The sequence below is a fragment of the Bubalus kerabau genome, chromosome 2 (genome assembly GCF_029407905.1).
Source record: "Bubalus kerabau isolate K-KA32 ecotype Philippines breed swamp buffalo chromosome 2, PCC_UOA_SB_1v2, whole genome shotgun sequence".
NCBI classification, from domain to species: Eukaryota; Metazoa; Chordata; class Mammalia; order Artiodactyla; family Bovidae; genus Bubalus; species Bubalus kerabau.
Window position 1 is genome coordinate 93,323,821 of NC_073625.1, and position 72,089 is coordinate 93,395,909.

At 38.6% G+C, this 72,089-nt stretch overlaps 1 long non-coding RNA gene across 1 annotated transcript; it reads left to right on the forward strand.

Moving 5' to 3' along the window:
• Positions 1-5,341: 5,341 nt before the first annotated feature.
• On the forward strand, positions 5,342-40,857 carry LOC129644812 (uncharacterized). The gene is made up of 3 exons (XR_008710990.1): positions 5,342-5,416; positions 27,208-27,307; positions 40,374-40,857. It is a non-coding gene; the product is annotated as an uncharacterized LOC129644812 (long non-coding RNA).
• Positions 40,858-72,089: the final 31,232 nt, after the last annotated feature.

Sequence of the window (72,089 nt, forward strand, 5' to 3'; positions counted from 1 at the left end):
GCAGCAAATTTGGAAAACTCAGCAGTGGCCACAGGACTGGAAAAGCTCAGTTTTCATTCCAATCCCAAAGAAAGGCAAGGCCAAAGAATGCTCAAACTGCTACAAAATTGCACTCATCTCACTAGTAAAGTAATGCTAGTAAAGTAATGCTCAAAATTCTCCAAGCTAGGCTTTAACAGTATGTGAACCGTGAACTTCCAGATGTTCAAGCTGGATTTAGAAAAGGCAGAGGAACCAGAGATCAAATTGCCAACATCTGCTGAATCATTGAAAAAACAAGAGAGTTTCAGAAAAACATCTACTTCAGTTTTATTGACTAGGCCAAAGCCTTTGACTCTGTGGATCACAACAAACTGGAAAATTCTGAAAGAAATGGGAATACCAGACCACCTGACCTGCCTCCTGAGAAATCTGTATGCAGGTCAGGAAGCAACAGTTAGAACTGGACGCGGAACAACAGACTGGTTCCAAATTGGGAAAGGAGTATGTCAAGTATGTATATTGTCACTGTGCTTATTTAACTTATATGCAGAGTACATCATGAGAAACTCTGGGCTGGATGAAGTGTAAGCTGATATAAAGATTGGTGGGAGAAATATCAATAACCTCAGATATGCAGATGACACCACCCTTATGGCAGAAAGTGAAGAAGAACTAAAGAGTCTCTTGATGAAAGTGAAAGATGAGAGTGAAAATGTTGGTTTAAAGCTCAATATTCAGAAAATTAAGATCATGGCACCCAGTCCCATCACTTTATGTCAAAAAGATGGAGAAACAGTGGCAACAGTGGCAGACTTTATTTTTTTGGGCTCCAAAATCACTGCAGATGGTGACTGCAGCCATGAATTTAAAAGATGCTTGCTCCTTGGAAGAAAAGTTAGACCAACTTAGAATATTAAAAAGCAGAGACATTACTTTGCCAACAAAGGTCTGTCTGATCAAAGCTATGGTTTTTCAGTAGTCATCTTTGGATGTGAGAGTTGGACTATAAAGAAAGCTAAGCGCCAAAGAATTAATGCTTTTGAACTGTGGTGTTGGAGAAGACTCTTGAGAGTCCCTTGGACTGCAAGGAGATCCAACCAGTACATCCTAAAGGAGATCAGTCCTGAGTGTTCATTGGAAGGACTGATGCTGAAACTGAAACTCTGATACTTTGGCCACCTGATGTGGAGAGCTGACACATTTGAAAAGACCCTGATGCCTGGAAAGATTGAAGGCGGGAGGAGAAGGGGATGACAGAAGATGAAATGGTTGGATGGCCTCACCGACTCAATGGGTATGAGTTTGAATAAGCTCTTGGAGTTTGTGATGGACAGGGAGCCCTGGTGTGCTGCAGTCCATGTGGTCAGAAAAAGTTGGACACCGCTGAGCAACTGAATTGAAGTGGACCAGATACAACCATTGATTTTATTATGTAGTTATTTATTTGGATTATATATATATTTTTTTCAAAACGTTTTTTTTTTTAACTTTACAATATTGTATTGGTTTTGCCATATATCAAAATGAATCCACCACAAATATACATGTGTTCCCCGTCCTGAACCCTCCTCCCTCCCCATACCATCCCTCTGGGTCGTCCCAGTGCACCAGCCCCAAGCATCCAGTATTGTGCATCGAACCTGGACTGGTGACTCGTTTCATATATGATATTATACATGTTTCAATGCCATTCTCCCAAATCATCCCACCCTCTCCCTCTCCCACAGAGTCCAAAAGACTGTTCTATACCTCAGTGTCTCTTTTGCTGTCTCGTATACAGGGTTTTTGAAATATATGTGTATATATTTGAAGTATAGCTGACGTAGGTGGAGCCAGTGATAAAGATCCTTCCTGCCAATGCAGGAGACACATGAGATGAGGGTTCCATCCCTGGGTTGGGAATATCCCCTGGAGGAGAAAATGGCAATGTACTCCAGTATTCTTGTCTTGAAAATCCCATGGACAGAGGAGCCTGGCAGGCTACAGTCTATAGTGTTGCAAAGAGTTGGACATGACTGAGGCAACTTAGTGCACACACATTTGAAGTATAGTTGATGTACAATATTATATGTTACAGGTGCACAAAATAGTGAGTCACAGTTTTTAAAGGTTATACTCTGTTTATAGGCAGGCTTCCCTGGAGGCTCAGATGGTAATAAATCTGCCTGCAATGTGGGACACCTGGGTTAGATCCCTGGTTTGGGAAGATCTAGAGAAGGGAAGGACTGCCCATTTCAGTATTCTGGCCTGGAGAATCCCCATGGACAAAGGAGCCTGGCAGGCTACAGTCCATGGAGTCACAAAGAGTCGGACAAGACTGAGCGACTTTCATTCCATTTATAGTTATTATAAAATATTGGCCAAACCCCCTGTGTGGTACTGCATACGCTTTTAGCTTATTTTATACCTAATAGTTTGTACCTCTTAATTGCCTCCCCCCTTTCTCCTCCCCTTGGTAACCACTAGATTGTTCTCTATATCTGTGAGTCTGCTTCTTTTTTGTTATATTTACTGCTGCTGCTACTGCTAAGTTGCTTCAGTCATGTCCGACTCTGTCCGACCCCATAGATGGCAGTCCACCAGGCTCTCCCATCCCTGGGATTCTCCAGGCAAGAACACTGGAGTGGGTTGCCATTTCCTTCTCCACTAGTTTGTTGTATTTTTTTAGATTCCACATATACGTAATATCATATAGTATTTGTCTTTCTCTGACTTATTTCACTTTTTGAACCTTACTTGTGTTGTACTCTTTCAGGTTGCAAAGGATAGAAAGATATGAAAGTTTCTTTTCATGATATGAGTTTTTGGTCTGGATTCACATGGGGGAGTCATGGAAGTGTTGAACAATGTGTTGAACTTTGTTCAACAGATACATGATCAGGCAGATACATAATCAGGCCTCATAGAGAACTGGAACTTGGTAAGAATGAAAGCTGCTCTAGTGGTCCTACACTGGAGAAGGAAATGGCAACCCACTCCAATATTCTTGCCTGGAGATATCCATGGACAGAAGAGCCTACAGTCCGTGGGGTCACAAAGAGTCGGACATGACTGAGTGACTAACACAGTGGTCCAACAATAATTCTAGTAATGTGTTATCTCCATGTAAGTTTCACATTCTCTGTAATTCTTTCTCTACTGTTACTGCTATTGAGTGAGATCAGGCTACCTTCTACTTTCATTTACACATGGTCCTCCTGTCTCATGGCTCCAGTTCATTGCAGACTCTCCATGCATTTTTCCATCTGTGCTACTATACATTCTATGTTTATTATTTTTTATTCAAATTTCTCAGGAGAAGGGATCTAATCAGGGCAGATAATTATGGTCCAGCAAGGAATACCTACAATAAGTAGATGTTTAACTATAAGACACACATCACAGACTAAGTCACTGTAGGGTTGAGTGCCTTTGGTTTACGGGTTCTTCAACGATAACAAAGTGTTGGGGTGATATGTTCCTAAGAATATTGACATATGCATTGGAACTGAATATTTTTGGTTATGGAGAAGACCTTTGAGCTCTTTTTTAGCCCTTTAAAAAACTTAGGTAATGAAATTGTCAACCAAATCATCCACAAAAAATATAGCATATAATTGTTCATTTGAACTTGGTTTGCAAGAGATTGAAACTGTCCTGCCACTCTATAGGAAGTCAGGTGTAAGTACCCTAGAATTTTTAACTTAATAGTTATGAGGGGATATATATTGTCTTACCCAAAGCTTTTATTTCGCAGTTGAAGAATAGACTAAGTGAATGGTCTGAGATCACACAACTGATTAGTGTCTATCTGCTACATTATGAATTACTAGTTAAATGGGTGCAGAAAACATTTTTCCTCTAGATTTTGTGTTTTAGCTAGAACACTGAGAGCAGTGCTTCTGCATACTGACAGGGAAATCCTATTAGTTTCGAGTGATTTCTTCACCACTTAAAATCCTTAATCAACAGATCAAAGAAAGGCCACAGAATTCATTTGAGTTATTGACAAATGGCTGAAATAGCTATATTTCTCCACATTAAAATACTTAAATTCATTTATTCCTCCATGTTTATACACACTAAATTGTAATGCCATTTTACATTTTTCAAAGGATCTGATCATACTGTGAGTCACAGCATCAATACAGTTCATAATTATGCTTTCTTTTGGTTTATTTCATGGCCACATTGAAGCTCTGCAAACGTACATGCAAGACCTTAAGCCAGGAATCTGCAGCACTGGAAGATTTCACATATTCTGATTACCCTTTATTATCAGCATTGTTATTTATATACTCCCAATTACAATTTTGTAATGTTACCTTCCATGGAAAATATATCAGATTAAGCCAGCCTTTTAAAGTGTAAGAAATTAAATCAAACTGAGAAATCCTGGGGTATAAATTATGTCCACTTAGGCACTTTCAAGTGCCCAGGTTAAGTGATAGATGTCTTCCTCTCTCAGGTTCACCCTTTTCTCATCCCTGTGAAGCTCAGCCTGTTAGATTCCTATTAGATTCACAGTTCTTGAGAAAACAAAGCTAGCCTTTGAGCTTCATTTGGAGGGCACACTCCTAGAGTAAAGATAAAATCATTTTGCATACCATTTACTAACACTACAAGCCGGACAGAGGAGAGAAGGGCTTTGCAGGTAGAAAAGCGATAGTGGAATCTTATTATGAAGGAGAGAAAACAAATACATACAAATACACCTGTTGGAAATAAAACAAAAACCTCTCACCCATCAAATGACCACTTCAGCCAGCAATTGAATTTAAAGCACTTCATAGAGCCAACCTAAGCTGGCAACAGTAAATTACTGGATTCAAATATGTTGTTGGTATTCAGAGTCTCAGAACAGTCCTCAAGTCTCAGCTTTGCTCCAATTATGGTCATATTTTCAGTGACTTATGGCCAACAATCACCTAATATGTTTTAACTGTCAAACTTTATGCAGTTGGTAATGATCCTTCCAGAATGGTTTCTGTGGCCAATGAAGCTTTCACCCATAAACCATAGACTCCGGAAGGAAACAGGGAATAACCAAGGCATTTTGTGTTTGTATTTGTATTCATTTGGATACAGACCCATAATTCCTAATGGTGCATCCTTTCATTCTCTAAATGTCACTCTTAAATGCTAAGGTAGTACATATGGTTCTGAATAGCAGTAAGAATTTAAAAACAAAACTCTTGTCCTTTTTATATCTTGGACTATGATTATCAACTGTAGCCAATTAGGACAAAGACATGGGGTAAGTCTGAAACCGAGTCCTCCTACCTAAATTTATAGTATAAAATTATAATATCCAGCAGGTGTAGCATAGTTCATCAGTGGGTGATTCAGTAAAGCTGTTCTCTTCAGTGAAGTTAGGATGTGATCATTGTTAGCGGAACCCAGCTATGGGGAATCTGGAAGGCAAGGACCCACCATCCATCATTTGGATCACCAGGTATGAAGGCAAACTTACAAACCAGGGTTTATAAACAAGAATCCAACCTCAGGAAGATGGAGTTTAACTGATAGGATTGTTCAAAGTGAAAGGGGCAGAGGGGTGGATTGGGGGTAGTTGTTGTGTTAATAACACCGGCAAGAATGGTAGCAGTCATAGCTAAAGCTCTTGCTATATACCAGGTGCTTTGTGAAGTATTATTCCATGAACTAGCTCATTTACTTATTACAATAATTCTGTAGATATTGTTATTTTCCTTCTAAAAGAAGGGAAACTGATGTCTTATTTGCATTTTTATCTACCATTTCAGATAAGCGTCTTGAATCTTTGCCCCTTGGATCTTTACCTTGATCTTTACCCTAAGAGACAGACAGGAGAGTGTTAGAGGGAAGTTAGAGAGAGTTAGGGAGAAAAGTGAGGTCAAATTACTTTTTCCCCCAGGTCCCTCTCTACCGGGTCATGTCAGGCTGCCTGTGTGCCTCATTTCAAAGAACATCTGCTACTGAAGCACAGTCACTAGCAATGTGACATGTCAATTGTCATACTCTAGTAGGGAGAGAGAAAACTGAACATCAAGTGATGCAAAAATCCAACTTGTGGGGCAGGATCTTAGATCTCCTTTGGCTGTGATCACAGACCTGGGTGGGCTGGATGAACTAACTAGGGAACTAACTAGCTTAATCTGTGATGTCAGGAGGGCACCACAGACTCAGGCAAGGCACAGCTGCAATTAGACTCCTCTGAAGATTATACAAATTTGACTCTCTACCTACTGGGAAACATTTTTTCCTCTTATTAGTTTTTCTTTTATCTAATTGTTATGACATCATGATACAGTGGGCCTTTCCCTAGGAACTTTGAAATAAGGAAAGTCTAATTGCTCTGAGTAAAATTTAATGTCAGTTGAGCTGAGAAATCCACAGAACTGCCAAAGAGACAGACTAGCTCTTAGGTCTATAAGATTTGATAGTAACTCTCCTAGGTATGTAAGATTTGATAGTAACTCAATTTAGTATGCTTCTTTTGTGGCTCAGATGGTAAAGAGTCTGCCTGCAATGCAGGAGACCTGGGTTCGATCCCTGGATTGGGAAGATCCCCTGGAGAAGGAAATGGCAACCCTCTCCAGTAATCTTGCCTGGAAAATCCCATGGACGGAGGAGCCTGGCAGGTCCAGTCCATGGGGTCACAAAGAGTCAGACATGACTGAGAAACTTCACTTCACTTTCAATTTAGTATGTTAATATCAGTTAAAACAGCCTCCAGGACAAATAAAAAGAGAAAGGTAAAAGGGGACTAGATCCACGTTGGCACAGTCTGGTAAGTGGAAAAAGATCTTTGGTTAATGATTTTGACTATTCCTGGCTCTTTTGTCAAGACTGTCCCTATAGGAGATGGTGGCTTTATATGAATATCCAAGTTTTCAATTGTATTCTCATTAAGGAAATGTTTGGACTTCTCATACATTTTGTCTTTAGGGAAATAATGTGTCAGCTAGAATTGAGAAACTGAATTAAGTAGATTTTATACTAAAATAAGTCACTTGTCACTCTGGTTTTATTTAATCAGTTTTGTGAGTTCAGTTAATACAAGTCTGCAGCTGAGAGACAGATCACTGTATGTGTGCTGACAGACAAGGCTTCACTGTCTTCAAGATGAAGGGCCAGGGGCTGCCATGGGGCAATTATCAAGCTAATCTCATCCCACAAAGCATTTTGGGAGGAGGGCAAGTTGGTTTGCCACAGAGAACCCCTACTCCTCTATGGTAATCTGGGGTTTTGGTTATTTATTTATTTTTAAAGGTGTTGAGTATCCCTAAATGTCAGGCACTTTACTTTGTACCAGCAACATAGTGGTGATCCAAGACACAGCCCTGGCTGTCAATGACCTTAGAGTCAAGTGAGATTACAAGTGTGCAAGTCCTCTTCTGTCTTCAGTTCAGTTCAGTTCAGTTCAGTCGCTCAGTCATGTCCGACTCTTTTCGACCCCATGAATTGCAGCACACCAGGCCTCCCTGTCCATTACCAACTACTGGAGTTCACTCAAACTCACATCCATTGAGTCGGTGATACCATCCAGCCATCTCAACCTCTGTCATCCCCTTCTCCTCTTAACTTCTGCCTACCAGAGACTACAAACACTAAGGACGATTTAGACACATAAGATACTTTGGGACCTGTGTAGATTAGTTGCTAAGACAGGAGGAATATCTCGGTTCATAAAAATACTTGGTTACCAAGCTTCTGTTATGGCAGGACTATATACAGTTCTATAGCATCCAGGATTTATCCCTGCTTGCTCCCTCTGATTTGAATGTTCAGAACTTGCCAGGTGTCCTGCACCACCCTCACCTAGACTGGGACTCAGTTCCCACCTTGCTCCTTACCATAGACATGCACCCCTGCCTTCTCTTATCCCAAGGCCAGAGTAGAACCAGATGTTCTTTTTTCTTGGAGGGGAGGCCTCTAGGAAACATCCTGTCAACTATTATGAGTGTTGATATGTAAATATTAAAAAACAATTATTTCCCTTGGTTAAAAATTCCATCGGAGAAGGCAATGGCACCCCACTCCAGTACTCTTGCCTGGAAAATCCCATGGATGGAAGAGCCTGGTAGGCTACAGTCTATGGGGTCGTTCAGAGTTGGAAACAACTGAGCAACTTCACTTTCACTTTTCACTTTCATGCATTGGAGAAGGAAATGGCAACCGGCTCCAGTGTTCTTGCCTGGAGAATCCCAGGGATGGGGGAGCCTGGTGGGCTGCCGTCTCAGGGGTTGCACAGAGTCGGACACAACTGAAGCGACTTAGCAGCAGCAGCAGCAGCAGCAACGATTCCATTAATTTATCCTTTAATTCATATTAAATCTAATATGTCTTTGGAACAAGTACTGTATGCAAGACTCACCAGTTCTTTCCTTTTACTGCTTTATTCTAGAAAAAGAGATAAGCCACATCTTATTATTCTATTTAAGACATTTATATCGATTGCTTGTGGGAATGTTGAGGCATTAGGAGATTTGTGTGGTAGGTGGTATTGAGATAGATCTTGAAGTATAAAATATGCTTTTATAGGCAGAGACATCAAGGACTCAAGACAAGGCAACTACAATCATAGGGAATAGGAAAGAATGATGGTTTTGAAATCCATCTGGCCTTCTAGACTAGCTCTGCCAATTATCATATCTGAACCTTAGAAAAGTCAATTTATCTCTTTCAAGCTTCCATTTTTTTTTCTAATGAGCAAAATGGGATAAAAATGTATGCCTTTATACAGTTGTAAGGATTATGTGTAATGATGAATGCTAAAGAGGATTTTGTTCACACACAATTCATGAAAGAAAAGCTCAAAGGAGTTGCATAATCTGTTTTAGGAATTCTAAGTGTCTTGGCCATAAATTCTGTTTAGGTATTTAGGCTAGTTCTCATCTGAGTGACCCCAGAAAAGAGTTACCTTTTTTCTCAATTACTCAGCTGGGAAAATGGAAATGCTAATTTCTACACATGATGGAGTATGTTATGGAGATGCTGTGATGACTAAAATAACTGGACATGGAACAACAGACTGGTTCCAAATAGGAAAAGGAGTATGTCACGGCTGTATATTGTCACCCTGCTTGTTTAACTTATATGCAGAGTACATCATGAGAAACGCTGGGCTGGAAGAAGCACAAGCTGGAATCAAGATTGCTGGGAGAAATATCAGTCACCTCAGATATGCAGATGACACCACCCTTATGTCAGAAAGTGAAGAGGAACTCAAAAGCCTCTTGATGAAAGTGAAAGACGAGAGTGAAAAAGTTGGCTTGAAGTTCAACATTCAGAAAATGAAGATCATGGCATCTGGTTCTATCACTTCATGGCAAATAGATGGGGAAACAGTGTCAGACTTTATTTTTTGGGGCTCCAAAATCACTGCAGATGGTGACTGCAGCCATGAAATTAAAAGACACTTACTCCTTGGAAGGAAAGTTATGACCAACCTAGATAGCATATTTAAAAGCAGAGACGTTACTTTGCCTACAAAGGTTCATCTAGTCAAGGCTATGGTTTTTCCTGTGGTCATGTATGGATGTGAGAGTTGGACTGTAAAGAAGGCTAAGTGCCGAAGAATTGATGCTTTTGAACTGTGGTGTTGGAGAAGACTCTTAAGAGTCCCTTGGACTGCAAGGAGATCCAACCAGTCCATTCTGAAGGAGATCAGCCCTGGGATTTCTTTGGAAAGAATGATGCTAAAGCTGACACTCCAATACTTTGGCCACCTCATGTGAAGAGTTGACTCATTGGAAAAGACTCTGATGCTGAGAGGGATTGGGGTCAGGAGGAGAATGGGACAACAGAGGATGAGATGGCTGGATGGCATCACTGACTCGATGGACGTGAGTCTGAGTGAACTCCGGGAGTTGGTGATGGACAGGGAGGCCTGGTGTGCTGGGATTCATGGGGTCGCAAAGAGTCAGACACAACTGAGCGACTAAAGTAACTAACCGACTGACAAAATGCAACAAGTGTTTGGAAGTGAAGAGTTAACATAAATAAGCTCAACTGAGTACATTTCTGCAAATATCACTGTACAGAGATTTCTTTTAATGTGATACTGTTTTCTTTTTAATAGGAAAATAGGAAACATTTGACAAAGCTCTTGAAATGATGGCAGATTAAGTAAATGCATTAAAATTTGATCTACAGTAAGTGACTGTCTTCTTTTAAAAACTGTCAACTTGGTTTTTAAAAATTGCAGTATCCAGTACTTGATTTTGGTTAACAACCATCAGAGCCATTTTGGGGTTTGGAGACAAATTTCATTTTAATATATAACATTGGCCTAATTTGGGAATGATGCTTATTTCAAAACTAAATTCCTAATGTAAATGTCTGAAAAAACCCTCTATAAAACCCAACACAGAGGAGTTATGTCCTCTTTACAATGTAAACATAGTCTAAAATTGCAGTAAAGGTATAAACATAAGACTTTTGCAACAGTCATGTATAAATGATTATATAATTCCTAATGCTTTGTCCCTTTGTTTTCCAAATGCTGCCTTTAAACTCTGCTTAATCTGTTTCTCTGACAGTCTGGGGTGTTGTATGACATATACTGAAGAAGTATTTTCTTCAATATTGCCATTATGACCAACATGTTGCTATATAAGAAAATGCTATGGGCAATGCTAATTTGAATGGCTTCTAAGACAACATCTACAGTTCAGTTCAGTTCAGTTCAGTTCAGTTGCTCAGTTGTGTCTGACTCTTTGTGACCCAATGGACTGCAGCAAGCCAGGCCTCCCTGGCCATCACCAACTCCCGGAGTCCACCCAAACTAATATCCATTGAACGGTGATGCCATCCAGCCATCTCATCCTCTGTTGTCTCCTTCTCCTCCCACCTTAAATCTTTCCTAGCATCAGGGTCTTTTCAAATGAGTCAGCTCTTCGCACCAGGTGGCCAAACAGTTGGAGTTTCAGTCTCAGCATCAGTCTTTCCAATGAACACTCAGGACTGATCTCCTTTAGGATGGACTGGTTGGATCTCCTTGCAGTCCAAGGGACTCTCAAGTGTCTTCTCAAACACCACAGTTCAAAAGCATCAATTCTTCGGTGCTCAGCTTTCTTTATAGTCCAACTCTCACATCCATACATGACTACTGGAAAAACCATAGCCTTGAATAGACGGACCTTTGTTGGCAAAGAAATGTCTCTTCTATTTAATATGCTGTCTAGGTTGGTTATAGCTTTCCTTCCAAGGAGTAAGCCTCTTTTAATTTCATGGCTGGAATCACCATCTGCAGTGATTTTGGAGGCCCCCACCCAGAAAATGTCTGTCACTGTTTCCACTGTTTCCCCATCTATTTGCCATGAAATGATGGAACTGGATACCATGATCTTCGTTTTCTGAATGTTGAACTTTAAGCCAACTTTTTCACTCTCGTCTTTCACTTTCATCAAGAGGCTTTTGAGTTCCTCTTCACTTTCTGCCATAAGGGTGGTGTCATCTCCATATCTGAGGTTATGGATGTTTCTCCTGGCAATCTTGATTCCAGCTTGTGCTTCCTCCAGCCCAGCGTTTCTCATGATGTACTCTGCATATAAGTTAAGTAAGCAGGATGGCAATATACAGCCTTGACAGACTCCTTTTCCCAATTTTGAGCCAGTCTATTGTTTCATGTCCAATTCTAACTGTTGCTTCCTGAACTGCCTACAGATTTCTCAAGAGGCAGGTCAGGTGGTCTGGTATTCCCATCTCTTTCAGAATTTTCCACAGTTTATTGTGATCCACACAATCAAAGGCTTTGACATAGTCAATAAAGCAGAAATAGATGTTTTTCTGGAAATCTTTTGCTTTTTCAATGATCCAACAGATGCTGGCAATTTGATCTCTGTTTCCTTTGCCTTTTTCTAAATCTGGCATGAACATCTGGAAGTTCACGATTCATGTATTGTTGAAGCCTGATTTGGAGAATTTTGAGCATTACTTTACTAGCGTGTGAGATGAGTGCAATAGTTTGAGCATTCTTGGCATGCGTTGCCTTTCTTAAGGATTGGTATGAAAATTGAGCTTTTCCAGTCCCATGGCCACTGCTGAGTTTTCCAAATTTGCTGGCATATTGAATGCAGTACTTTCACAGCATCATTTTAGGATTTGAAATATCTCTACTGGAATTCCATCACCTCCACTAGCTTTGTTCGCAGTGATGCTTCCTAAGGCCCACTTGACTTCACATTCCAGGATGTATCCACTGCTCAGCCAGTGCATATTTGTATTAATTGAATCTTGGAATTTGAAGACTCCAACAGTTGTGTCCTTTTCTCTGAAGCTTATTTCTGCCACCCTTAGTCATGTTAATGATGATTCATCTCTGTTACATGATGATGGTAATGGCAGAGTATGCCTGGAGACACAATTCGTAAATGTCTCAGTTTCAACATTGAGACAACGCAAAAAATTTTATATACAATGAACTCCCTATATTCCTATGTATTGTACTTCTTCTTCATGTTCCATGATAATCTGCCTATTTCTAAAAGAAAAAAAAAATGAAAACAGTGAATACAAAATTCAGTTAGATCCTTATAAAATTGGTAAAATTGGTTAAAGGGGAGAATAAAAATGAATATGTTCACGATTTTGTTTACATATATTTGGTGAAATAGTATAAATAAATAGAGCAGGGAATTCCTGCCTGATTCAGAGTACTCAAATTACATTGCAGGATTTAGAATTATCTCTTGAAATTACTTTGTAGACAGTTAACATACTTCAGGCTAAAGCATCCACCTTTCTCTCTCACAGGCAATAAATGCTAAATGGTCTAAGGTCCAAATTAGCTTTTTTCACAATTCAAATTCACTGAAATATTTAATTACCAAAGCTTAATTTTGTTTTGACAGGAGAAAAGGAGAAGATGAAGCTCTTCAGGGCAAAAATCCATCTGCCACCAGTAACAGCCTTTGTATTTAAAGGGCAGTCAGTGTTAACATGACTTTCCTTCCCTGTACTATTTTTGTGTTTCAGTTATTTGGGAAGAAGGGCATTTAAAAATGGACACACTATCAAAATATGATGCAACAACAACAAAGAAATAAACTTCATGAACTTTGTGAGGAGATAAAGGGAAAATGGAATATGGTCAATATAGGGCCTCCCAAACTTGTCCCACATCTTCTGTGTTGAACAGAAATGAATGGATATTGGTGATATTTAGCTTCGTAGTAATAATGACTGGAAATGTTAACATCAATAACATTACTGCATAAACCACATTTGGAAAAAAACATCTCTTTGAGACAGTATTACTTTGGCTGCCATTCAAATGAGCAGGAACAAATGAGGCATTTATACAATTATTTTTTTTCTTACTCAAATCAAGCTAAATCTCATTAAGAAATGATTCTACCAAAATGAGCCTATGCAATTAAAAATAACTTAGAGATAATATTTTTGACAAAAGTTGATGTTCTATATATAGATGCACTTATTTATCATATAAAATAAAAATCAATTTTCTGTTAAAGGGCCTTCACCCATGACTGAGGCAGGTTAGATCTAATGAATGCAAATACATTATTTCTTTTTTCTGCCAGGAAGTTCTATTATCAAACAAGGAAGTAGATTAGTGAAACCTAAATCCATTTGATTAAAAAAAAAAATAGTCCCTCCTCTTTTTATGTTGCTCATCCCATATATGTATTTTTAAAAATATAACTGCAATTTGGCTGCTAATTATCTACAAGTCAATTGTAAAACCTTTAATATGCTACTTTAAATCAGATATAGGGAAAGAGTGACTCAGTGATTTGAATCAAGTACAGGAAGCCTGGCAATTGTGGAACTAATCTCTGTTTTGCCCAATTATCTGTGACTTCTTGGTAGTTATATTAGTCCTTAAGGCAGAATTTTTGAATCTGTGGGAGGGATTCTTCTACCTCCCATCTTCAGCTGCTGTGCTTAGAAAATAATGAATATCTTTTTCCTGATAAAGCTTGATTTTATTAAATTATGTGGGCACTTTTGTTGAAATGGATTGATTTATATGTACAGGTCTACTGTTGAACACTATGCTTTTCCACTGATCTGTATGCTTACCTTTATGCTAATATCACTCCCTTGATTAGTGTAGCTTTAGCAACTAAGTCCAATAAGCTATCCGACTTTTGTTCTTTTTCAAAATTGTTTCTTTCTATTCTAAGACTTTGTGTTCTATATAAATTTTAGAATAAACTTGTCAGTGTCTGCCAAAAAAAGCCTGTTAGAATTATATTTGGAATTGTGTTGAATCTACAGCTCAATTAAATGAACGACCCCTGATATTTCATATTTTGGCAATATTGTTTTGCGTATTTTAAATTCTGGTATTAATTGCTGATCTATAGAATATGCTTTTAAAAATTTTTGTTTATAATATATATATTAAATTTTTTTTTTATTACCATATATGTGATTTACAGTTTGTGTTAGTTTCAGGTATACAGTAAAATGAATCAGTTATACATATACATATATGCATTCTTTTTAAGATTATTTTCCCATATAATGCTTTACAGAGTATTGGGTAAATTTCCCCATACTATACAGTAAGTCATTATTATCTATTTTTCATATAGTAGTGTGTATATGTCAGTTCAAATCTTCCAATTTATCCCTCCCCCCACCCCTTAATCCCTGGTAACCATAAGTTTGCTTTCTACATCTGTAGCTTTCTGTTTTATAGATTAGTTCATTTGTACCTTTAAAAAAATTCCACATATAAGTGATATCATATGGTATTTGTCTTTCTCTGTCTGACTTTACACAGTATGACAATCTCTAGATCAATCCATGTTGCTTCAAATAGGATTCTTTTTCTCTTTTTGTAATGGCCAAGTAATATTCCATTAGGGTTAGCCACTCAGTTGTGTCCAAATCTTTGTGACCCAATGGATGCAATTCTGCAGGCAAGAATACTGGAGTGGGTTGCCATTCCCTTCTCCAGGGGATCTTCCTGATACAGGAATTGAATCTGTGTCTCTGGTGTCTCCAGGGAAACTGGCGGCTCAGATGGTAAAGAATCCTCCTGCAATCAGAAAGCCTGGGTTTGATCCTGGGTTGGGAAGATCCTCTGGAGGAGAGCATGGTCACTCACTCCAGTATTCTTTCATGTAGAATCCCATGGCGGGCTACAGTTCATGGGGTCACAAAGAGTTGGACATGACTGAACTACTAAGCACAGCACACAATATTGCATTATATATAATATACCACATCTTCTTATCCATTCCCCTGTTAATGGACATTTAGGTTGCTTCCATGTCTTGGCTATTATAAATAGTGTTGGCAATTAACATTGGGGTGCATGTATCTTTTCAAGTTATGGTTTTCTCTCCATATATATGCCCAGCATTGGGATTGCTGGGACATATGGTAGCTCTCGTTTTAGTTTTTTAAGTACCTCCATACTGTTCTCCATAGTGGCTGCATAAATTTAATTCCTACAGAGTAGAAGGGTTCCCTTTTTTCCACAGCCTCTCCCATGTTCATTGTTTGTAGACTTTTTAATGATGGCCGTTCTGACTTGTGTGAGGCTGTACCTCATTGTAGTTTTGTATTTGCATTTCTATAATAATTAGTGATGTTGAGCTTCTTTTCATTTGCTTTTTAGTCATCAGTATGTCTTTGAAGAAATATCTATTTATCCATTTTTTGACTGGGTTACTTATTTTTTTGATATTGAGCTGTGTGAGCTATTTGTATATTTTGGAGATTTAATCCCTTCTTCATTGCTTCATTTTCAAATACTTCTCATTCTGAGGATTGTCTTCTCATTTTGTGTATGGTTTCCTTTGCTATGCAAAAGCTTTTAAGTTTAATTAGGTGGTGGTTGTTGTTCAGTTGCTACTGTGTCTGACTCTTTGAAACCCCATGAACTGTAGCATGCCAGGCTTCATGGAGTTCTCCAGGCAAGAATACTGGAGTGGGTTGTCATTGCCTTATCCAGAGGCTCATCCTCGACCAGGGATTGAATCTACCTCTCCTGCATTGGCAGGTGGATTTTTTACCACTGGGCCACCAGGGAAGCCCTTAATTAGGTCCTATTTTTTACTTTTATTTTCATTACTCTTGGAAGTAGATTGAAAAAGATCTTGCTGAGATTTATTTCAGAGTGTTCTGCCTATGTTTTCCTCTAAGAGTTTTATAGTGTCCAGGTTTAAGTCCTCACTCCATTTGAGTTTATTTTTGTGTATGGCATTAAGGAGTGTCCTAATTTTGTTCTTTTACATGTAACTGTACAGTTTTCCCAGCACCACTTATTGAAGAGACTTTCTCCTTACATATTCTTGCCCTCTTTGTCATAGATTAGGTTACCATACGTGCATTTATGTGTGGGTTTATCTCTGAACTTTCTATCCTGTTTCATTAATCTACATTTCTGTTTTTGTGCCAATACCATACTGTTTTGATGACTATAACTTTATAGTATAGTCTGAAGTCAGAGAGCCTAATTTCCCCAGATCCGTTTTTGTTTCTCCAGCTTGCTTTGAAATATGAGGTCTTTTGTGTTTCCATACAAATTAAATTTTTTTTCTAATTCTGTGGAAAATTGCCATTGGTGATTTGATAGTGATTACACTGAATCTGTAGATTGCTTTAGTAGTATGGTCATTTTCACAATATTGATTATTCCAATCCAAGAACATGGTATATATCTCTGTTTGTGTTGTCTTTGATGTTTTTCATCAGTATCTTATACTTTTTTGAATACAGGTCTTTTGTCTCCTTAGGTAGGTCTATCCATGTTGTTGCAAATAGCAAGACATTTCATTCTTTTATATAACTAAGTAGCATTCCATTCTGTGTGTATGTAATATGTACATGTATATATGTGTATGTGTGGATACATATAATATACCACATCTTCTTTATCCATTTGTCCCCATTCATCCAACAATGGACACTTAGGTGTTTCCATATCTTGGCTATTGTAAATAACACTGCATTGAACATAGGAGTACATGCAACATTTTTGAGTTAGTGTTTTTGTGTGCTTCAGATAAATACTGAAAAATGGGATAGCTGGGTCATATGATAGTTTTATTCTTAATTTTTTGAGATATCTCCATACTGTTTTTTATAGCGGTTGTAGCAATTTATCGGAGAAGGCAATGGCACCCCACTCCAGTACTCTTGCCTGGAAAATCCCATGGATGGAGGAGCCTGGTGGGCTGCAGTCCATGGGGTTGCTGGGAGTCGGACACAACTGAGCGACTTCACTTTCACTTTTCACTTTCATGCATTGGAGTAGGAAATGGCAACCCACTCCAGTGTTCTTGCCTGGAGAATCCCAGGGATGGGGGAGCCTGGTGGGCTCCCGTCTCTGGGGTCACACAGAGTCGGACACGACTGAACGACTTAGCAGTAGCAGTAGCAATTTATAGTAACACCAATAGTGTATGAGTGTTCGCTTTTCTCATATCCTCTCCAACATTTGTTCTTTCTTAAGTTTTAGAGAATAGTCATTCTAAGTGGTGTAAGATAATATCTCATTATGGTTTTGATTTGCATTTCTCTGGTTATTAGTGATGTTGAGCATCTTTTCATGTACCTGTTGGTTATCTCTGTGTATTCATTGGAAAATTCTTTGTTCATGTCCTCAGCTCAGTTCAGTCACTCACTCATGTCCAACTCTTTGTGAGAGCATGGAATGCAGCACACCAGGCCTCCCTGTCCATCACCAACTTCAGGAGTTTAGTTAGACTCATGTCCATTGAGCTGATGATGCCATCCAACCATCTCATCCTCTGTCACACTGTTCTCCTCCTGCCTTCAATCTTTCCCAGCATCAGGGTCTTTTCAAATAAGTCAGTTCTTTGCATCAGGCAGCCAAACTGTTGGAGCTTCAGCTTCAGCAATCAGGCCTTCCAATGAATATTAAGGACTGATTTCTTTTAGGATGGACTGGTTGAATCTCCCTGTAGTCCAAGGGATTTTCAAGAGTCTTCTCCAACACCACAGTTCAAAAGCATCAATTCTTCGGTGCTCAGCTTTCTTTATAGTCCAACTCTCACATCCATACATGACTACTGGAAAAACCAAAGCTTTGACTAGACAGACCTTTGTTGGCAAAGTAATGTCTCTGCTTTTTAATATTCTGTCTAGGTTGGTCATAACTTTCCTTCCAGGGAGTAAGTGTCTTTTAATTTCATGGCTGCAGTCACCAGCTGCAGTGATTCTGAGACCAAACAAATGAAGTCTGTCAGTGTTTCCATTGTTTCCCCATCTGTTTGCCATGAAGTGATGGGACCAGATGCCATGATCTTAGTTTTCTGAATGTTGAGCTTTAAGCCAACTTTTTCACTCTTGTCTTTCACTTTCATCAAGAGGCTCTTTAGTTCTTCTTCACTTTCTGCCATAAGGGTGGTGTCATCTGCATATCTGAGGTTATGGATATTTCTCCCAGCAATCTTGATTCGAGCTTGGGCTTCATCCAGCCCAGCATTTCTCATGACGTACTCTGCATATAAGTTAAATAAGCAAGGTGACAATATACAGCCTTGACATATTCCTTTTCCTATTTGGAACCAATCTGTTGTTCCATGTCCAGTTCTAACTTTTGCTTCCTGACCTGCATACAGATTTCTCAAGAGGCAGGTCAGGTGGTCTAGTATTCCCATCTCTTTCAGAATTTTCCAGTTTGTTGTGATCCACACTGTCAAAGGCTTTGGCATAATCAATAAAGCAGAAGTAGATGTTTTTCTGGAACTCTCTTGATTTTTCAATGATCCAATGAATGTTGGCAATTTGATCTCTGGTTCTAATTGAATTTGTTGCTGTTTTTGAGTTATATGTGTTCTTTATCTATTTTGGATATTAGCCTCTTATTGGGTATATGATTTGTAAAATATATTTTCCCATTTAGTAGGTTGCCTTTTCCCCTTTGATATTTCTGCTCCATTTATTCTTTTGTCTTTTTATTACTCTATATTCCTTTCGTACTTCTTTGAGACTAATTCAATGCTTTTAGCAGTAAATTGTATTTTATCTATTTCTATTCATTTTTAATTAATTAAGTTGTTTTGTTGTTATTGTTGCTCTAAGCCTAACAACATGCAGCCTAACTTATCAAATTCTATGTAAATTTAATATTGCATGAATTTCTACTTTCCACTTTTCATTTCATATCTGATAGTCTCCATCTTCCATTTCCTTCTTGATAAATGTAAAAAAATGACATTTAATTTCATTTACCCTATATCCATTTTTGTACTCTTATTTTCATATTGTTTTCTTCAACACATGTTATAAACACCACCTTACAGCATTATTAATTTTGCCTTAGAGTCAGATGTCTTTTAAGAAAGTTATGACCAGAAAAATGTAGTTATTTATTTTGCCTCTTTATCTACCATTTCCAGTATTCTTTCTACCTTCCAATAGACGTGATTTCTACCTTACATTATTTTTCTTCATTTTGAAGAACACCTTTTTTACCTTTTGTGAAGTTCTGTGGGCAATGAATTCTATCAGATTTAATATTTCAACATGTTTATAATTCATTCTTATTTTTGAAGGATAGTTTTACTGGATCAGAATTCTGAGTTAACATTTTTTTTCTTTTAGCACTTAACATATTTTCTTCCATTGTTGTCTGATTTACATTATTTCTTATGAGAAAACAATTATAATTTATATCATTGTTAGCTATAAGTTCATTGTTTTCTTCTTGTGTGTAATGAATCTCTTTTCTCTATTTTCCAAGAGTTTCTCTTTATAGTTATATTTTAGTAATTTGAGTATGATATTGTTTTCTTTGCATTTATACTATTTGATGTTTGTTGAGTTTATGGATACATAAATCAATGTTTTGCATCAAAACAGGGAAAAATTGATTGCCTCAAATACTTTGTTACATTCACTATCTTTTCTGCTCCTAAGGCTCAGGTTACATACCTGTTTAGACCATTCTTTCTGCCTTCCAGCAGGTCACTATTACTCTCTTCAGTTTTCTTTATTCTTCTTGCTATTCTTCAGATTGGGTAATATCTACTGACCCATCATCAAATTTACTGAGTCCTTGTCCCTTCTGTTGATAAGCAGTGACTTTTAGTGATTTTCTTTTTCATTTCATTACTTTTGCAGCTCTAGAATGTTCTTTTATTATTCTAAATTTTCATTTTTTCCTGCTAAGGACTCCTTTCAGTTTACTTTTTATTACTATATTTTCCTTTAATTTTTTGTTTATATTTTTCTTGAGTTCTTAGAATGTATTCACAATAGTTTGTTTAACAGCTTTGTTTGCTAAAGTCAACAATAAGCCTGTCACAGGGCTGGTTTCTGTTGATTGCTTTCTTGTGTCTATGGATCACATTTTCCTATTTCTTTGTATATCATATAATTTATTATTACATACTATATTTGGAATAATAAATTGTAGAGAATATGGATTCTGCCATTTCCTTCTAAGTGTCTTAATTTTGTTCTAGTAAAAAATTTAATAATTATTAAACACCTTGAGTTTTTATAAGCATGGTTTTCATTTGGTTAATGTATATCTCACAAAAGTATAAAGTATTTCCCAAGATACTGCAACTTCCCAGGATTCAAATTCCTCCAAATTATATCTTACTTGAGTTTTTGTTGTTGTTGTTGTTAGGATTTGGTTTTTCATTTTGTTGGGCAAATCTAGAGAAATCTGTTCTAAACCTTGTGATGTCTCACCTGGATTCCCAGGATACCCCTAGTGTTTTATAAATATATAGATCTACACTGTCTATCTGGACAAGACCAAAACTTCCACTGCTGTCCAATACCTAATGTTGGCTCTGAACCCTATACCAGCTGTTTTCTGGTAGGTCTACTGAAGGCTCACCTTGTACATATGCAACTTAGCCTTTAATGAAGGGCTTGCCTGAACCCTCATATAAATTTCTATCTATCCCTTCCACAGCTTCTTCCTGTCTGATGCCCTCAGATTCCAGCTGCTTCAGCTACCCTAAACACTGACATCTACTTCCTCAGTCCATTGCTCTTATTTTGTTCAATGGTCAAGTTGTGTCTGACTGTTTGTAACCCCATGGACTGTAGCATGACAGTCTCCTCCGTCCTTCACTATTTCCCAAAGTTTGCTCAAGTTCATGTCCACTGAGTTGGTGATGCTATCTAATCATCTCATCCTCTACCATTCCCTTCTCCTTTTGCCTTCAATCTTTCCCAGCATTGGGGTCTTTTCCAGTGAGTGGGCTCTTCACATCATGTGGCCAAAGTTTTGGAGTTTCAGCTTCAGTAATGGTCCTTCCAATGAATATTCAGGGTTGATGTCCTGTAGGATTGGCTGATTTGATCTCCTTGCAGTCACAGCACTCTCAACAGTCTTCTCTATCACCACAATTTGACAGGATTAGTTCTTCTACGCTCAACCTTCTTTATTGTCCTCAGCTCATTAGGACTTCCATATTCTCTCTGAATTACAGCTGTGAATTTCCACTGTGCCAAACTCAGGCACGATGAAAAACATGTGAGAAAAGTCAATAAAGTTAGGAAATTATCTCCAGGTTGAGAACTGAGGTGACTGTGGGGTTAATCTCATGGGCTTTCTCTTTCCTCAAGGTTTATGTGCTGCCAGTCATCCAGTGCCTAAACATAGGGTTTTCATACATTTTGTTCAGCTTCACAATTATTCATGTTACAGGGATTGATTAGCATTAATCAATCCAAGTAAATCATTATATCTGGAATCAAAAGTCCTCTCTACGTAATTGTTTAAAAGATTGCCATATTCTTGTGTGAGTCTTCAAGTATATATTTAAAAATTCTATTTTACTTGCTCTAATAACATCTAGTCAAGGCTATGGTTTTTCCAGTGGTCGTGTATGGATGTGAGAGTTGGACTGTGAAGAAAGCTGAGTGCTGAAGAGTTGATGCTTTTGAACTGTGGTATTGGAGAAGACTCTCAAGAGTCCCTTGGACTGCAAGGAGATCCAACCAGTCCATTCTAAAGGAGATCAGCCCTGGGCTTTCTTTGGAAGGAATGATGCTAAAGCTGAAACTCCAGTACTTTGGCCACCTCATGTGAAGAGTTGACCCATTGGGAAACACTGATGTTAGGAGGGATTGGGGGACAGGAGGAGAAGGGGACGACAGAGGATGAGATGACTGTATGGCATCACTGACTCGATGGACATGAGTCTGAGTGAACTCTGGGAGTTGGTGATGGACAGGGAGACCTGGTGTGCTGCGATTCATGGGGTCGCAAAGAGTCAGACATGACTGAGTGACTGAACTGAACTGAACTGAACTGAAAAGTGCTTATCTGAGGTACAAATTATCTTTGCCGAATTTGTTTTTTCATGGCATTGTTCTTTCTGAAAAATATGGTGATTCTTGCTTGCAAGCCTATACAGTTAAGGTCAAAATAAGAAACCCAGAGCAGAATTAAAATAAGGATTAGAGAATAGTTGCTTTGTAAAACTGTGGGTTTGGGGGAAACTTAAGAATTTTTAGTTCTAAATATAAAAAGTCAGTCTCTATAATAGTATTATATGTAAACATGGGAATTTGGGGTACCTATATTTTCTACCATGTGTACTAAGGAAGACAAATAGTTGAGCCAGTATTCAGAGACAGAGAAAGAGGAAGGGAGAGAGGGGGAAACTCCTTATTGTGGTCAATAATCTGACTTTGTTCTAGCACCTGTATATTTCTTGTGGGTTTTTGGTTCAGTGCCATTGCTAGTGTTGACCAATATATTTACCTGTTTTCCTTTCAGGTAGTTTAACCTGGGTCTGTAATTTCCTACAAGAAGAATGTTAAACTAATGCTGACAATAAAGGGTTGAAGAAAAATAAAGAATAATTCAAGAGAATGTATTAAATGTGGGTGGGGCAACCTCAATTTCTAGTTAGATGTATTTTTAAAAAGAAATTTAGGCCCTGGTGCATGTTGTTTTAGACTTCCTTGATGGCTCAGCAGCAAAGAATCCACCTGCCAATGCAGGGAAAGATGAGTTCTATCCCTGGGTCAGGAAGATCCCTTGGAGAAGGAACTGGAATCCACTCCAGTATTCTTGCCTGGAGAATTCCCTGGACAGAGGAGCCTGGTGGGCTATAGTCTATGGGGTTTCAGAGTCAGACATGACTGAGGGACTAAACAAGAACAACCACCACCTGTTGTTTTGCTTATGATAAAAAGATTAAGTAAGTGTGTCTTTTTAGGTTTCTTTGCTGCTGCTGCTAAGTCGCTTCAGTCGTGTCCGACTCTGTGTGACCCCAGAGACGGCAGCCCACCAGGCTCCCTTTTCCCCGGGATTCTCCAGGCAAGAGCACTGGAGTGGGTTGCCATTTCCTTCTCCAATGCATGAAAGTGAAAAGTGAAAGTGAAGTCACTCAGTCGTGTCCAACTCTTCGTGACACCATGGACTGCAGCCTACCAGGCTCCTCCGTCCATGGGATTTTCCAGGCAAGAGTATTGGAGTGGGGTGCCATTGCCTTCTCCGGTTTCTTTAGGTTTCACTAAAAGGAAAATATTATCTGAGAGGTTGAACGGGGAAGAAGGTTTTACTTTGGATTTCTTAGATTTTATTTCATCAGCTAAATAGGAATGAAATGTATCATTAAGTATACTTGCTTACCAGCAAATATTTCACTGAATAATTCATATCCTTTATGCAGTGATCTAGGGATTTACTTGATTAAAATCTTTAAATAATCCACATATTTTAAATGCTTATCCTAAAATGATTCTGCTTATTATCTTAGGCAAAATATCCATGTCTTGTCTCTTTAGATTACCAATTTTATTGCTACTTATGGAAAAAGAAGTTAAGGTAGTTAATGAGTGCCAAATTCATCCCTGCCAGGAGCCAGCATGAGGAACTCCTTCCGTGGCAAAGGTCATGAGGAAGGAGGCTCGGCATACGCAAAGGTGGGATCGAGCCTCAGGAGTCCCCCTGGAAATTCTCGAGCATCTACCCCCAAAACCAGAGTCTGCCTACTTTACTACTTTGTACTCTCACCTACACCTCTGACTTTACGGGGGGCTGTCCCCCACCACCTCTCTTGGAGAAGGAGTTAACTTAGAGCTCCAGTTAATAATAATTCCTGGGCGTGACAGGAGTGTTTCAACCTACAAACTCCTCTGAAAGTTCTCTAGCCTGCCTGACAGGTTTGTCCGGCCACATGTGATTGTTCACAGCCTCCCAACTGTGAGAGGCACGAGATGCTTTAAACCTTCTAAAAACAAGTTCTTTTGAGAAGTTAGGAAATTATTAGGGTAGTATAGTGGGCTGATTAGAAATTGTATTGGTGAAGGGTTTTTCATTTGTTGAGCCAATGTTTACTGCTAAGTCTCCACATCCCCTGCCCTTATACACATTAATGAATATATAGAAGAAATAAGTATTAACCTTTGATATTAATCACGTTAGACCTTAGGCTAAGCAAATTCTTTCCTTAATTAAAACCCACTACACCCTCACCCTATAGGAATGTAACTTTATCTGGTGCCTTCGGAAGGTGGCGTCTGTTTTAAGAATAATCACTCATGGAAAAACAAGTGTTCTGGTTGACTGACCACTGTCACAAGGAGAGGGTCATAAATTGTCAGCAGGCCCCCTGGCCAGAAGATGATATAACACCCCTAAGACCTTTGTATACATTTGTATGAAGCACCTGATTTTGATAAAAGTCAGGACTGCTGACCCCACGTGACTTTTGTATTACATCTCTGTATAAAAGCGGACCCTGGAAAATAAAGAATGGGATCAGTTCCTAGAAAGACTGGTCTCTCCATGTCATTCTTTCTCTCACTTTCTGGCTGAATTCCCATCTGGAGCGTGGAGGCTCGTCAAGCCTACTAATTATGCCTGGGCTTCTAAGATCTGACCAGGGAGGCCTTAGTGTCGCCTCTCCTTTGGGAGAACGGAAGGACACCTGTGGCCTACGTAGGTGATGCAAATTTCTTGTCTTGAAATTTTATTGGCTTTCCACATAAACCAAGTTATTCAGCCTCTTTTCACCACTGAATTTTCCTACTGAGCTATCCTTATTTAATCACTCTTTATATCTTTAAATAACATTTAAATAAACTATTGTTTCCTGATCGCCGATGCCGTCCCCGCTTCAAATTCCCTGGATCCACCGGTGCTGGACCACGGTACATCCCTGCTAATGGAACAAAGGGCTTGCTATTTCCTGTTCAGGAATTGAAGGTGGTTAATTATTACATTACCTATATTCATACAGAATAATTAGAACTTGGTATGGAAGCTGCCACATAAACTATTTAATTGCTTGCACAGAATTTTAAAAAGAATTATGTTTGTTAACATAAGAAAGGCATAACATTTTCAAGTTGAATACTTATTAATTAGCTATGAAACATACACAAGTCTAAGCCATGAATACAGGGCTCCCTTCCCTTAAAATTTTTATTCATACTATTTTTATGAACAAGATATGGCAATGAGATGAGGGGATGCATTAAATAAGACAAAGCTAAATTTTATGACTTGGTTGGGGGAAGGAAAACACTAGAGCTTTCAAAATAAGACTTACAATGATTGTTTATGGAATTAGATTCAGGAGAGGCTGTTAAGTAACTGGATGCCTTTAACTCACCAAAGGGAAATAGTTTTATCCATCATGGTGAAAAACTAGCAGATCAAATGTATGTTCAAATCATTTATCACTCATGAATTTAATCAGAAAATTAGTGTGTATTGAGAATTCTGGCATCTAATTTATGTCTTAGCTTGGTCGGTATGCAAAGAATTGGAGACTCTGGCATATAGAAAACAAGTATGGTTTCTGTTGAGGTTTGGGTTATATAAGATGTATAGCTGATGTCCTTGCCCTGTAAGCCATTTTTATCTCTTCCTATTTTTTCCTGCATTATTGAGCATGAGAACAAAAACATCTGTCTGAAAAATATACATTTCGGAAAAGTCTATGTAAGGCAAGTTCATCCAAGCATAGTGTGTTATTTGCTCCCAAGACATTTTTTTTCCACTTTGTTTTGATTATTTCCCCTAGCTTGCTGTCAGCTTCGGTGCTAGATTTTTGGTTGCCTTGTGCAAACCTTGATGTGTGGGCCTGCTTGTATGTATCAGATGTGGCAGCATGTCAAGGTAGAGAGAAGAATGACTACAGGATGATAAAATATTTTTTACTGAGGAGGTTCATCACACCAAATCCTAGGGTTGTTCCACAGTAGCCAGCACCCTCTCCAATAGAGTCATGTCTATTTGAAGCCAAAAAACTTTCTTCCTGAGAATGCTCTGTCTAATATTCACATGGCCCTAAACCCTCCCACCATCCATCACAGTCACTAGTGCTTGGATCCCATCAGTCCTTATGGTAAGAAACTGCATACATAGTGTGAATCAGAAATAGGTAGATTCTTCATTTCCAGCCTTTTTCCATTGTTAGAATTTTGCTTCTGTAGCTGCCTATGGTAGATCTCAGAGGTTTACCAAGAGCTGGACAAGTACTTTGAGAACTACTGTTCTTTAGGGGCATTGGAACTTTGATTTTTTCTTTTTTAAATTTTGTACTGTTTCTGTAAGTGACTACTGGATGGATTTCCACCTCTATCAGGGGTTGTCAGAAATAGATGAATCATTCATTAATTGGTTCAATGAGCCAATGACTCTGAGCTCAAATGGATATACCGTGACTTTTGCCAGAAAGAAGGGGTGGACACCAGGATTAGGCCAATAATTTAAACTTAAAAGAATAATGCCAAATGCCATAGCTAAGATGAGAGGGGACATGAAATAGAGAAAAATACTACAAGGGTTTAAACCACACACATTAGGCCTGAATCATATTATTAGAGCTCTTCAGAAAGAAGCCTCTGCTGTCTTTGTACTTTTTTACTATGAATCTATTATGGGATGATACTGTTCAGTTCAGTTCAGTTCAGTCGCTCAGTCATGTCTGACTCTTTGTGACCCCATGAATTGCAGCACTCCAGGCTTCCCTGTCCATCACCAACTCCCAGAGTTCACTCAAACTCATGTCCATCGAGTCAGTGATGCCATCCAGCCATCTCATCCTCTGTCATCCCCTTCTCCTCCTGCCCCCAATCCCTCCCAGCATCAGGGTCTTTTCCAATGAGTCAACTCTTCACATGAGGTGGCCAAAGTACTGGAGTTTCAGCTTTAGCATCATTCCTTCCCAAGAACACCCAGTACTGATCTCCTTTAGAATGGACTGGTTGGATCTTCTTGCAGTCCAAGGGACTCTCAAGAGTCTTCTCCAATACCACGTTAGTAAAACATAATTACACACTTTTCTTCCTTTGTTTTCCTTCTTTTCTGCCTTCCAGAAATAATGCCATGGCCACTCTTTTCTGGTTATGTTCCTGTTGTTTAAAGAAGAGTTATCTCCAAGATGCTGCCCTACTTGGATTCTCCATACAACACAAGGTCAGGCAATTCTTTCCTCAGGATGGCTTTGATTGCATTTCCTCAGTTTAACAACTTCTCTCTGTCTGAAGTGTACATTATATACAATTGTGCAGTAGCACTTTTGAGATTCTCCTATGTGCCTGGCCCGAGGCTATGACATGAGGATATATTAGTGAAGAAGATACAGGGACTATTCACCCCCTTTCTAACCACTTAAAAATAGCTGGCATGCAGTGAAATCTGCCTGTTCTAGGCATTCACACAGGACCTTTCTTCCCTTCATTCTATCTTTACACTCCTGCAAACTCTTACCTGGCTTCCCAGGTAGCACTAGGGGTAAAGAACCTGCCTGCTGATGCAGGAGACATAAGAGACACAGGTTCAGTCCCTGGGTTGGGAAGATCCCCTGGAGGAGGGCACAACAACCCACTCCAGTATTACTTCCTGGAGAATCCCATAGACAGTGGAGCCTGGTGAGCTACAGTTCATAGGGTCTCAAAGAGTCTGACACAACTTAGTATTTTCTGAAGAGACTTGGCATGCACACTCAAACTCTTACCTCCCTGGCTCATTAAAGCCATATTCTTTCCCCAACTTTCAATATCCATGACTGGCACCCCAACTTTGTTTGCTAAAATATCCTTTTATCAAACTTCCTCTTGCCTTATCAATCTTTCACTGCAGAATCCCTTGATTGTGGCTTTATTGGTAATATCTAGTGAGATTGGTAATATCTAGTGAGAGTAGTTCATAGTAGTCTTCCCTGCAGAAGTGAGAAAATGATGAGTGAGTATTTATAGCTCAGAAGAAAGAAAAAGGAATAATATTCACAATTATCATGTGTTAAATGCTATGAGAAATACCTAACATATTATTTCATTTAATTTAGTAGCTAAATATATAAAATATACTATGCCAAGTGAAGGAAGTGTAAATAAAAGAAAGGGGTAACATAACTGAGAGAGGTAGTTACTCTACTTGAGTACTGAGGGGGTGCTTAGATGCTTTTTGTATATGAGGTAAGTGTTGACTTGTGACACACAAAGATGATGCTGGTCGGCTACTGGGTAGCCATAACATGTCAGCTTGTCTTCAGCCTTCTCCTCTTGCTGTTCTCCAGTTCACTCTACACTTGGCAACCAGAGAGAATGAAATCTCTGATTTCTCATCATACTGAAATGCTCAAACTCTTTCAGTGGTAAACAGAGATGTAGATCTGATCTATCCTTCCAAATTCAGCTCTGGCTGTCATCACTCTTTCACTCCTTTCACCCCCACCACTCTGGCCTTCTGAGTTCTCAAAAATACCAGATACATTCCTCTGGGAGACTTTTTAATTCCTCTGTCCAGCATGTACTTCCCACCCTCTCTTAAAGAATGGGTGCACTCTTGGGCTACAGCTTGTGCATCATGATGATTCCCAGATGGGATACATTTCAAACAAGTCTATTCATCACCTACAAGAAATTCTTATCTGATAACCTGGCCTAAAAAGCAGTTTCATTTCATATAGCCTTATTTGTTACATTGACACGTGTTTGCCTTAGAAACTTTAGCCAGTGAAAATGCTGAATTTACTTAGGGCATGGATTTGTTTATGGTTGTGGATATCAGTTTTGGTTTTTAGATTATCTTTGAATATTTAGACCTGAAAGTCCTTGCACACATCAACAGTGTTGTGCATGTAACTGGCTATGGACTTTGAAGTTCTTATCTCTGGCTACTCTTGCTGTATTTTGTGAAATTATCAGCTGTTATCAAATAAGGAAATAATTAATCACATTTACTGTAACTGAAATTAATGCCAGGCTACCACCGGTCTTCTTTTCCTAGCTAACTTAGATTTTAGGGATCATTTTACTGTTGGGAAACTCTTAAGCTCTCCAGGAGGACTTGATTTAGTTGTGTTTGTTTCTCATATGTATGTACTTTTTCTCTACCAAGTTTGCTTAAAATCCCAGTGGTTGTTACTTGATAATGCACTTCTTTGGATGGAGGCTGGAGAGTGATGGGATAATTAACAAAGCAGGTGATTTTAGCAGAGTGGGCAACTGTCAGTGGGACAAATTTGATGGATAAAGTGAAGTAATTTGGTGACTCCTGTGGGCTTGGAATTTTCAGGGCTGTTCTCTGGGACTCAGTGATGGTGAGAGCAGCTGGGCTGACCAAGGTGATCAAACAGAAACAGAAAATCATGCAGGTTAGTTGGGGGATATAAAACTGTATCAGACACAAAGCATCAGTTCAGTTCAGTTTAGTCACTCAGTTGTGTCCGACTCTTTGCGACCCCCATGGACTGCAGTACGCCAGGCCTCCCTGTCCATCACCAACTCCTGGAGTTCACTCAAACTCATGTCCATTGAATTGATGATGCCATCCAACCATCTCATCTTCTGTCGTCCCCTTCTCCACCTACCCTCAATCTTTCCCAGCATCAGGGTTCTTTCAAATGAGTCAGTTCTTCACATCAGGTGGCAAAAGTACTGGAGTTTCAGCTTAAGATCAGTCCTTCCAAAGAAAACCCATGACTGTTCTCCTTTAGGATGGACTGGTTGGATCTCATTGCAGTCCAAGGGACTCTCAAGAGTCTTCTCCAATACCACAGTTCAAAGCATCAATTTTTCCATGCTCAGCTTTCTTTATAGTCCAACTCTCACATACATACATGACTACTGGAAAAACTATAGCCTTGACTAGACAAACCTTTGTTGGCAAAGTAGTGTCTCTGTTTTTTAATATGCTGTTTAGGTTGGTCATAACTTTTCTCCCAAGGAGTAAGTGTCTTTTAGTTTCATGGCTGGAGTCACCATCTGCAGTGATTTTAGAGACCCCAAAATAAAATCTGTCACTGTTTCCATCGTTTCCCCATCTATTTGCCATGAAGTGATGGGACCGGATGCCATGATCTTAGTTTTCTGAATGTTGAGCTTTAAGCCTACTTTTTTCACTCTTGAATTTTACTTTCATCAAGAGGCTCATTAGTTCTTCTTCACTTTCTGCCATAAAGGTGGTGCCATCTGTATATCTGAGGTTATTGATATTTCTCCTGGTAATCTTGATTCCAGCTTGTGCCTCTTCCAGCCCAGCGTTTCTCATGATGCACTCTACATATAAGTTAAATAAGTACAGTGACAATATACAGCCTCAATGTACTCCTTTTCCCATTTGGAACCAGTCTGTTGTTCCATGTCCAGTTTTAACTGTTGCTTCCTGACCTGCCTACAGATTTCTCAAGAGGCAGGTCAGGTGGTCTGGTATTCCCATCTTTTTAAAAACTTTCCACAGTTTATTGTGATCCACACAGTCAAAGTCTTTGGCATAGTCAATAAAGCAGAAATAGATGTTTTTCTGGAACTCTTTGCCTTTTTTGATGCTCCAATAGATGCTGGCAATTTGATGTCTGGTTCCTCTGCCTTTTCTAAATCCAGCTTGAACATCTGGAAGTTCACGTATTGCTGAAGCCTGGTTTGGAGAATTTTGAGCATTACTTTACTAGGGTGTGAGATGAGTGCAATTGTGCAATAGTTTGAGCATTCTTTGGCATTGCCTTTCTTTGGGATTGTAATGAAAACTGACTTTTTCCAGTCCCATGGCCACTGCTCAGTTTTCCAAATTTGCTGGCATATTGAGTGCAGTACTTTCACAGCATCTTTCAGGATTTGAAATAGCTCAACTATAATTCCATCACCTCCACCAGCTTTGTTCGTAGTGATACTTCCTAAGGCCCACTTGACTTCACATTCCAGCATGTCTGGATCTACGTGAGTGTGAGTGATTACACCATCATGATTATCTGAGTCATGAAGATCCTTTTTGTATAGTTCTTCTCTGTATTCTTGCTACCTCTTCTTAATATCTTCTGCTTCTGTTAGGTCCATACCATTTCTGTCCTTTATTGAGCCAATCTTTGCATGGAATGTTCCCTTGCTATTTCTGATTTTCTTGAAGAGATCTCTAGTCTTTCCCATTCTTTTGTTTTCCTCTATTTCTTTGCACTGATCACTGAGGAAGGCTTTCTTATCTCTCCTTGCTTTTCTTTGGAATTCTGCATTCAAATGGGTATATCCTTCCTTTTCTCCTTTGCTTTTTGCTTCTCTTCTTTTCGCAGTTATTTGTAAGACCTCTTCAGGTAGCCATTTTTCTTTTTTGCATTTCTTTTCCATGGGGATGGTCTTGCCCCTGTGTCCTGTACAGTGTCATGATCCTCCGTCCATAGTTCATCAGGCACTCTGTCTATCAGATCTAGTCCCTTAAATCTACTTCTCACTTCCACTCTATAATCATAAGGGATTTGACTTAGGTCATACCTGAATGGTCTAGTGGTTTTACCTACTTTCTTCAATTTAAGTCTGAATTTGGCAATAAGGAGTTCATGATCTGAGCCACAGTCAGCTCCTGGTCTTGTTTTTGCTCACTGTATAGAGCATCTCCATCTTTGGCTGCAAAGAATATAATCAATCTGATTTTGGTGTTGGCCATCTGTTGATGTCCATGTGTAGAGTCTTCTCTTGTGGTGTTGGAAGAGGGTGTTTGCTATGACCAGTGCATTCTCTTGGAAGAACTCTATTAGCCTTTGCCCTGCTTCATTCTGTACTCCAAGGCCAAATTTGCCTGTTACCCCAGGTGTTTCTTGACTTCCTACTTTTGCATTCCAGTCCCCTATAATGAAAAGGACATCTTTTTTGGGTGTTAATTCTAAAAGGGCTTGTAGGTCATAGAACTGTTCAGCATCAGCTATTCAGCATTACTGATCGGGGCATAGAATCCATAGCCCTTCAGTATAAGCTCTCACCCTCTGTCTCTCTCCTTTGTCCTAACAAGATATTAAAAGCAACCATAAACCCATCAAAGGAAGAAGATGTTTTTTAAGAATACAGGGCTTTGTTTGTGTGTGGAGGTAGGGGGAGTGGGGTAACTAGGGGATGGAGCAAGAGGAGAGTGGTATTCTTTTGTAAGGCATTATAAAATAAGACACCTCTTACTAAAATAGTGTGCAGTGATATGTTCTAATAAGATCAGAAAAAGTCTTTATCTTATAATCAGGGAAGAAATATTTGAACCCATTTTGCAGCATTAAAAAAAAAATCACATTGTATTTAAAGGAAATACTGAGAGCAACAGTCTTCATTGGGTAATTCTTGATAAGTAAGTTGGACTAACGGGAAATGCAAATACTGTGACATGCATGTGTGCTAAGTCACTTCAGTTGTATCCGACTCTCTGGGACTCTATGGACTGTAGCCCGCTAGGTTCCTCTGTCTATGGGATTCTCTAGGCAAGTATACTGGAGTGGGTTGCCATTTCCTTCTCCTGGGGATCTTCCCGACCCAGGGATCTAACCCCTACCTCTTAAGTGTACTGCATTAGCCAGGAGTATTCTTTACCACTAGCACCACCTGGGAAGCCCCATGAAGACTGTGACAGAGATTATGAAATAGACTGGGAAGTGCATTGAAGGAGCAAAGAAAAACCACTCTCAGATCAAAAGTGAGCCTAAGTAGAAAGGAAATTCCCAAAACTACTGTCTGATAAGACTAAATCTGAGAAAAATAAAGTCATCGTGACTTGAATTCATGTCTCATAATACTCAGCTCTGCCTTCATATATTTTATTTGCCGAGAAACCTCTTCCACATTGATGCAAATGGTAGTAGAGTCAGCTTACACTAATGTATACTCTTTCAGTAAGACACCTCAGCACTGACTCACCACACATCTTGAAAGCATACAAATAGAGTATGCCATGGGAGGGAAGGATTGTATTTTGAATGCATGGTAAGTAATGGTAGACCATTTAAGTACAGCATTTGCCGGAAATCAAGTCTGGATTTTCTGTTTCTACCTCATTTATGAATGGCAAACCAAGATCAAGAAAGGAAATAGCTGGGAAAGGAATTCATGTGAATACTGACAAATACAAATCACATGGAACCTTTGTTCTTTGGTCAACTGTGTCACAAGAAAATGAACTATCGTATCATCTCAAATAAAATGTCATTGATTACTATCCTTTTGTGATAATAAAAATATCAAGGAAGTTGAACATGTATTCTTGGAATGAAACCTGCCTTCTGAATCAGACTTTTCATGGAAAATGTCTAGTGTATATTCTTCATAGGAGTCACCATATTATATGAGGGATAAACATGCAGCTTGATGATGACTGAACATGGATGACTTATGTGGTTATAATTCAAAGTAGCAGGGGCAGTTCAACTGGTACTTATCAGAAAACACCCATTTTCAAAAATTGAATTTGAGTTTTCTTTGGACCATTTGCTGCCTGAATTGGCTTCTATTACATGCTTTACTCTTCTCTGGAAGACACATGCACTTTGTATATAGTTTTCCAAATAATTTTAATCATTAAAAAAAATATGTCAGAGAGCTTTATACAAGTGTTGCATCCAATGCCCCTCTATCTGATTTCAGCTTTTTTTTTTTTTAAGTAGCTTTTTTTGCTAAAGCCCCAGCTTTGTGTTATGAAATCATGGGTCCCATAAAATATAAGTCTATGAAGGAATCTTAGAAATTATCAAGTTTAATAGTTCTTAAATTTAGCTTGCTAAAAATCACATATGTCAAATCAACTGAATCATACTCTGGGGATGGACCAAAGCCAGGTAGTTTAAACTGTTTCTCAAGGTGATTTTGATAAAAGCAGTGAAAATCATTGACTATTCTCCAGAGAGATACTTCTGTTCTATAGGAATTCAACAACCTAGCCAAGGTCACAAAGATGGTTTGGACAAGTAAGAACTAAAATTCAAAACTGTGGACATTCAGGTCAGTGAGTGTTCTTTCTAAAGTATCAACAATTTAGAAAAGTTAAAATATAAACTTTTCCTCACTATGGATGTACTAGATGCCAGTGACTTTTACACTTCAAAGTGATAGTTTTATCTTATGTGAATTATACCTAATAAAAATGATATTAAAAGTACTAATTTTATTTAATCTGCATATAGGCAAGTTAATTCATTTTCTAAATATCACCAGAAAGGGAGCACATATTATGTCCGGCTAATACATTGAGATGGATCATTTAAGCTATTCAGTCAGCTTTCTTGTCTGTAAGATAGGAGAATGAAAGTGAAAATGTCTTTGTTGTAGAATTAATGTAAAGCTTTGAAAGAGGATATATGTAGTATGCTTGGTACATAGTAGATGTAGATGTAATTATTCCCCTAGAATGATTTGTAATGACAAAACAGTATTTTTGTTTTTCTAAATCTGTAGGAACCATATCTCCTGCACAGGGATAGATAACTTCACTGGAATAAGGAGTTTTGATTATCAAAACTGCTAGTTTTGCTTGAGGATGTATAGCCTGTTAGGTACTTTCTTTGCCTCCTCATCTTGCCTATCACATAGTAGGTGATTAATAATTTATTTACTGACTCACTGATTGATAGATACCTATAGAGATTAGCACAACCTTTTATTGGTGGGAAAAAACTTCCCTGAAACCTCTATTCGAGGCAGAGCTCAGTGAATTCCATTTACTCCATATGTGAATGTTCTGTTTTCCTGAATCTGATTAGGTTACAAGTTGTAAAAGCAGGGCTCATTTTGGGGGTAATTACAGCGTTGAATGCACCCAAAAGGCTATTAAAAACTGGCCATATCCAATGCATATAATAAATAATTAATTGGACAAATAAATAAATAAAAATTACAGTTCATAAAAGCTCTTTATTAACTTGCCCAGTACTAGTCTGGCTCTTGCAATTAATTTTAAACTCTCTTGTTTCTCCTTTATTAAGTAAGCTGGAATGAAATAGAAATGATATAATTGTTTTTGCTTTCTCATTTGGAGAAACACTCATGCAGGCTCAGTTCTCAGAGCACACAGAAAATGAAACTAGACGATCCCCATGCAATACACAAATAACCTCCTTATTCCAGTGAAATTATCTATCCCCGTGCAGGAGATATGATTCCTACAGATTTAGAAAAACAAAAACAGTGTTTTTGTTTTACAAATCATTCTAGGGGAATAATTAGAATTCACCCTTCTTTTATAACCACAGTTTTGTGAAGCTTCTTTGACATTAAGCGCATTTCCTCTCTTTTAGTGGGGAAAAATTCACATGGGTACACTTCCATGTCCTGATGATGACTTGTATCCTCCCTACCCAAATTCCTGGTGTAAGAGTCAAAGGATACAATACAAACATCCAGAAATGAAGTTTGCCAGTATGGCTTCCATGTAAAGTATTGAGTGAATGAATCTGTCTCTTCTGTGAAGGCCAGCTGATGTAGTATTTCCAAAAATGGACATGATGTGGTATTGTTTTGCAGGATTTTGTAGATCTTAAGCATTGTGGTCCAAAATCACTGTAGATGGTGATTACAACCATGAAATTAAAAGACACTCCTTGGAAGAAAAGTTATGACCAACCTAGACAGCATATTAAAAAGCAGAGTCATTACTTTGCCAACAAAGGTCCATCTGGTCAAGGCTATGATTTTTCCAGTAGTCATGTATGGATGTGAGAGTTGGTCTATAAAGCGAGCTGAGCACTGAAAAATTGATGCTTTTGAACTGCGGTGTTGGAGAAGACTCTTGACAGTCCCTTGGACTCCAAGGAGATCCAACAAGTTCATCGTAAAGATCAGTCCTAAATATTCATTGGAGGGACTGATGTTGAAGCTGAAACTCCAATACTTTGGCTACCTGATGCGGAGAGCTGACTCATTTGAAAAGACCCTGATGCTGAGAAAGATTCAAAGTGGGAGGAGAAGGCGACAACAGAGGATGAGATGATTGGATGGAATCACTGACTCAATGGACATGAGTTTGAGTAAACTCTGGGGGTTGATGATGACCAGGAAGGCCTTGCATACTGCAGTTCATGGGTCACAAAGAGTTGGACACGACTGAGCGACTGAACTGAACTGAACTGAAGGCAGTGTGGCAGTGGAAGTGAGCACCGTTTGAGAGAGAGTTCTCTTCTCATTCTGTTCAGTCAGTTCAGTTGCTCAGTCATGTCTGGCTCTTTGCAACTCGATGGACTGCGGCACACCAGGCCAACCCCTGGAGTTTATTCTAACTCATGTCCATTGAGTTGGTGATGCCATCCAACCATCTCATCCTTTGCCATCCCCTTCTCCGCCTATGCTCAATCTTTCCCACCATCAGGGTCTTTTCAAATGAGTCAGATCTTCACATCAGGTGGCCTAAGTATTGGAGTTTCAGCTTTAGCATTAGTCCTTCCAATGAATATTCAGGACTGATCTCCTTTAGGATGGACTGGTTGGATCTCCTTCCAGTCCAAGGGACTCTCAAGAGTCTCCTCCAACACCACAGTTCAAAAGCATAAATTCTTTGGTGTTCAGCTTTCCTTTTACTCCTACTTTCATATCCATACATGACTACTGGAAAAACCATAGCCTTGACTAGATGGACCTTTGTTGGCATAGTAATGTCTGCTTTTTAATATGCTGTTTAGGTTGGTCATAACTTTTCTTCCAAGGAGTAAGTGTCTTTTAATTTCACGGCTGGAGTCACCATCTGCAGTGATTTTGGAGCCCCCTCAAATAGTCTACCACTGTTTCCCCATCTATTTCCCATGAAGTAATAGGACCAGATGCCATGATCTTTGTTTTCTGAATGTTGAGTGTTAAGCCAACTTTTTCACTCTCCTCTTTCACTTTCATCAAGAGGCTCTTTAGTTCTTCACTTTCTGCCTTAAGGGTGGTGTCATCTGCATATCTGAGGTATTTTTCTCACTACTGGTTTTATAAACTCTCCCACAGGAAGTTGTAGGTACTCAGGTAGAGGACACATTCTATTCCAATGACTTGGTGGATAGATCACTGATTATCTGTGTAGAAATGCCTCTTTCAAGCTCATTGTTTTGGGTTCTAAGAGCTTCAAATGCAATTCAATTATTATTTTTTGAATTAAAAAATCAATAGATGAATAATGTCCCATATAATTATTTGAAGGGATCTTAACTTGATTAAAATGAAATACCCAGGCTTATTTAATGGCCTTGCATGTAATTTCACTTTGAATTGGCCGTGTGGCTCAGTGCAAAGAGAACTGGACTAAAGTGAGGATGGCTGATCAAGGCTGGAATCTTCCCCAATAAGCTGTGTGTGATGTTTAACTCTTTGTGTCAGTTAGACAGGGTGCCAGGTATTTGGTCAAACATTATTCTGGATGGTCTGTGAGGGTGTTTCTGGAAAAGATTAACTTTCAAATGGGTAGACTGAGCAAAGCAGATTGTCCTCCCTATTTTGGGTGAACTCCATCTACTCACTTGAAGGCCTGAATAGAACAAAAACCTGGCTACATTTCAAATTGGGGAGAAATTCCTCCAGCCTGCACAGGATCTGGGACATAGTTTCAAATCTGAACAGAAATACTGGCTCTTCCTAGGTCTAGAGCATACCAGTGTTCAGACTAAAAATATACCATTGGCTCTCCTAGGTCTCAAGCTTACTGGCTGCAGATCTTGAAACCCATCACTTTCATAATCATGTAAACTGGGTTCTTATATCAATAATAAATCAGATCAGATCAGATCAGTCGCTCAGTCATGTCCGATTCTTTGCGACCCCATAAATCGCAGCACGCCAGGCCTCCCTGTCCATCACCAACTCCCGGAGTTCACTGGGACTCACGTCCATTGAGTCAGTGATGCCATCCAGCCATCTCATCCTTTGTTGTCCCCTTCTCCTCCTGCCCCAATCCCTCCCAGCATCAGAGTCTTTTCCAATGAGTCAACTCTTCGCATGAAGTGGCCAAATACTGGAGTTTCAGCTTTAGCATCATTCCTTCCAAAGAAATCCCAGGGCTGATCTCCTTCAGAATGGACTGGTTGGATCTCCTTGCAGTCCAAGGGACTCTCAAGAGTCTTCTCCAAGGCCACAGTTCCAAAGCATCAATTCTTCGGCGCTCAGCCTTCTTCACAGTCCAACTCTCACATCCATACATGACCACAGGAAAAACCATAGCCTTGACTAGATGAACCTTTGTTGGCAAAGTAATGTCTCTGCTTTTGAATATGCTATTTAGGTTGGTCATAACTTTCCTTCCAAGGAGTAAGCGTCTTTTAATTTCATGGCTGCAGTCACCATCTGTAGTGATTTTGGAGCCCAGAAAAATAAAGTCTGACACTGTTTCCACTGTTTCCCCATCTATTTCCCATGAAGTGATGGGACCGGATGCCATGATCTTCGTTTTCTGAATGTTGAGCTTTAAGCCAACTTTTTCACTCTCCACTTCCACTTTCATCAAGAGGCTTTTGAGTTCCTCTTCACTTCTCCCATAGACACACACACACACACACACACATATTCACACACAGTGGTTCTTCAACACAAAGCATTTACTTGAGTCCACTTATATGTAATTTTATTTTTCCAGTAAATACATACTGCAGTACTACATGATCTGTGGTTGGCTGAATCCACAGATGTGACACAGGGAGGGGTGATTATAAATTTGTATGGATTTCTAACTTCATGGAGGGTCATTGTCCCTAACTCCTACCTTGTTCAACTCTGTATATATATGTGTATGTGTTTGTATATAATACATATATATGCGTATGTGTATATCCTATTGGTTTTTTCCTCTGGAGAACCGTAATAACTATGACCTTGAGAAAATCAACACAGCTTTTCAAACCCTATTTTTCTTTATCTGTGTAGTGAAAGAGTTGGACAATATAAGGCCATTGTAGTTCCAAAGTACAATATGGCTCTTAAATTTATATGACAATTCTGGGCTCCCTCAGAAGAGAATTTTTGTCTTGTTACCCCTGGAAGTATATAGAATATATTTGTTTCCTTTCATCTCTTCATTTGTCGGAGGCCTTTAAAATATTCCTCTCTCTCCCTTCTTGATGTTTTCTTCTAACCCAGGCTTCTCTGTGGGCAGAACAACACTGTCAGTTGGGGAACCATAACTGGCTATACTCACCCTTTCCCTAAGCTGATCTGCTAAAGGAGAGGCATTTTCTCTTGGATAGAATTGCTAACAGTATGCTAATTATGTTGGAAAAACAAGTTTATACAAAGATCTGGTGCTCAGTGAGGGTACCACCATGCCAGAGTAGGTGGATTTTCTGGTATTACTAGCATGACTGTGCACATAAGCTCTCCCTGGTGGGGACTGCCCTAGCCAGCCCGACATGTGTCTCCTCATGGTCGGCAGTGGTAGAGTGCAGTGGAACAGTCAGTTCCTTGGTTATCCTCCAAGGTGAGCAAGGTCAGTTTTAAATAGCTTTGTTGTCAATTAGCCTCATATTTTACTCCAGGTTCCTGACCTCACAAATCTTAAGGCCGGCATTGAAGTCAATGAATCTTCTGCAGCCTGATTCCCCACAGTGACTTCTCTCTTCTGACAAACCGTGTCTCATCATGGTTCTGTCAGCCCACACAGGTTTTCAGAGGCCAGAACTGCAATTAGTCAGCGCAACCATAATTCAACTGTAATACAGTATTTGCTTTCACCAAGCGTCCTTTTTCACAGTCCCAAATTAAGCACCCAGTGGAAGGAAAACTGCCCTTGAAAGTTTGGCCCGTCATATTAAATCACAGAGCTGACTTAAAGTTTCATCAAATGATTGTCATAGGAGAGGGTGAGATTACACAGTCATTTACTTATTAGCATTTCATTTAAAACATTACCATATCAAATTGACATAATTCTTCTCAGGGTATAAATATTCAAATTTTCACAACTCTCATTATGTTCCTTGCCCCCATTTTATTCTTCATACAGGAAAAAAATGAACATGAGACACAGAAATGTCTGTTAATCTCATTTAAGGCAAGGAGGAGTCTGAAGAGGAATATTTCCTTCTTAGGACAACAAACGTCCTAAGAAAGAAATATTTCCAAAACAAAACTTCTATACAGCTCCTATTGTTACAGGGATGTTTCTAACTAAAATTATATTTGGCATTTAATTTCAAGCAAATGAGCTAAATAGTGATGTCATTTGCAGATAGATACCTGTTCATTTGTAATGGGTTACTTGAAGACATTTACTATTGGGACAGAACCCTTTTTGGGTATGTGCCGTTGATCCTAGTCTACTCCTGACATGTCATTAATTTCTCCAGTTTACTAGCAGGAAGATCAACACTCCATGGGGACAATCCTGGGAAAGAAATGAACAACTCTAGTTTATACTTCTGCTTCGAGGATTGTGGACCAGCAGAACATTAAGGAACCTGTCTATATGGTTAATGCATTGTAGGGACCAGCTTAGAAAAACTGACAATTCAAGTTCTCTTAAGTTAGTTAGTGCCCTGAGATTGTACTAGAAGGACAAGAGTGAGTAATTTGCTCACCTCTTGATTTGCCTCATGTACCCATTCTCTCATGGTTGACACCTGCTGAGTAGAAACTAAAAGTTGAAGATTTATAAAGAAAATTCTTTATTACCTGTGAAGCATTTTATGAAATCCTGGATAGATGATGAGTCATGTGGCATTCCACATCTAATTTTCCCAAAATGACTGAAATATTCTTTGAAACTCATTTCTTATGTCAATTGCCTATGATAATTTCTTTACCATAGCCTTCTGAATAAAATCCAGAGTGTTAACATGGACCTCAAACCCTTCCTATTCAGGCTGCAGACTGCCTCCTTAATCATATCTTATCTATGGCTCTATCACATTATTTCCTAGTTATACTGAACTTTTTTTTTTTAAACCTTGGTCACTGCATTTTCTCAAGTCTCCTTGGACTTGGATTTGATATTCCCACACCCTGTAAAGCTCTTTCACATAATAACTTGGCCACCTCATATGGGTTTTCTTGAATTCATTTCTTCCTTGGAGGGTACTTTAACTTTCTACCATCACTCAAAACCCATCAGAGATTTTTGTTCCTCCTGTATGTTCCTTGTCCATTGAACTCTTATCACTACATTGTAAACTCCTGGGTAGGAATTATATCTTTTATTTTTTAAACTACAATGCTTAGCTGTGCCTGGCACAAAAAAGGCTCAGTCAATGTTTGTCAAATGAATAAATGAAGGAAACTAGGAACCAAGACATAAGGGACCTAGGAAAAGTGCCTTCAAAGGTGTCTGATCCTTTAGAACTGGAGCAGGTATCTCAGTTTTTGAATAATGGTTCATTTTTGTTTTTATCTGTGTTAGCTGCTCTTTATCTGCCTTGATTTTTAATAAAATCTCTTTTAAAGTTCTAGCCTCCCTCAACTATGCTTACAGGAACACAGAATATTTTGAATGTGCTTTAGATAGAGCAAGGAAAGGGCATACCACCCTTCTAGGACTAGTGAGATGGTGGCAGCAATATTTGAAATGAGGAAATCCCAAAGAGAAAGACAAGACTGCCAAGCAGAGTGACAGGACTGCTGGGTTGGCTAGTTTCCCCTGTAGAAAAGCCTGGAGTTTTGGGGTTTTGTTTTAATAAAGAAAACCCTATGTCCTTATAGTGCCTTCTTACATCATTCTTTTGGCCACATCCTCCTCTTTTTGCCAGGCTCCTGGAGTCATTGTGTTGTCCTCCATATTCCCTAAGAACCCTCACTAAGTGGCTAAACCCTATCCGACTTCCTCTACGTGCTATGGCGGGAGCTTGTTCACACAGTGGTCACTTACACAGGGTGTTTACCTTCACAGCTGCTGAGTAGATGAAGCCTAAGCTTCATCAGATCAGATCAGTCGCTCAGTCATGTCCGACTCTTTGTGACCCCATGAATCACAGCACGCCAGCCCTCCCTGTCCATCACCAACTCCCAGAGTTCACTCAGACTCACGTCCATCGAGTCAGTGATGCCATCCAGCCATCTCATCCTCTGTCGTCCCCTTCTCCTCTTGCCCCCAATCCCTCCCAGCATCAGAGTCTTTTCCAATGAGTCAACTCTTCGCATGAGGTGGCCAAAGTACTGGAGTTTCAGCTTTAGCATCATTCCTTCCAAAGAAATCCCAGGGCTGATCTCATTCAGAATGAACTGGTTGGATCTCCTTGCAGTCCAAGGGACTCTCAAGAGTCTTCTCCAACACCACAGTTCAAAAGCATCAACTCTTCGGCGCTCAGCCTTCTTCACAGTCCAACTCTCACATCCATACATGAGCACAGAAAAACCATAGCCTTGACTAGATGAACCTTTGTTGGCAAAGTAATGTCTCTGCTTTTGAATATGCTATCTAGGTTGCTTCATAGCGGCAGCTTATACTCCAAAACTTAGTGGCCTAATACAACCATCATTTTATCTTCTCTGACATTTCTGTATGTTTACTGTGTTCAGCTGGCCATTTTCTGCTGGTCTCTCTTGAGGTTTCTTGGGGGGATATAGTCACATGATGTTCTGCATCATTGTCTGCAGGTAAGTGGAACCATCTGGTGGCTTGGCTGAGAGGCTAGGATTTCTAGATCTCTTCTTTCTCCACATAGTCTCAGGGCTTCTCTTCTATGCATGGCCTCTCTTTGTGATAGATGGACTAGGGGAGCTGACTTCTCATGTGTCAGCTCAGAGCTCCCATATGCAAGCAGGGGAAATAGAATTTGAAAGTCTTCTTAATGGTCACAGTGTCACTTCTGCTGCATACTATTGATTAACTGAAATCATAAGGAAGCTAACTTTCAATGTGTGAGTGACTGCGAAAGGTCATGAATACCACGAGACATAGTGCATTAGGGACATCTTTTGAGATTAACTACTTAGATACCTTGATAAGGCAATGGCAATCCACTCCGGTACTCTTGCCTGGAAAATCCCATGGATGGAGGAGTCTGGTAGGCTGCAGTCCATGGGGTTGCTAGGAGTCGGACACGACTGAGCAACTTCACTTTCACTTTTCACTTTCATGAATTGGATGAGGAAATGGCAACCGACTCCAGTATTCTTGCCTGGAGAATCACAGGGACAGGGGAGCCTGGTGGGCTGCCATCTATGGGGTTGCACAGAGTCAGACATGACTGAAAATGACTTAGCAGCAGCAGCAATTAGATACCATAGGACACTTGCATGTTAATAAGCAACATATTTTTAAAATAATTTAAAATACTGAAAGTGTCATGTATTTCTTCCCTGTAAAACTCTTCCTTTCAGTCTCCTGCGCTAATCCTCTACCACTTTTACTCAGCATTGTCCCCATCTCTACCTCTTCTTTATTGACTACACCAAAGCCTTTGACTGTGTAGATCACAACAAACTGCAGAAAATTCTTAAAGAGATGGGAATACCAGACCAGCTGACCTGTCTCCTGAGAAATCTGTATGTAGGTCAAGAAGCAATAGTTAGAAGTGGACATGGAACAACAGACTGGTTCCAAATAGGGAAAGGAGTACATCAAGGCTGTATATTGTCACCCTGCTTATTTAGCTTATATGCAGAATATATCATGAGAAATGGCAGACTGGATGAAGCACAAGCTGGAATCAAGATTGCTGGGAGAAATATCAATAACCTCAGATATGCAGATGACACCACCCTTATGGCAGAAAGCGAAGAAGAGCTAAAGAGCCTCTTGATGAAAGTGAAAGAGAAGAGTGAAAAAGTTGGCTTAAAACTCAGCATTCAGAAAACCAAGATCATGGCATCTGGTCCCATCACTTCATGGCAAATAGGTGGGGAAACAATGGAAACAGTGACAGATTTTATTTTGGGGGGCTCTGAAATCACTGCAAATGGTGACTATAGCCATGAAATTAAAAGACACTTTCTCATTGGAAAAAAAGCTATGACGAATCTAGACAGCATAAAAAACAGAGACATTACTGCCAACAAAGGTCTGTCTAGTCAAAGCTATGATTTTTCCAGTAGTCATGTATGAGTGTGAGAATTGGACTAGAAAGAAAGCAGAGCACAGAAGAAATTATGCTATTGAACTGTGATGTTGGAGAAGACTCTTGAGAGTCCCTTGGACTGCAAGGTGATCCAACCAGTCCATCCTAAAGGAAATCAGGCCTTTGGAAGGCCTGATGCTGAAGCTGAAACTCCAATACTTTGGCCACTTGATACAAAGAGCTTACTCATTTGAAAAGACCCTGATGGTGGGAAAGATTGAAGGTGAGAGGAGAAGGGGATGACAGAGGATGAGATGGTTGGATGGCATCACTGAGTCAATGGACCAGAGTTTGCGTAAGCACTGGGAGTTGGTGATGGACAGGGAAGCCTGGAGTGCTGCAGTCCATGGTGTCGCAGAGAATGAGGCGCAACTGAGTGACTGAACTGAACTGTCCCCTTCTCTTCTATCTCATTACCATACTTGTTTTCCTCACTTTCATTGCTTATGCTTCCTTTGTCTCTCCTTCAACAATGGGCAAGACCCAACCCTCCAAGACCTTGTCACTTGCTTATCAGTCTGCCACTGTCTCTCCACCACAGAGCTCTTTTATGATCTCCCCTTGACTTTCTTTACCAGGCCCATCCCACTACTCCCTCTGTCCTGTGCTTTAGGCATTTTGAACATTGGCACTCCCTTGAGTAGAACTTGGTCCTTCTCCTCTTTGTGCTGTTTCACATTCTATTCCTTTGACAAGAAGGCTGAAGTATTTTTCTAAAATGTTTTTAACCTCCATTTTGCCCTTGGAATAAGTTGGAAGAACATTCTTCATGGCATAATATGAGGCTTCCTCTGCATGACTGATTAATCCTTCCATTGGGCTTTTGATACAGACTTGATTTTACTGTGTTGCAAATACAGTAGGTGTCTTTCAGTTATGTACCTTATTTATCTCTGTGTTTTTCCGCCCCAGTGTTTCACAGTATCTAACATATAAGAGGAACTCAAATATACTGATTGACTGGCTGAATTATTTCATTCTTTTCCCAACTACTAACTCTAAGTAATAGTTATTACATATTTGTCTCTAATCCTTTGGCTATGTAATCACATTTCATATTGCCTCCTGGAAGCTATACTGCAAATCTTATGGGTCATCTCAAAAGTAACATTCTTATAATCACACTTAGTGTCTTTCCTTCCAAAATTTCCTCATCTCTTTCAGTGAAGCCACCATTATGCCACACTAACTTTTGTTCCTGTCATCAATCCACATCAGTCAGTCTTAGATTTGGGGCATTTTTTATTTCACTATTTCTCTCATATTTATTTTTGTATATTTTTACTGTCACCTTCCTAACCCAAACCTTTCTCTCCTTGTGACTGAATTATCACCTTTCCTGAGTTTCTCTGTTTTCCTTTGTGATATCTCCCATGCTCATCACCAGGCTAGTCTTCCCCAAACTGTGCTTTCACAGTGTTGCTGCGATGCATCCAGAAAGCTGCTTGTTGTCAAATCAAGGCTGCTCTTCTGCCTGGTTCTCACTGCCTTCCCCAGTCCACACCCTTCTACCCATCTCACTTTACTTCCCTCTACTAGGTAGCACTCACCTAAATTTCTAATTATCTCCCCTCCTTAATGATCCTGGCTCAAACACTGGTCCAAACCTAACTGCAAAGTCCATCTATCTGGACCTCCTCCTTTGCCTTCTCCTACATCAGTATTCTTCCTTTATTCCAGGCTACGTCAGTTTGAATCCTCCATCATTGTTCTTTCACCTTACACCCACCCACTCTGCTCTCTCCTTGTCTGAATTCTGATTGCAGATGTGTCAGAGCCACTTTTCACCAGTCACTTACATTTGAGCTTTCCTAACAGCTGTGCTTCCTGAGGTTGGAAACAATGGCTTATAGTCCTTGGTTGGCCTCACAGTGTCCAGCATCATGCTGATCATGTAGTACATGATCCAATATAAGTGGGTGAATTATATGAACTTGCAGTGGGCATTTTCTGGGTCATTACCTATGGGTCAGGAATGAAATTTTCTCAGGATAACTCAAGGTTACAAGGAATAAAGTTTTCTCAGTGTCTCCAATTTCCAGATGAGATGTTTCCTACTTTAGTTCTGGAAACTGGAAAATACTAATAATTAGTATTTTATCAAATTTAACTGCATATTAAGCACTTTCATTGATATTTACTTATTCATAATTTTATAACTTTGTCCAGAACTGCTGTGCACTTGGGGGCTGGAGGTACAATGTGTGAGGATAAAATGCATGGAACAAGTAGGGAGTGAGGAATTTGGATTAACAAAAATATTTAGTAGCAGATTGCATCTTTTATTGGCCCTAAGAAATGCTGATATATATAGCATATATATATATATATATATATATATGTATGTATACACACACATACATACACAAAGGAGAATGTTTGCTTCTTTAATGTTTCAATGAAATAGAGAATTCCAGATACACAGATATATGAGGCATATGTATATCAATATTGGTCAGCCCTCAGGAACCAGTGATAGCAAAAGACTGAATCTCCAATATTCAGGTCATACTACAGAGGGATTTTGAACTTCTCTTCATCAAGCCTGCTTGTATGGTTTAATAGTTTTTCTGTTATAAGAATGGGGCAGATGACACGAAATTTCAGTGTGAAAGGCAGCAAAAATGAAACCAAGAGAAAAGCAACATTGGAAATGAAAAATATGCTAGTGAGAAATTGGAGAGCTGAAACTTTTGCACCAGAAGGTGAAGGCTTATTTTTAAGATTATATCGCCACCTAGTAAATCAGCCTAGAAGTACACCCACAGCTAGAGGCAGAGTCAGCATGGTGTTGAGCCTTAATCCTCTAGTTAGCAGTTCCTGATAGGTACGTTTATAAACATCTCCACTCACTGCAGGACAAGCACACGACCTACAGCAGCATCTCCAGTTCCCAGTGCTCAGCCCCTGCTCACATTCTCCTGTTCTTCTGGAGTTATTCAGTGGAGAAATCAACAGCACACATTTTAGATATGCAAATGTGTCAAGAATTTCTCTCAATCTGTTATGCATCCCTGGAAAATGATTATTTAAACAGTGCATATTATCATTTGCTTGTTCTAAATAATTTAACTCTGGGATGTTCATTAGTGAAGACATTTTACATTTCTACTTTCATTTCTTCCTAGTAAAAGAAGTTGTCTGATCATGATTTTTTTTTTTTTTAATGAGGAAGCATTGGAATTGTGGAATTAAAAACACTAAACAGAGAACCCTACTTTTTTTGTCCTTAAAGCCACATCTTTAGTTTGTCCATGTCCTGTGTCTTCTATAGCAGTCGTTGGCACTGAATTCTTGATCACTTCTCTTGGTTTTGCTTTCATAAGGAGATCCTTAGCTTGATAAAATATTGCATGAATTTTAAGGCTTGGTGTCTACAAACAATTGGTTATCAGAAGTGGCATTCTGGCTATATAGCCTCCTTGCTGGTCTCAGTTTTTCCATCTGTGAGATGGGGACAGCAATAGTATACAGCACTGGGCTTTTAGAAAGAATAAATTAAACAGGAGTGTTAAAAATTGTTAGCTATTAATAACAAAAATACACTTATTAAGAAATGGTAGAAACAAAGAATAGAAACTAATTTTATTTTGCCATTCACAATAGAGCAACATGCTTTAGCCAAACAAATAGACACAGAGAGAGGAGGCATGTATTCTGAGACCAAGAAAGCATCCATTAAAAAAATCCAAGTGATTATAATTTTTAAAATTTTTAACTTTTAAAAATAATTATACATTTGATTACATTCAAGTGCTTAAAATACCTTGAAATGCACTTCCATTTTTTTTCTTCTATATGTTCTTCCCTCCTTTTAGAAACCTATTCTCACTTCAACCTTCCAAATAGGTTTATCTTTTATTTTAAGGACTACTCAGAATATTTTGACTGAGTTTACCCAAGAGTTCCTTTGTAGCTCAGCTGGTAAAGAACGTACCTACAATGTGGGAGACCTGGGTTTGATCCCTGGATTGGGAAGATCCCCTGGAGGAGGAAAAGGCTATCCACTCCAGTATTCTGTACTGGAAGTTCCACGGACTTTATAGTCCATGGGGTCTCAAAGAGTTGAACACAACTGAGTGACTTTCATTTCACTTACGGTAGAAAGTAGAGGAGGGGAGATTTCTGTTGTGGAAGTCTTTGCCATAGGGGCTGTCAGTCATAGAACTATCAGTTTAACTTCTGACATGGCAAAATCTGTCATTTGTCTTCTAACAGCTAGTTTTCCTTTTTCTTAAGGTATGCAGGTTAAGAAGCAGCAGTTACAACTGGACATGAAACAACAGACTGGCTCCAAATCAGGAAAGGAGTACGTCAAGGCTGTATATTGTTACCCGGCTTATTTAACTTATATGCAGAGTACATCATGAGAGATGCTGGACTGGAAGAAGCACAAGCTGGAATCAAGATTGCTGGGAGAAATATCAATAACCTCAGATATGCAGATGACACCATCCTTATTGCAGAAAGCGAAGAAGAACTAAACAGCCTCTTGATGAAAGTGGAAGTGGAGAGTGAAAAAGTTGGCTTAAAACTCAACATTCAGAAAACTAAGATACTGGCATCTGGTCCCATCACTTCATGGCAAATAGATGGGGAAGCAATGGAAACAGTGACAGACCTTATTTTCGGAGGCTCCAAAATCACTGCAGATGGTGACTACGGCCATGAAATTAAAAGATGCTGGCTCCTTGGAAGAAAAGTTATGACCAACCTAGACAGCATATTAAAAAGCAGAGATATTATTTTGCCAACAAAGGTCTGTCTAGTCAAAGCTATGGTTTTTCCAGTAGTCATGTATGGATGTGAGAGTTGGACTATAAAGAAAGCTGAGCACTGAAGAATTGATGCTTTTGAACTGTGGTGTTGAAGAAGACTCTTGAGAGTCCCTTGGACTGCAAGGAGATCCAACAAGTCCATCCTAAAGGAAATCAGTTCTGAATGTTCATTGTAAGGACTGATGCTGAAGCTGAAACTCCAATACTTTGGCTACCTGATGCAAAGAGCTGACTCACTTGAAAAGATCCTGATGCTGGGAAAGATTGAAGGCAGGAGGAGAAGGGGATGACAGAGGATGAGATGGTAGGATGGCATCACTGATTCAATGGACATGAGTTTGAGTAAGCTCTGGGAGTTGGTGATGGACAGGGATACATGGCTTGCTACAGTCCATGGGGATGCAAAGAGTCAGACACAAATGAGCGACTGAACCGAGGGTAACAGAACTTTTGGTTAGCACATAATCACACAGCTAAATATGTCTAGTTACCTCCTGAAGTAAGTGTGGCCTTTGGACTTAAGATGCGTGTAGCATCTGGGTCATCCCCTTATGAAGAACATGTGTCATGTGTGCCTCCCTCCCTTGCCTTTTTTTTTTAAACTTCCTGCTAACTGCAATGTGGATTTTGGTGGGACTAGAGCAACCATTATGGGCCAGGAGGTAGAAGCTAAGTTTAAAGAGAAGCAGACCACCATGGTGCATGGACCTTAGAAGGCCTTTGGGAAAAGATAAAAAATATTAATTGAGGTTTATTATGAAGTTTGATACCTGGATTACAAAGTAGTTATAGCTCCTCTAATAATAGCTAATCATTATTGAACACTTTCTATAAGCCGGATATTTTTCTAAGGGTTTTACATCTATTATACATGTGATCCTTACAAAAACCCTCTGAGGCAAGTGATATTATTATTTTGGTTTTCAAGATAAATAAATTGAAGCATAGAGGGGTAAATTAATTGGCAGATATTGTACTTGATAGCAATATTTGACATTTGTACTCAAGCATTTTGTGCTAACCAACATACTGTCAGTTTAGTTCAGTCACTCAGTCATGTCCCACTCTCTGCGACCCCACGGACTGCAGCACACCAGCCTTTCCTGTCCGTCACCAACTTCCAGAGCTTGCTCAAACTCATGTCCATTAAGTTGGTGATTCTATCCAGCCATCTCATCCTCTGTCATCCCCTTCTCCTCCTGACTTCAATCTTTCCCAGTATCAGGGTCTTTTCCAGTGAGTCAGTTCTTTGCAACAGGTGGCCAAAGTATTGGAGTTTCAGCTTCAGCAACGGTCCTTCCAATGAATATTCAAGACTGATTTCCTGAAGGATGGACTGGTTTGATCTCCTTGCTGTCCAAGGGACTCAAGAGTCTTTTTCTTTTTTCTTTAAATTAAATTTATTTATTTTAATTAGAGGCTAATTACTTTACAATATTGTATTGGTTTTGCCATACATCAACATGAATCTGCCACGGGCGTACACGTGTCCCCCATTCTGAACCCCCCTCCCACCTCCCTCCCCGTACCATCCCTCTGGGTCATCCCAGTGCAGCAGCCCCAAGCATCCTGTATCCTGCATCAAACCTGGACTGGCGATTTGTTTCTTATATGATATTATACATGTTTCAATGCCATTCTCCCAAATCATCCCCCTCCTCCCTCTGCCACAGAGTCCAAAAGACTGTTCTATACATCTGTGTCTCTTTTACTGTCTCCCATACAGGGTTATCATTACCATCTTTCTAAATTCCATATATATGTGTTAGTATACTATATTGGTGTTTTTCTTTCTGGCTTACTTCACTCTGTATAATCGGTTCCAGTTTCATCCATCTCATTAGAACTGATTCAAATGTATTCTTTTTAATGGCTGAGTAATATTCCATTCTAGAGTCTTTTTCAACATCACAGCTCAAAAGCATAAATTCTTTGGTGCTCAACTTTCTTTATAGTCCAACTCTCACAGGCATACATGACTACTGGAAAAACCATAGCTTTGACTAGCTGGACCTTTGCTGGCAAAGTAATATCTCTGCTTTTTAATATGCTGTCTAGGTTGGTCATAGCTTTTCTTCCAAGGAGAAAGTGTCTTTTAAATTCATGGCTGCAGTCACCATCTGCCATGATTTGGGAGCCCAAAATACACTCTACTGTTTTTATATGAAGAAGGAAATGGCAACCCACTTCAGTACTTTTGCCTGGGAAGTCCTGTGGATGGAGGAGCCTGGTAGGTTACAGTCCATGGGGTCACAAAAGTCAGACATGACTGAGCAATTTCACTTCACTCACTTCTCTCACTTCATACTTTATCAGTGGAGAAGGAAATGGAAACCCACTCCAGTGTTCTTGCCTGGAGAATCTTAGGGACAGAGGAGCGTGGCAGGCCATGGTCCATGGGGTCGCAGAGAGTCGGACACGACTGAAGTGACTGAGCATGCACTGTCTTTATAAAATGTTTATGCAATTATTTATTGTTAACCATTGTTTTCCTATTTGGTTACATAGGAAATGGGGAGAGAGTATAATTGGACACAGTGTTATAGTTAGTTAATCAATGCATATTAGCATAACAAAGGCTTCCCAGTAATAAATCTGCTTAACTCTGTTTAATTCAGAAGTTCCCAAGTGTACTTAATAAGAAGTAACATGTTAATCACTGCCTATTAACAACCCAAGAAGCTAACATCTCACTGAGTACTTTTTGAAATTCTAGGTGAGAAAAATATATTGACCTGGGGGTCAGGATGCCCATAATGTGATCCTGATTTGGTGAGCTTATTTTTTCATGTAACTTTAAGTAAGAAACTGAAGATTTCTGTGCTTAGATTATTTGATTTAGCAAAATAGCACCCTTAGACTTGATGAAGAGATGACCAATGACATCTGATCATAAGTACCAGGCTTGTATTTGGAAAAAGCAAAGCACAGATGCAGCTATGAAAAAATCAGATAATTAAGTCCAGTTTTAGATTGAAAGGGCAGAAGTGGAACCAGGGAGATTTTTTTTCTTAAGCATTTGAGTATTGGCACCAAAAAATATATATATGGAGATGCCCCATAAATAATTGGATTCCACATTTAGACTTCAAAAACACAGGAATGTCGCTGATTTTCATGTTACCTGTGATCCCACTACATTTCCTATTAGGATCTATCTCCAACCCATAACCCAGAACATCCAACCAAGATGTTTTACATTTACCTTGTTCAGGGAGAATCTTAGCAAAACTGTAAAGGAATGAATGAAAAAGAACTGACAGCTGATCCTTGGTCAGGTGTACAGGGTAGAGGAATATATACCAGCAGAGGATGTAGCAAATGTGAAGGTTTGCGTGAAGGAGACTGTGAGATGGTTCAGTAATCTCTGAGTAGTGCAGTGTGTGCCTTCAGGAGATTGTAGGTGTGAGGGTCAGTGAAGGAGGAGAGTCACGTGCAGAGGTGGCTGGAAATATAAGCTGAGTCAGCACAACAATCTAGGTGGTGAAGTGTGTTCCATGTATTGTATTGACTGCCTCTCTGTATAGATTCAAGTTTTTCTGTCTCAGTAGAAGCTTCTAGCAATTAAGCACAAAACTCCTTCATCCTGATCAGATTCTGCATCTTTTACTTTATCTTTCTCAGAAAAAAAGTGAAGATAGAAGTTAGGACACAGTTAATTTCCCAATTTTTGTTCTATTTGAATAATTAAATCATCATGGTGCAGAGATGGGATATCATGAATTTTCAGATGTTTGTTTATTTAGATGGAAATAACTGCCCCTATTTCTATAGTGTGATAACTTCAACAATACATTAGCCATGATGTGGGATGTCTTCCTGTGATGATGTCTTTCTGGAACTACCGTAACTAAATTTATCTCTGAGTAAGACCAGAATAAAAGAGAAATTTGTATATTAAATATAACTGATGCTATTGCTGGGGACCACTGATTAAGGCACTCTAGGAGATGGTGAAGGACAAGGAAGCCTGGTGTACTGCAGTCCATGGGGGTCACGAAAAGTCAGACATGACTGAGCAACCGAACAACAATAAATCAACCCAGAGGAAACCTTGGCTTATAAAGCACACTCCTCTGCCTGGTCTCAGGTTACCAATTCAGTTTCATTCATCTCCCCCTGCTCCTTTCTTATCACAAAGTCCCACTCATCTACTCTCTCCCCACTCTGGATCCCCCACTATTCACCTTACATCCCTGTCATTCATGTTAAGCTTTTATTTTTCTCTATCTGGTCCAGATAGGCACTTACTGTGGCTGTTATAAAGTGCTTTGATACAGCTTAAGTAATTCTTAATTTAGAATAATTCAATTTCTTTACTGTAAATAGGATCAGCTATTATTAATCTTGCAGTTTGATTGGTGGAAAAAAGGAATTGGAAAAAAGGAAGGAACTTGAAGGGAGAGTGGAGGAAAGAGACTCCTTCCTCAACTTCTCTTTTCAGAGAAAGCTTCTGTAATTCATGTTCATAACTAGCAATTTAGAAGAGAAATATCCCTCAATAAGATCCACTTGGAGAAAAAGGAGGGAGGGAGGAAAGGAGGGAGGGAAGGAAGGAAAGAGGAGTGAGGGAAAGGAGGACAGAACCTACTTTATTTCAGGTCCTCTTCTTCCTGAATCAACACACATGCTTTCATATAATCCTCACATCTGAGCTTGAAATCACTATTTCCATTTTATTTTGAAGCATAGAAGACTCAGAAAGTAAATAGCACTTTTGATATTATGAAGCTGATAAGATAATGAAGCTAGAACTTTAAATTCCCTGGCATCCCAGTGGTTAGGACTCTGCACTTTCAGTTCCAAGGGCCTGGGTTAAATCCCTGGTCAGGGAACTAGGATCCCACAAACCAAGTGGAGCAACCAAAAAATAAAATAAAATCAAGCTAGAATTGGAATCAAAATTTTAAGACTTAAACTCTACCTTTCTTTCTATGTCAAAAGCTCTCAACAGCTCTGATTACTGCCTTATTACAGATTAGGTAGGAAGTCAAGGGGTGAAGGTGTTCTTGAAATGGTCATTCTGGTCTCCTGACTTATAGACCACTGTTCTAGTTTAATTGCATTTGAATTAGTCTTTTGGATGGGAAGATGTTGTTTTACATACTTTGGTTGTGGCTAACAACCATCTAATTTAATTAACCATCTACTGAATGGCCATCTCCTGGTTCACTTGGCACATGGCATTACTCATATATTTTCCTTGAAAATTGTTACAAATATATATATTTTGGCTATGTGGTATAGACCAAACAGCATGCATTATACATCACTGGGTAATTCTGATAAAAGGGGGAGGAGAAGACTTCTATAATGTTGAAGGTGGTTACAAGTACAGTGATGAATAAGAAGGTATGTGCCTATCAGATAATGACAGTACAACAAGGAACACTATAATAGCAACATTTTAGCATCAGATAATGATAGTACAAAAAAGAACATTGTAATAGCAACATTTTAAATGAGTAATTAGCTTTGCTTTATACCACCTTGGTCTATATAATGTGTTTCATCTTTCCAGTTGCTTGAATATATAAGTTATTAATAGAATCCTCAATAAAACAACAATAAAAATAATGGAAATAAGAGTAGAATATAAATGCTTTCAAATCTATGGAAATTCAAGTGGGCAGGTTATATGCAAGGGTTAACCTCTTGCCTTTAAATTTTCTAATAAACTTTGCAGTAGGCTATGAGTCTATTAGCTTGATGTTGGTTAATCATCATTATTTTTTTCTGTTCTGGACCACAGTAAAGGCACACAAACCAAATTAAATAGCACATGAGCCCTTTATAAGAATCTCTTAAGATAATTTGTTTAGCTTATTCACTTCCACACTTTTTAGTCCTCTGAATTATAGAATTCTCCAAATGAATCAGTACCCCAACTTGTTTGCCAAAATATAAAGATGAAAAGAAAAATGAGCTCTCTTACAATACCCTCTGGGACTAATTACACTGATCTGACTAGACTGGTTGTTAGATCTGAATTATGGTCATGAATAAGTTAGATCTTAATTAAAGTCATGTATGGGGTCTAAGAGGCAATGTCATACAGGCAAAAAAGCTGTTTTGTAATAAGTGGAAATTAGTACTATAATGCTTTATGAGAAATTGGGCTACCAGTTAGAAACCTATCAAGTAAGATGTATAAGTAATTTCAGGCCTAAAACATTAACTCATCTTTTTTCACTATATATGGGTCCCTTCTAAATGTTTAGTTTAGGGCCATATTAATTGTTGGGTTTTCAGTAACACAAAGGAAATAATATATTTTCCAAATTAGCTTATCTTTGTTGATTTTCTTTTCCTGCAAATTTATTTCAGCTTTTATTGAAGGCTTTTAACTTTCCTAATAGTTCCCAATATCTAATGTGGATGAGAGACATTATAAAAAGAAAGATTTTGGTTAGTTAGATAGTACAGGAGAGAATTTCCTGGCAGTAGAAAGTGTTGAGCAGTATAAAATAGAACTGGAGTAAATAATGGATTTTTTTTTTCTAGAGGATCTTAAATTTAAAGAAATTTCATTCAGAAGGCAAGGGGATGAACTATGTCTCTGTTTCTTGACTTATTCCTTTCACTGAGCAATGAAACTATTCTAAATTTGTCACCAGCTATGTGGGGTATTGAATGTGGACACACAAAACCAACATCAGTGGCAACTCCTTTGTTAGGCCTAAGGTGACAGTGTACCAGAAGGGAGCCCATGCTGAGTGCTGGCCTCAATATGAGTTAATCGACTTAAAGAAATGATGAGGAGGGTATCAGCGGTGCTGTGATGAAGTGGCCAGATGACAAGGCACACCTCGGAAGAGTTTCCAGAGGGAAATTTGTTTTCTAATATTTTTTATTTAAATCAAGGATACTAATATCTCCTGGAGGAAATAATTCTGTGGGGGAGGATATATAAAGTACTTTTAATTTTTCTTCACATTTAAATAAGACTTAGGAGTTTACAAAATGTTCTTCCATCTACAGTGGGCTGGTGAATGAATAGAGGTGATTGTTCTCATTTTATAACTTGGATAAAACTGAGACTTGGCACAATTCACTGACTTGCTCAAGGTCATAATGTAGAACTAGAAAATGGCAGCAAAGGATCTCAAATGTGAGTCTCCTGACTCTAATGTTAGTGATCTTCATTTATATCTTGTCATTTTAAAAATGGGTTCAGAGTCCTAATTTGCTATCAACGATTTTCTTTCTTAAGGAGAATTCTCAAAACTGGCAGAGTAGGGCTGTTGGTTATTTTTTTGGAGAGTTAATACCTCAATTTCAACTATTAGATTTACAAGGCCCAACATATAATCTTAGACTAATAAGTAGGTTGAATGTACTTGTATAGCACGGGTCACAGGCTCTTCAGATGTCTTTCAGCATATTGACTTATAGATTCATATGCTGTTTAGTCAGATAGGATTTTAAATATCATTTAATCCAGTGCTTTGATTTACATATGAGAAAACTGGCCTAAAGCAGTTTGATCCTGTGCTTATTGGATGTATGTTGCAAATGAGATATGAAACAAAACAAAACATTTCTCAGTGAAATATTTTGATTGTATAGAAAATTTCCAAAATAGAATGAAAGCCACAAAAGCTCTGACGAATGTTCTGTAACAAGAGTTGAAAAGGAAATCTATATTTTCTTTATTAATGGAATTTTAACATTGTTTGTATAAAGGAATAGTAGTATTGTTATGACACATTTCATGAAATGTTACGCAGTAGAGTGATTGTGGGAACAGTTGATCCATGGTCTGAGAATGATTATTCCATGAAAAAGCAGCAATTGTTTAGTTAGTAGATTTCCTGATTTTTGTAGTATTTTTCTCTAAGGGCTTGGTCGTCTTAGAGCACAATAACTTGGAGATGAATCTACATTTTCATATGAATCATTAGGATGTATGCAAAAGGGAGCAGTGAATTCTAAAATGTATGTGCATGTTTTCTGCTGTATCTTTTTCTGAATTATCCATATGTTTTTGTTTGGCCTATGAGAATACTTGTTTCTTATCCCAGCCTGTGGTTAAACAAATATTAATGCCCTGAATAATTACATATGCAGTACAATTTAACCTTTCTCAGACAATAGATTATAAATTGACAGTATCATATACTTGAGATTGATCTTGAGTTGATCTCGAAATGTCCCATAAAATATAATATCAGAACAACCCAAATTAGTTTTATATGGATACTTTTCCTTCTTGTTTCTTTGAGTGAGCACCAGATGAAGCATCTGGCTTATTTTTAGGGGCCATATGATACAAAACAAACACACACAGGAACATATAGCAACTTTAAACACTAGAATTAGAATTAACACAGGTCATGTGTACAAGACGTGACACAAGGGACCCAGACTACACTGGGAAGAGCAGCTTCTTGTCAAATTATGATCATGTTGGCTAATCAATTTTGAGTAAAAGAGTGACAGGGGGTCACTTGTATTATTTAAATAGTTATTTCTTTTCCCCTTTTTTGTTTCAAACTGAACAGAATTGAACCAGCCTAGTTAAATGTGTCAACGTTATCAGTCTACTATATGTTTTTAAAAAGAAAATCACCCCCTATTACTCTTTATGTCAACAAGTACTAAGTGTAAAATGAAATACTGACTAGGTATAATATTTTGATGGTAACCAATGTGGTCTGAAGGTTTGTGCCACTCTGCAATTCATTTATTAAAATCCTAACCTTCTAAGATAACGGTATTAGGAGGTGGGCCCTTGAGGGCTGCTTAAGTCATGAGGTTGAAGCCCCCATGAATGGGACTGGTGCCTTATTACAGAGGCTCCAGAGGTATGTCTGGTCCCTTCCACCATGTGAAGATAGAACAAGAAATTTATGACTGGGAAGAGAATCCTCATCCAACCATGCTAGCACCCTGGTCTCAGACTTCCAGCATCTAGATCTGTGAGACCTAAATTTCTCTTGTTTGTAAGCCACTCAGTCTGTGGTATTTGGATATAGCAGCTTGAATGGACTATGGCAGTGACATTTGAGTTTGGCCGCTAGCTTGCCTGTCGCTTATCCCAGTTCACCCTTAAACACAATAGCTTGAGTAATTTGGTAACTGGGTTATGAACTCACTGAACATCTTAACTGATTTCAAAAACATTTTGGCATCATGACTATTCAACAGCCTTATTGCAAAATATATAAATCCTTATGATGGGTGATTCTTTGAATGGCATTAACTCTAGTGGTAGGAAAATTGAGTACAAATAATAACAGACATGGTTTGTGAATGAAGCATTTACAGACTGCTCCCCTGAAGCACATTCACTTAGATCAGGAATCCAGTGTTCATTGCTGGGCTTCAGGAAGATCTGGGCACAGGCTAATAGCAAAGGCATAGAAAGGATCTGAGGAGAGAAGTCTTTGCAGAGAAGAATCCAGGTCTGAGAAGCTGAACAATATTTTTTTTCCTACCCCAAACCCAAACAGCTCTGAAAATAATGATTTTTCCTAAGTTTCCTGTAAACATGTATGGTGGGAAAATGTAAAGGGAATTCATGTGTATACTTGACCCTCAGACAATTCCTAAATTTCATTGCAGAGTGTTGTGGCCTTGATTACAGGTGTTGCCCCCAAAACTGTGGAGAAGTTTATGCAATACATGGTGTGGACACTATGGAAATTCAAATTTAAAATTGGAAAAATTCTGAATTCTGAAACACACATTTTAGGGAAGGAATTGTGGACTTGTGATATTTTGCCATGCAGTTTCCACATTTTCTAATTTGCTTTAGGCCACAGGTTTGTAGTTTTGAGCCTATTAATACTTACTGTCTTATCTCTAATATGAGATAAGCATAAATAAATTTCTTTATTTATGGTAAAATCAATAGTGAAAAGGCAAAGTGAGGGTATTTGTCCTTCTGAATTTTCTTCTGTATATAAAACCCTTAAATACAAAGTTTTTGGTTGTTGTTTTTAACTTCTTTTGGTACACTGAGTTTGAAGAAGCAATAAAAACAACCCAATTGGTCAGAAGAGGCAAAATAACAAGAGTGATGGGTATGTCTGGAGAACTCAGTAGCACACAGCATGTGGATTCACCGTGCAGCACATGAGGCTAATAGCCTCTCTGTCACTAAGATTGTCATCATGGGTATAACTCACTGAGAACCGAGAACCCCCTCTGCTGTCTAGTATTTCAAAGCCCTTTATTTATTTGTTCAGAGGTTCATCACGTACATGGACTGCTTATAATGGTAGGTGTAGTATCAACCATTAAAGCAAATATATTTACAGCCCCTGTAATTATATTCTGGTAAAAGTTGTTCTGGATGACTTAGCAGGACTCTTCTCTGGATAGTATGTTTAGTTGGCTATTTTCTCCAATGATGCAGAACAGCTTCTAGTCCAAACTTTCTCCGGATGATGCATTTATTTCTGGCATGACCTTCTCTTTCAAGTTCAAAAGAAAAAAAAAAAAACAATTTATAGAAACATGTAGAGCAGTAGATAAATGTAATATACACCAGGAACTTATTGATTTATTGAGCAACAGTCACATTTTGAAAGATCTATAATTCAAAGGTGATGAAAGAAGGAAGGCACAGTAAGTATGACGTTAAATAAAGTATATGTTTGGGCATGATGGTTGAATTCTTACCCTGATGTCCTTGTTCTTAGACATTCTTGGACAGATTTTTCTATTGCTTAAGCATTTATGTAGAATAATTGAGTCATAGATGTTATGTAACAGAAATGCTGTATTACAACTTTCTGTTCAGTGACAACATGAGCTTTCTCTTGGGAGTGTTTTAAAGCTTAATTAAGTCATTTTTGGGCAAACTGAGTTTCAGGCAAATTGAAAGGTATCTAAATCCTTTCAGATCACCTCAGTACCATTTAGTGTCCTTGTGTGTTAATTTGCCAAATGGACATCCAGGGAAAAGAAATAATTAAGTCAATAAATAAAGAAAGTAAGTAAATGCTTACTTATACATAAGAACATCCTATACTGGTATGAGCTCTTTGATTTGTTGTATGGAATATGATATGAAATATTTAATAAAAGGAGTTTCAGTTTAATTTTATAACAGGTTTTTTTTTTTTTTAAATGCATTTCCATGTTTTCCCCACAAAGTCTTCTTAGGGTGTAAGGTCATTGGACAAATTATTTTCTTTCTTTTATAATTGCTTATGGTGCTTAACATGGTGCTTTGAATAAATTTTAACTGCATTTTGTTGGAACTGTAGATGGCTGGTTCTATAAAACTCAAGATTATGGAGTCAAGTGAGAAGTAAAAATATAAATTAATGTTTCATGATCTATCTTGGTCACATAAAGCTGTGGTGATCTAGGATTCTGGCCTTTCCAATACCTATTTTACAATGGAAGATGGTCTCTTTTCTTTCAAACATGTAATATAACATGTCTATTAATCTGAGTCACCAGTTTATGACAACAGGAATTATGCCCCAGACTTCCCTAAATACAGACATTTTCCCCTTTCCAAGTAGAATAGAAAATTGTAACAGGGTCAATGAAAATCTTTTTAATGATATTTTACATATGAATGTAAAGAGAGAGGAATTCTTCCTATTGGATAGTAAGTTGTGAAAAATATTTGCTTGGATCAACCAGCAGTTGTCTTTCCATATAGTTAAAGTTAGTTTGTTAAAGAAGACAATGAGACCAATATACAAAGAGCATCAAGAAATGGAGCCAACATATGAAAAGAGAGCCACTTAACTCCTTAATGCAACCATACCTGAACTTCACTTTTGAACTTCTAGTTATATGGCTTAATTCTCCTTTGTTTAAATTGGTTTCAGCTAGGTTTAATTTGGGGCTTCCCTGATAGCTTGGTTTATAAAGACTCTGCCTGCAATGTAGGAGACCCTGGTTTGATTCCTGGGTTGGGAAGATACCCTGGAGTAAGGGACAGGCTACCCACTCCAGTATTCTTGGGCTTCTCTTGTGGCTCAGCTGGTAAAGAATACAAAGTCTATGAGTCAGGATACTTTAAGTTATATGCGGTTTAATTCACAAATGACTTAAAGTATCCTGACTCATAGACTTTGCATGTTTGAAAATTAAATTTATATTATTTTGATGCATATTTTAAATAAAAATGCATGCAAAAATTTGAAAATCAGATACACATTGATTTTTCATTTTTAGCAATCAAGTAAAGATTTATACACTAAGTGTTTATAAATTATAAAGTTACTTTTAGAACCCTGTTTCTTTCTAATTATTATTAAGTATCATCTTATCATAATTAGTTTGTAAATTCATGAAAATGTTATTTGCTTTGGTACATGCAGAGTGATTCAGAGTTCTGTCAATACCTGGCCACTTGACAGTAGTTTTAACACTGACAAGCCTGTAGCAAATTTTAGGATACATTAAAAGGTGTTTATTTTATCCAGTATCTAATAGATGTAGTCATACAAAGGTTTTTTCAAACCAATTCAGAAGATTCGTTTTATGGGCACAGATTATGGTAATGTGTCATTAATATTATCTTCTGGATGCTGTAGTTTTGGTTGAGGTAATGATTTGCAGTTTCACACCTTCCTGTCCATGGTCAGTGTTCATCTAATAGCTAGCATCCTACCTAAGGTTAGATTTATGCATTTGTTTTTGGTTCAAGGTTTCTTGCTCCTGCTGACAAACACAGATGCTCCTTAACTCCTCTCCACCTAAATGTGCACAGAATATAATTGTGACAGGAACTAACATTATCTGAAATACATTCTGTTTATGCTTGTAGACCAAGGTCAGAACAATTAATCTGAAAGATGGTAGCACCACAGATTACACAAAACAATATTTCCCCCAGAAATGCAATACCATACATCACAAGTATGCAAAATATTCATGCAAATTCTCTGCTGGCCTCTCTGTCAACCCAGGTTTACTGTCACTAAATATGAAGTTTACAAAATAGACTGCAGGGCATGCAGATGTTTCTAGTGGTATATGTTTCTTGCATATATTGAAATAATATTATGAAGATTCATTTTTTACAGCTTTATTGAGATATAATTGATATATGTAAGTTTAAGGTATACAATGTGATAATTTGATACATGTATATATTGTGAAATGATTACTACAATAAGGATAGTTAACATACTCTGATGGTTAAATGTATGTGTGGATTTGACTGGCCATGGGTGCCCAAATATATGGTCAAACATTATTCTGGGTGTTCCTGTGAGGGTGTTTTTGGATGAAATTAATGCTTATATAATTATAAGCATTTCTATTAAAAATAATAGAAATAGGGGCTTCCCCAGTGGTTCAGTAGTTAAGAATCCACCTGCAATGCAGGAGTCTCAGGAGATGTGGGTTGACCCCTGGGTTGGAAAGATCCCCTGGAAGAGGAAATAGCTACTCAGGTCAGTATTTTTAACTCACTGTGGCTCAGATGGTAAAGAATCCACCTGCAATGCAGGAGACCCAGGTTCGATCCCTGGGTTGGGAAGGTTGCCCTGCAGAAGGGCATGGCAACTCACTCCAGTATTCTTGCCCAGAGAATCCCCATGGACATAGAAGCCTGGCAGGCTACAGTCCATGCGGTTGCAAAAGATCCAGACATGACTGAGCACAGCAGAGCATAACAGAATGAGTAAAGCAGACTGCTCTCCATAATGTGGGTGGACCCCATGCAATCAGTTGAAGGCTTGAGTAGAACAAAACAGCAGACCCCTGCTCCGCACCCACCACACACATACCCCAGATTAAGTGAGATTCCTGCTACCTGACTGCCTTTGAACTGGAACATCGTTTTTATCCCTTGCCTTTTGGACCCAATCTGAAACATGAGCTCTTCCTGGGTCTCAAGCCTGCCAGCCTTTGGACTGGAATTAAATTTTTGACTCATCTGAATCTCTTTATTCTATCAGTGTCTCTCTATCTACCTACCTACCTACCTATCTCTTATCAGTTCTGTTTCTCTGGATAACCCTGCCTAATATGCTGCTGCTGCTAAGTCGCTTCAGTCGTGTCTGACTCTGTGCGACCCCATAGACGGCAGCCCACCAGGCTCCTCCGTCCCTGGGATTCTCCAGGCAAGAACATTGGAGTGGGTGTCCATTTCCTTCTCCAATGCATGAAAGTGAAAAGTGAAAGTGAAGTCATTCAGTCATGTCCGACTCTTAGCAACCCCATGGACTGCAGCCCACCAGGCTCCTCCATTCATGGGATTTTCCAGGCAAGAGTACTGGAGTGGGGTGCCACTGCCTAATATAAGTAAATATTATATTGATAAGCAGCAAAGTGGTAAGAGTGATCTTTGGTCTTCCTATGTGACAAAGAATCTGGGGACATCCCAAGTCCATTGTAAACATCCACAATGGCAGGTATAATGATATTGAATAGTATTGTCTTTAGTGTCTCCTCCCCCTAGTTGCCCAGAGCAATTTGTGACATTGAGATGACATTGTTGGATCATTAAGCTTCTCTAGGTAAAGTCTAGCTCTCTGGGTTGGTTAAGACATGAAGGCTCAGGTCCACTAGGGACCTGACACTAAATCATTTCCAAAGGAAATCTTATGACTCTAAAACAGATTGTAATCGGCCCAACTAAACGAAACAGAAAAACCATGTTCAACTTTACTTGTTGGGTTGGCCAAAAAGTTTATTCAATATTTGCTGTAGGATGTTATGGAAAAATCTGAATGACCTTTTTGGCCAGCCCAATTTTTTGAAACATTAAATTTTTTGCAACTAAATCAATTTGAAAAACAACTTTCCTTTAACCTTGAGCTTTCTGAGAAACAGAACAACAGTCATGGTAGAGACAAGGTTATTGGTGCTTAACGGGTGTATTTCATGATGCAATTGCTGAAAAGCCATTTCTGCTGTGGTTGGAGGAGGGAGGGGGCTGGTTTGGGAATCTTTGTAATCGGAGTAATAGGAGGTACAATGTTTGCCTGTGCATTAGAAGCCTCCACAATTGTCTCCACACTACAATGGTCTTCAGTTGGCTGCAATTCGGGGTTAAAGCCAATTGATAAATCAAGTTAGTAGGATAATAATCATTTGACAGAAGTGGAAGCTAATGCTTTAAACTGTCTTTGACAAAATCATAGACTCAATCAGTGCAAGAAACAGCCAGTCCTGTTACCCACGACCTTTCACTATTATCATTCCCTGTCACTCCTACTAGTATTAATTACTTCACCCTACAGGGCAAAGGAGTTGGGGAGCTGATGACTCTACTTTGACAGCAAACTGCAACAATAATATAAAACTAATCAGCCTTATATAAATTTTTCTGTTGTATGCATGTGATCTAAAACACACAAAATATTCTGGAGCTTAAAAACACCTTAATATCAGTCTAAGAAAAATGTTCTTTTAAATAGATTGTAAAAGCTATAGTCTTGTTTAGGCTAAATTCTGGGATTTGACTTTTTAACTTTAAATCTTTATTAAAGCAGGTGTATCACCAGGGAAAAAAGACTGTATCAAAGAGTAGAGGGATTTGATCCTGTGAGTAATTACTGCTAAGGGACCATTTCATGCAAATTAATCTGTAAACACTTAGCAGTTAGATACCTGAGGGGAGGGGAGAAGAGTAGAGAAAATTAGTCAGGTGGAGAGCAAGAAAATTACTCCCATCTGATTAGACAAAGATAACCATGGGGTTTTCATGCAGACCAGCAGTATCATGATGTTTCTTTAATCTCCCTTTCATTTTTGCTTGCCTTGGGGTGAGGGTAGGGAGTCCAGAGGACTCTGAGGAAGTATACCTGGTTTCCTAGAAAAGTAAGGCAACTGAATACATTCCAGTTTCAGTCATATCTATTCAAGCATCTCAATAAAGAAAAGATCAAAAGCTGAGAATATACTTGTCAGATTCTGCTCACCCACCACTCTACCCTGGCCCAACGCTCACTGGAATTTTCAGAGTTGCCAAGAAATTATTGTTAAAATTAGAAAGGTTTTTTTTATCAATGTTTGTGGGAAACCAGGAGCTACTTTGGAGAAGGCAATGGCACCCCACTCCAGTACTCTTGCCTGGAAAATCCCGTGGACAGAGGAGCCTGGTAGGCTGCATTCCATGGGGTCGCTGAGGGTCAGACACGACTGAATGACTTCACTTTCACTTTTCACTTTCATGCATTGGAGAAGGAAATGGCAACCCACTCCAGTGTTCTTGCCTGGAGAATCCCAGGGACGGGGGAGCCTGGTGTGCTGCCGTCTATGGGGTTGCACAGAGTTGGACATGACTGAAGCGATTTAGCAGCAGCAGCAGCAGCAACAGCAGGAGCTACTTATAGCCATATTTGGGGTTGGTCAGATGTGATCTGTAAAAGATATTTGTAAAACTTATCTTTTTCAACTATTGTGATAAATATTTACCAAAAAGTATAGTGTTAGAAATCAGTAGCTAGTTATATTTAGTGCTTTTCTTATTTATGTGATTATTTAGGACTTAAAAGCTATATGTGAGTTGAAATTGAACTAATAAGTATATTTTGCTTAATTGTGTCTGAGTTTAGAACATAGAACCATAATTAAATGTAAAGTGTACATTTACTCTGGCAAATCTAAAGTTGAAAAACAAAGGATAATTGTGATGGTATTGTGCTATATCTTGCCAATGGTGATGGTTACATGAATCTGCACATGAGATAGACTATACACACAACACACACACACACACACACACACATTTAGAACTAGTGAAATCAGAATAAAGTCAACTGAATATATTGATGTAATTTCCTGATTGTAATATTATACTGAAGTGATACAAGAATTTACCACTGGGAGAAAAGAAGTAAAGGGCTTGCTAGGGCTCCCTGTTTTTTAGTTGCTAAGTCATGTCCAACTCACTTACGACCCAATGGACTGCAACCCACCAGGCTCCTCTGTCCATGGGATTTCCCAGCAAGAATACTGGAGTGGGTTGGCATTTCCTTCTCTAGGGGATCTTCCTGACCCAGGGATCAAACCAATGTCTCCTGTGTTGGCAGGCAGAGTCTTTACCACTGAGCGACCTGGGAAGCCCAGAGCTCCCTGTATTACCTCTTAAAACTACATGACTCTGCAGTTTTCACACAATTAAAAATAAAAACAACTGTGAATATCATAAAAATATTACTTGTTATTCCCTTCCTTGAAAACTGATATTTAAATTTTGTAAAAGCTGACACATTGAAATTATTCTTTGATAAATTATGGAAGAATCCAGAAACTGCAATGTTTCTACAGAGCAGACAGCAATAAGATTTCCCTTATATGGTTCCAAAAGAAAAATTCTGAATTATTGTTATGCTCATAAAATTGCCAACAAAAAACAAATATAACTTGCTTTAAAATAATCCAACAGACAGAGCAACAGAATACAATGTAATCTATATAAGGCCCACTTACTCTAAGTACATGGAAAACTATCCCTTTCCACCATGTTGTGTGTGGATGAGTCAATTTGAGCAGATACGTTAAAAATTTTAGAGCACGTAGAAATATATTTTTCAAAACTGATTATTAAAAATGTAGATAAATTAAAAACATAAAAAAGAGCATCTATTTACATTTTTTACTATACCAAATGACTCTGCTGAGTATGTGCAATGTTAAATATTGAGACAACTAAAAAACTTTTTTCTAATTCTTAAGGATCACTACAAAATATGCATCAGTTAGTTTTTCATCAACCATTTTTGAATAGCTACAGTTAGGCACAGTGCCAGATGACATAGATATAATAGTAAACTAGAAAAATGGGCTTAACTTAATGGTGCCTTCTGACCAGCTGAGAACTTATAAAAATAATGCTATAATAATAATATTTATTGTAACTATTAGTGCCAGATCTGGTGCTAATCACTCTATATTCATGTTTTCATTAAAGGTCAGTATAAACCTGGGAAGTAGAGGTCTGGGAGAACATGGCTGTGATATAAATGTTAGAATAAGTTAGAGCTTGGAGGAGCTCAAGGTTCTGATAAATACTGTTCTTGTTTTTGTTGTTGTTTAGTTGCTAAGTTATGCCTGACTCCTTTGTAACCCCAGTGGACTGTAGCCCACCAGGCTCCTTTGTCCATAGGATTTCCCAGGCAGGAATACTGGGAATGGGTTGCTATTTCCTTCTCCAGGGGATCTTCCTGACCCAGGTATCGAACCCATATCTCCTGTGTTGGCAGGCAGATTATTTACTACCAAGCCACCAGGAAGCCCAGACAATGGGGGAGATAAAAGAATTAAAACTCTCCTACTAGATTAAGAAGTTAGTAGACAGTGTCCTGATTTAAGTCAAATGTTAATATACTAATCATGGTGCAATTTTGTGGGAGAAAATAATACATGCAGAAGTGGCTAAACATGATTGTTTCTGAAATGTGGAAAGGACTGTAGATGAATATGGATATTTATTTTTACCACAATCCTTCCCATGCTACTTGATTATATTTTTCTTTAAAACAAAGCAGAATCTTCTGTTTTATGTTAAAAACTACTGCCTTAAAAATTCTTGAATTTCAATTGTTTGCTTACTTGAAAAAACCACTGAGCATATAATTTATGTGAGGGTAAATTTTACTCAAAAGAAAATAGGATTATTGAGGATGATGATTCATACTAGGTATCTTTAGCTAAAATGAATTTTTGGTCTGAAAATTAAGATTTGTATAGTTGTGTGTACATATTTACACACATATATATATTTATATAACATATTCTGTATCTGAGAATGTGGAAAATGACATGATTAGAATTATAATCAATGTATACATCTAAGATTTGATAGTCATTAAGCTGTTTATTTTAATGTTTTCATGCATCCAAACTTTGATCTTGACTTTATTGTTAGAAAACGTGAAAATGGTTGCCAGTCAACATCCAGCCTGTCCATCACCTTGACCTAGTGTCCAAGAAATCTGACCCCTGAAATCTCAACTCTTACCTCTGCTAAACAAACAAACAAACAAACAAAACTTATTTACTGTGCATGGTGCATGTGGCCCTGACTATGAGATTATAGTTTGTGAACATTTCACTTGGTGACATAAAAATCTATTCTGGTGTGGTAGCAATGTGGTGTCTGTAAAGATAATGTTTCCAAATTTAAAACCTATTCAAATCTTGGTAAATTGTTGAGAATAATTGTTGATCTGAGGTAATTTGTTTTAAAAGATTAGACTTGCAACTTAAAACACATGATTTCTGCATCTGTTATTAACATTATATTGGTTTGAAAGCATACAGACAGGAAGGAGTCCTGCTAAATAAAGCAAGTACCTAAAAGGCAAAGTTTAGGAGATGATAATGGCAGTGAATCTGTGATAATAGCTGCCTCAGACAGGAAGTCTTACCTCCCAAGTCTGCTTTCCTATGACATTCAAAGAAAGGGCATGGGCTTTGCTATTAGTTGGCAAAAATAGAACAGATAACCCAGATTGTCTTAGTTTCAGTTTATTTATCGGCAAAATGGTCAAGTATTAGTATAATTCACTGAGCCACTAACAACACTGTTGGACACTCAATAATAGTAGCTAATACAGCTTGCTCCATCGTGGCTGACTCTTTGTGACCCCATGGACCGTAGTTTGCCAGGCTCCCATGTCCCTGGAATTCTCCAGGCAAGAATACTGGAGGGTTAGTCATTCCCTTCTCCAGGGGATCTTCCCAACCCAAGGATGGAATCTGGGTCTCCTGCATTGCTGCTGCTGCTGCTGCTGCTAAGTCGCTTCAGTCATGTCCGATTCTGTGCGACCCCATAGACGGCAGCCCACCAGGCTCCCCGTCCATGGGATTCTCCAGGCAAGAACACTGGAGTAGGTTGCCATTTCCTTCTCCAATGCATGAAAGTGAAAAGTGAAAGGGAAGTGGCTCAGTCGTGTCTGACTCTAGCGACCCCATGGACTGCAGCCTACCAGGCTCCTCTGCCCATGGGATTTTCCAGGCAAAAGTACTGGAGTGGGCTGCCATTGCCTTCTCCACCTGCATTGGAGGCAGATTCTTTATCATCTGAGCCACCAGGGAAGACCAATATAGCTTGGGTAATTACTGTTAAGTGATTGTGAATCTTGTTTGATTTTCTCATCTATTAGAATCCACATTTTAAATAGGAGGACAGTGAGAATCATGGGGGAAGTCTGAGGTCAGCATGTTGACAGGGCCTGTTTGTCCTCGTACCCCTCTCATTATAGGTGGCTGTCTTCTCCCTTCATTCTCCCATGGTTTTCTGTGTCTATGTCCTAATCTCTTTGTCTCCTAAGGTACACAGATGTACTGAATTAGGATCCATCCTAATGACCTCATTTTAGCATAATTTTCTCTTATATACCCTGTCTTTATATAGAACCTCATTCTGAAGCACTGGGGTTTAATACTTCAACACATGATTTGTGGTGGACACCTATTTGCCTGATATTAATACTTCTCTGGCTCTTCCTTCATAAGCATGTGCTGGCTCTACTGCTTTTGTCCTTGGTTTTTTCTTTCTACTCATACTTTTATATGCTATGTCATCCAGGCTCCCCATAAAGCTTCAGACTCCCGGGATTCTAATGGACAGCTGTAACTCAACACAGCTAGACAGAAACGTGATAATCTTTTACCTTCAATCAACTCCTTGTTTGTTTCAAAAATAGCAACACCAATTATTTATACTATGACTGCTCAGAACCAAAACTTTGGAATCATCTTCTGTAGGTCTTGTTTCCTCACACCTGTATTCAATAAAGCAAAAAATGCCTATTGGTTCCACCTTGAAATGGAAACTCCAGTTTCCAACTTGCATCTCTCACCACGTCAAGAAGTTATCATCTTAGTTCAAGCCTCCATTATCTCTTTTACATAAACTACAGCCATCTCTTCCTCACTAGGCTCCATACTCTTTTCTTGTGTGTTAATTGTTCTCATAGTCCCTACAATGATCTTTTAAAAGCTGAATTCTGAGTGGTGATTACATGAAGCATACTTGTATAAAAGCATCATTGATCTCTGCACTTAAGGTTTTCTTATTTTGCTTTATGTAATTTTTGATTCAATTTCAAAGAATTCAGAGAAAGCAAACATGGTTCAGTTCATTTCTCACCCTTGCTCAGAGCATTCCAGTGGCTAAATATTATACTCTGAATATTCTTAATATTCTATAAGTTCTGTATTATATGCCCATTCAAAACATCCAGCTTTATTTGTCACTGTCACTTATTGCACTGTGTTCACGCTGGCCTTCTTATTATTATAATTAATTCTTCTCTGTTATTTTTTGAATGCACAAATTTTTGTCTTAGAGTCTTTTTCCTCTGCCTCAAACACTCTTCTTTTTATATCACTGTGTCTTTTCTTCTCAAGTATCACTCATTTAGAAAAAAACCCTATCTAGTTGCTTTCTATCAAATAGTATGCCCTTGCCCATGATTTTTTAATCTTCTTTCATTGATTTATTTTCCTTCACAGATAGTATCAAGCAGTCTTGGATATTATATCATATATTTTTTCCACCCCTTGATTTTTGTCCCCACTAATGTACTCCTAGGCCTAACTTGAGGCTTAGTGCATCGTTAATACTCAGTATATATTTGTTGAATGACTTAAAAACTGAGAACTTCCAGATGTAAAAGTTGGGTTTAGAAAAGGCAGAGGAATCATAGATCATTCCATTGCCAGCCATTGCCAGCACTGGTTGAATCAGATCATAGACAAAGCAGGGAAATTCCAGAAAAACATCTATGTCTGCTTCATTGACTATGCTAAAGTCTTTAATTGAGTGGATCAAAATAAACTGTGTAAAATTTGGAAAGAAATGGAATACCAGACCACCTTACCTGTCTGCTGAGAAACATGAATGTGGGTCAAGAAGCAATAGTTATAACCAGAGAGGGAAAAACTGACTGGTTCAAAATTGAGAAAGGAGTACGTCAAGGCTGTATATTATCACCTTTTTTTTTTTGTTGTTGTTGTTGTTATATGCAGAGTATATCACGTGAAATCCTGGGCTGAATTAAGCACATGCTAAATCAAGGTTGCTGGGAGAAATATCAGTAACCTCAGATATGCAGATGACACCACTCTAATGGCAGAGTGAAGAGGAAGTAAAGAGGAAGTAAACAACCATTTGATTAGGGTGAAAGAGGAGAGTGAAAAACTGGCTTAAAACTCAACATTCAAAAATCTTAAGATCTTGGCATCTGGTCCCATCACTTCATGGCAAATAGATGGGGAAAAAGTGGAAGCAGTGGCAGATTTTATTTTCTTGGGCTCCAAAACCACTGCAGATGGTAACTGCAGCCATGAAATTAAAAGATGCTTGCTCCTTGGAAGAAAAGCTATGACAAACCTAGACAGCATATTAAAAAGTAGATACGTTACTTATAGATGTGAGCTGGACAATATACAAGACTGAGCACTGAATAATTGATGCCTTTGAAATGTGGCATCAGAGAAGACTCTTGAGAGTCCCTTGGACAGCAAGGACATCAAATCAGTCAACCCTAAGGGAAATCAGTCCTGAATACTCATTGGAAGGACTGATGCTGAAGCTGAAGCTCCAATATTTTGGCTCTTTGATGTGAAAAGACAGCTCATTGAGAAAGACCCTGTTGCTGGGAAAGATTGAAGACAAAAGGAGAAGAAGGCAGCAGAGGTTGAAATGTCTGGATGGCATCATTAACTCAATGGACTTGAGTTTGAGCAAACTCCAGGAGATAGTGAAGTATGTGGAAGCCTCCTGTGCTCCAGTCCATGGGGTCACAAAGAGCTGATACAACTTTGTGACTGAAAAACAACAAACAAAACAAATTTTAAAAATCACTTTGACTACAAATTTGAGACCATTTCAAATAAAGTTTAAGGTTTGAAATGTTCTCTCTTTTCACCAATTTTCCATTTTCTTTTGAGGCAGAGCTTCAGTTTAAATGGAATGTGCTTTAAATTTTATCATTATTATTTTTTGCAATTTAGACAGTTAGACTTTACTAAATTTGGTTAAAAAAATTACTTGTTCTCAAATATAATCAGGCAGATAAAATTCATTCAACACCTACATGCCTTTACTCTAAATATTTGAGATTAAATGAGTTGCATTACTTAAAAGACATTTTCAAGTAGAGAGACTATGCAAATATATGTGTCCTTACTTTATGTAAGCAGTATGTGTCCCAAAACATGGCCTGTAATAAATTGTTAGCAATTTTATTATATTGGATGATGTCTCTATTTTTATAAAATAATCCTCTGAAGGCATTTGTAAAAAAAAAAAAGAATTTTATGACATGAATAGTTGAATAGTCTCTAAGTT